At 33.7% G+C, this 65,009-nt stretch overlaps 1 protein-coding gene across 1 annotated transcript; it reads left to right on the top strand.

Moving 5' to 3' along the window:
- The first annotated feature begins 8,389 nt into the window (after window positions 1-8,389).
- On the top strand, window positions 8,390-59,927 carry LOC144333268 (uncharacterized). The gene is made up of 7 exons (XM_077956517.1): window positions 8,390-8,436; window positions 8,519-8,547; window positions 10,171-10,293; window positions 21,498-21,638; window positions 25,967-26,092; window positions 33,611-33,727; window positions 58,813-59,927. The coding sequence occupies exons 1-7, from the start codon at window positions 8,390-8,392 to the stop codon at window positions 58,917-58,919; spliced, it is 690 nt and encodes a 229-aa protein (XP_077812643.1). The 3' UTR covers window positions 58,920-59,927.
- Window positions 59,928-65,009: the final 5,082 nt, after the last annotated feature.

The following is a 65,009-nucleotide window of genomic DNA, read 5'->3' as shown; positions in this document are numbered from 1 at the left end:
GATAATTTTCTTAATTCTCTAATATTAAGTGAATACAAAATCTTTTTCGTCTTGTATTCAATATATTTTTATTTGTGGTGAAAGGTGAAAAAGTATTATTATTGAGGTATAATTTATTCCCCTTCTACAATCCTTCATGTGAAACTGGACTTAAAGTTTTATCACATGATTCCTCCATTTAAGGAACAACAAAACAATATAACTAGAATGTAAGTGAATGCATTAACATAATCAGAATTTAATTTGCCAGTGAGTTTTTATCTATTTACTAAGAATAAATGCGTCTGTGTTTAAAATTAAAATCTTTACCGCCTTTTCTGTCAGATCCAAGATTTCTTAAATTTGCATTGGCCCAATTAAAGTAAGAGGATTATTTTTACTCCCAATGCTGTTTGAACATCTTCTATCTGTTGGTTACTGGATGAGCAATGTTGTAATACACATGATTATTCAGATTGCTTTCTATCTCAGGATGTGATACTGAAATATCATAAGCAAAAGAAACAGAAATGAGAGTAGGGAAAAGTCATTTTAATATTTTCATTCTTAACCATATTTTTTGTGCCATAGATGAAATAATTTACATGGATAAAATATAGATGGTTTCCTTCAAATAGCATGCCCTAAAACAAACAAAAAATATGCTCACATTGTGAAATCCATTTTTTCAAATCTATCAGAGAAAATGAGTTAAGATATTAGATTGTTATCTGTTATACTTATTGAGTATCACTTTCTCTAAATATCTGGTTATGTTTCTAAAGTCAAGTTCTGATTTTTCACAATGTGTTTATATTTTACAGATTGTGTACAGTGGGAGAGAGCTGAACCACCCTTTTGGACTGTCGCATCATGGAAATTATGTGTTCTGGACAGATTATATGAATGGTTCCATTTTTCAACTCGACTTGATAACGAGTGAGGTGACATTGCTGAGGCATGAAAGACCACCACTATTTGGGCTTCAGATTTATGATCCACGAAAGCAACAAGGTATTAAAAAACAAATAAAAATGCTTTTGAGATTCACATATAATAATACTTCGCAGTAGTTTTAAAAAGTTTATCTTGACAGCATTGCTACAGTTTTATGAAAAAAGATGTCAAATTTGCTCCAAAGTCAATCAAATCAGACTTTGTTATCATAGAAATTTACTTTTTGTTGTTCTAAATAGCCTGAGTGATTGTCCCTGGGAATTCTCTATAAGTAAGGTTTAAGGTTTTCTCCAAGTGTTTCCTTTTCTTCATGTGATTTTCATTGAAGAAAGCTGTGTTAGTTAAAGTAAAACGATTATCTTAATGTTTTCAAAGAGTAAGAATGGTTAAATGTGAGAACTTCCTTAGTTTGAAAAGAAAACTATTGAAAATTGAAGATGCATTATACAAGAAAAATGTTATTTTAAAAAGTATCTTAGTATGTTTATCTGCTTAGTTTCTTTCTTTCTTTTTTTTTTTTTTTTTTTTTTTTTTTTGAGACGGAGTGTTGCTCTGTCACCCAGGCTGGAGTGCAGTGGCCGGATCTCAGCTCACTGCAAGCTCCGCCTCCCGGGTTTACGCCGTTCTCCTGCCTCACCCTCCCGAGTAGCTGGGACTACAGGCGCCCGCCACCTCGCCCGGCTAGTTTTCTTGTATTTTTTAGTAGAGACAGGGTTTCACCGTGTTAGCCGGGATCGTCTCTCGATCTCCTGGCCTCGTGATCCGCCCGTCTCGACCTCCCAAACTGCTGGGATTACAGGCTTGAGCCACCGCGCCCGGCCCTGATTAGTTTCAATGCAATTTAAGGAACACATAATTATTTTAGATGACACAAAAGTAAAACCATCTATCACGATATTTGTGTCTTCTTAAAATCAGATAATATGTTTTATTTGTGTGAGTTATTAATACTTATTAGGACATCTGCACATAGCATTACTCAGAATTTAGGTACTGAACAAAGAAAACAGTTTAGTACATTATGTGGTAGGTTTTTTGTGAGTCTAAATAATCATTTTTCCTTTTTTTAATAGGGATATCCTTGTAAAAATTTAATGAACATGCAGTTCAATACATTTAAGATGAATAAATTATATTATGAATTTCCAAACACATATGCTATCAATAGGAAATTATCTAGCAACAGAGTGTTTTAAGATACTTCAGCTAGAACAGTGATCCTAGAGCAATAAAGCTTCAGTTTTTTCCCATTGTATTAACATTGCTTCAATGGAATACAAATGCAATTGTATAAAATAATGGAAATGTATAAATGAGAAATATCAATAGTGATAAAAGATAAAATTATCTTTTAAAAGAATAAAATTTTAGTTTTAGAATAAAAAAATTTAGTTTTAGAATAAAACTAAAATTATATGGATGGCACAAGCCATAGCTATGGACAAGAAATGAGGAACGAAATAATTGCCTGGATAGATTAAAAAGTAATATTTTGCTATATTCATATAAACCCTGCACCCCCACCACACTACCATAGTTTGCCTACACTGAACAAGAGCCCAGGATATGAATAGAAAGAATCCTTTTCATATTGTGAAAGATCTGCTTTTCAGGATTATACTTCTCTCTCACTTCACAGTCCAATCAATATACAATCACATTTTCCATTTCCCTTCTCTTTAGAATTGTTCCTCTTGAATGTCATTGCTGAATTTCCCTCACCAAAGTCCATAACATTTTTACCATCTTCAGATTCTTAAAGCTTCCAGTTGCTGTAGTGAGTTGTTTAACTAAATGCAACACATGTAGTGAAAAATGCCCTGGGCTTAGATCTGGGTCCTAACAACTTCTGCTTTCAAAACTTTGGACTCATGATGAAAGATTTAACAAAAATAAGAAATACCTTCTTCATAACATTTCCATGACGGTTAAATAGCTATTTGTTATTGAAAAGCAAAACTTCCATAGCACTGTGCCTGACAAACAAATTATGATACGTAACTTGCCTAATAATTTCTCTAATAAAAGGCATTTGTTTTTAAAGTTACGTTTTAAATAAATATTCAATGGAATAGTGCAGCATAATAATATACAATGAAGTACATAACTCTGATAGATAATATTTTTGGTATTCTGAAAGGTGCCATTGATGTATAATAGTACAATGTTATTCCTTAGATGGAAAATGGTCTTTTAAAAGTGTTTTTCCCCATTTTAATTGACAGGACATTAAAATAAAAACTGAGCTCTAATTACTAAATTCTTTTTCAATTTTTATTGTAGAAACCATAATGTTTTGTCTTACTGAGTGAACGTACTGAGAATAATTGATTGATAATTTTTATTAACTTAGTTGAATTAATCAATTGATTTTAGTTTTCTACCACTTCTTCATATAGCTAAGGATTACCTAGTACTTAACTATATGTTTGATCAAGCAATACAATATGGAAAGGATTCCTGGTTAATACTGTTTTTTCTCTCTCAAGGGACATTGATATTAGATAATCTACCTGAGTTCTAAATTTTTAGTGTCTTTTACTACATTGATCAAAGTAGCTGAATTATAAAGCAAAATACATTCAGATGTCCAGATGTGGGCAGTTTGTCTTACTATAATTTTCTCCCAATGGTGTTACTCTTTACATCTTTTGAACATCAGATATTAATAAATATTTGAAAATAGATGATCCATGTCCCATAAATGTTGGTTTCATATTGCCCTGTTAGACTGTTTTTCTTTTTTCCCCTATGGATAAAATTTAGCAATTGAATAGAAAACCAAATCTGTAAGTAGTACATATCTCCTTTTCTTAATGGAATAAAAGAAACTAATCTTATATAACCTTAGAGTCTCTCTCTCTCTCTCTCTGAGAGAATACAAACTATATGACTTTATTTATATATAGTATATATAAACTATATATATTTATATATAGTATATATAAACTATATATATTTATATATAGTATATATAAACCATATATATTTATATATAGTTTTTGTACGTATGAATAGATAGTATTAATACACACATACACACACACACACACACACACACACACACACACACTCCACCTGACAAGAACATCATGAAAAATATTCAGGAATGCTAATAATGAGATATCTAAATATTTTAGACTCATTGTCAGAACATTAGTCAACTGATCAGATGCCCCCTTATTCCTCACATTAGAAGAGACTTGTCAACAGCCAGGCACAGTGGCTAACACCTGTAATCCCAGCACTTTGGCAGGCTGAGGTGGGTGGATTACCTGAGGTCAGGAGTTTGAGACCAGCCTGAACAGCATGGTGAAACCCCATCACTACTAAAAATACAAAAATTAGCCAGGGGCAGTGGTGGGAGCCTGTAATCCTAGCTACTCGGGAAGCTGTGGCAGGAGAATGGCTTGAATTTGGGAGGCTGAGGTTGCCTTGAGCCGAAAATGTGCCACCGCACTGCAGCCTGGGTGACAGAGCAAAACTCTGTCTAGAACAAAAAAGACTTGTCAAGTTACTTGGAATATACCAGCGAATTTCAGGAAGGTAGATATAAATACATAACATACTAAACAGAAAGGTACCTCTAGGAAAGAATTCTTAAGTAATTCTTAGGGATTTAGTGTCAGGATGTTTTTCTCAGATACTACTGTCATTTCTTCTGGTAAAATTTATAAGCTTTCCTTTTTCATTAACATTAGATATCTGGAACAAGTTTTTAAAGCTTTCTTCTGCTATTCCTCATATAAAGAGCAGCAATTGTGTAAAATAATTGTCTTTCCTTTTCATTTTCTAGGTTCAAAAGCACACTTTGATTTTCTGTACATTGTGGGGAATGAGATAATCAAAACTAAGTAATATTTTAATAAGGGTTGATTAAATGTATCCTATTATTTTATGACAAATAGAATACATTTATTAACTAAGAAATAGCTGTAACTATTAAAACTGGGAAGTGGATTAAGCATTGTTATTTAATTGTCACAACATATATCTAAAATAGATACTATTGATTTATATTTTATGTATGAGAAACCCAAGGATCAGACAGACGTAGCCATTGGCCCTCAAGAAACACAGTGAGCCAGGGATTAAACTGAGATTCAGATTCAGATTCATTTGACCAGAAAGTATTTTTCTGTGTTTAATTTGTGTGGCCAATTTAATTTCCAAAATTATATATCTTCTATACTTTTAGATAGAAGAAAAGGAATGTGAATCTTCTTTGATCATTATAATTTTATCACTGATGAGTTTTGTATTCAAATGTATATTTTTAATATAAAACTTCCCTTGACTGCTTTTATAGAATCCAAGATTTAGAGATTTTAGGTTATACAGGACTAATATAAGAGACATAGCAGTTTTTATTTAATGTATGACATTTATTAATCACATTATTTTATAGGTTCAATAAAAACCTTTCGATTTGGTGATGGGACCATCATCACAAAATTTTTCTTTCTTTTTAAATCTCCCATTTTTGAGATATTCACACACAAAAAAACAAAAAAACAAAATTTAAGGAGTCTCTTAATATAGTTATACACACACACTTATGTAAGTGGCTTCAGAGCAAGTCAAATATAAACACAGTCTTCAATGAGCATCTGATTTTGAAAGAAAGAAAAAGTAAGAAACATTTAATCCTTGCCTCAGATTGATTGACATCGATCAAAATCAATTCTTCTGAAATTATACTAGATTAAATGCATAATTCATCTGGCCTTGGGATCTCACTCTCTTAGCCTTTATCTAACTTTTGGAATACATGAGATATCTACTGCCCCTTCTAAACTACAAGCTCGAATATCCCTACATTAGTTAGGAAAAAAAAGAGAGAATCTCCATAGGTTTACATATTTTATATTAACTTCAGAGATTTCTCACTTTGCCTATGATAAGACATTGAGAAGTCAAGAGTCCAGGACATATATAGAAAACAAGTTTTCTTTATTCAATTTTCAAGAAAATTCAGATTAAAGAAAGCCTGAAACAATGGAATTACTTTGTGCTGATTTTTATATTCTCTCATTTGCTCAAAAAAAGATACTTTATTAACAAAAGTTAAACTGCTAATGTCTAAAAACATTAAGATGTTAATGTAGGTTTGTGAAATGTTTTCACATATTATTTGTGTCTTTACTGTCATTCTTTGGAAGTTCTATCTATCCACAAACTTATACCTGTGCCTGCACTCCAAATGATTGTTCTTGTCATTCAAACTACTAACTAAAAGTTACGTTCACCACTTATTTATTTAACTAATGTTTATCAAACACACTCTATGCTGTGCACTATTTGTAAGGTGGAGAATAATTTTGCTTCTGGAAGATACAAGATTGGGGAAAAAAAAGACAAAGTTTTTGATGAAGCCAAACATCCATCTTCAACTAGATATTGAAAACTATTCTTCATTTGCATTCCTTGCATCTTTGATTTTTAAAAACTATCTGCTTCCTAAAAGTAACAGACTTTTGTTGGTTTTGGTATATTATATTTAGTATGTCTTTTCTGATCTAATTTTATTTTAATATATATAAATAAGTTAGTGTTTGAGAACACAATTTTAGAGAAAATCTTATTTCTAATTATTTATAAATAAATATAATCATAATGATTATCTAGAAATAAATGATAATTTAATAAGAATTATTTCCTATTTCTACATATTGGAAGAGTCATTTAGTTGCTCAGATATTCAGTTTTCCTACCTGTAAATGGGAAAAAACCTTCCTTGTAATTTTATTTTAAAAATTGAATAAAATATAATATATATGTAAAGTAACTAGCTCTGGGATTGATTCTAATTTTTCATTAACAACAGCTATTAATATGTTAATGATTTTAATTAATATATAGGTCCGTGTTTGAAAAGTAGTCATTAAAACATATTTTAAAGAGGATATTTTTACATAAAATATTTTTCTAGTTCTCGGAACTTCAAAAAATACTATCATATGAGCTCTGTCTGGAACATATTAATGAAATTCAAAAATATGTTGGGTCAAGCGGCCGGGCGCGGTGGCTCAAGCCTGTAATCCCAGCACTTTGGGAGGCCGAGACGGGCGGATCACGAGGTCAGGAGATCGAGACCATCCTGGCTAACACGGTGAAACCCCGTCTCTACTAAGAAATACAAAAAACTAGCCGGGCGAGGTGGCGGGCGTCTGTAGTCCCAGCTACCTGGGAGGCTGAGGCCGGAGAATGGCGTGAACCCGGGAGGCGGAGCTTGCAGTGAGCTGAGATCCGGCCACTGCACTCCAGCCTGGGCTACAGAGTGAGACTCCGTCTCAAAAAAAAAAAAAAAAAAAAAAAAAAAAAAAAAAAATATATATATATATATATATATGTTGGGTCACTATTAAAATAAAAAAGATCTAAGCCCTTCAGAGGAGAGATACGGAATTATTCAAATTAATTTAGATTTTGCATTTCTATTATGACAGAACAAATAACCAATTCCTCTCTCTTAATATGTAGTATTAACAGAAAATAAATATATTTCAAAGTTTGAATAATGCTAATTTATTTTTAAGTACTTTCATATTCATTTAGAATGGTATGAGGCAAACCACTGAATTAAAGAATATATTTAGCATATAATTTCAACATTTCAATATGTTGTCAGTAATTCCTTATTTCCTACTGCTTAAATTCTTTATATATTTCTCAAAATATATTGAATTAATTCTAATTTTCCAGAATCTGAATGCTCCTAAAATATTAAATATACTATTTCATCCTGTACAGAATGTGTACAACATAGAATAACTATTCATTCTATGAAGCATTGCATTTTTATTCCATGATCGTGGAATAAACATGACCTGATCTGGAAGCTGCTTAAAGCATTTATGCATTTCCTATTTAAAAAACTCTCTATTAGGCTTATTTACCCTCTGAGTTCAGCAATTGATACTGTAGCATGAATTATTAGCTTTCTTGGCTTTCATATGTATTTTTAAATTTGTTATAAACACAGTGAATTAAATTTATTTTTCAAGATAATGAAATGAGAATATACTTTAGGTCATTTTTTCTGATCAGTGGGCACTCAATGATAACCTGTGGTAATGTATTGAATATTTATTGCATGAAGGAGCATTTTAGAGTTCTTTTCTCACGTCTTATTATCCTCCACATAGCACATCCAACCTCTGAGGCTCACAGTATTACCACCTAGTCTGTCACTTTAATCACACTGCTGGTATTTGCACTTTAATCATTTTATTCTCTTATTGTATGGCTCTAGGTAATTAAAAGCTCGCTATTTTTAATATTTCAGTAAAATCTTCTGATATAATCCAAATGTTATTTATTGATACTTTGAACAAACTGCAACATAGAGTAATATGACCCTGCGATTATATTACCTATTGTATTGCTAGTGTTGCGTTCTCTTTAAAGTTTGACACATTTATAGGTAAGTATAGTCATATGTGGCATAGAGATGGTTCAGTCAATGATGGACTGCACGTATGGTGATGGTCCTATAAGGTAATAGTCATGTATTTTTACTGTACCTTGTGTATGTTCAGATACAGAAATGCTATTATCATTGTGTTATAATTGTTTACAGTATTCAGTACCATAACATGTTGTATACAGGTTTGTAGCCCAGAAGCAATATTTGATATACAGGTATACAATTTTTTAGCACTGTGTTTGAAAAGTAGTCACTTAAACATGTTTTAAAGATGACATTTTTACATAAAATATTTTTCTAGCTAACTTTATTTTTATTTATTTTTTCATTTATTTTGAGACGGAATCTGGCTCTGTTGCCTAGGCTGGAGTGCAGTGGCGCGATCTGGGCTCACTGCAAGCTCTGCCTCCCGGGTTCACGCCATTCTCCTGCCTCAGCCTCTGGAGTAGTTGGGACTACAGGTGCCCACCACCACGCCCAGCTAATTTTTTGTATTTTTAGTAGAGATGGGGTTTCACCGTGTTAGCCAGGATGGTCTCGATCTCCTGACCTCGTGATCCGCCTGCCTCGGCCTCCCAAAGTGCTGGGATTACAGGCGTGAGCCATCGCACCCGACCATCTAGCTAACATTTTTTTAGCACCATGTAGTCTAGGTGCGCAGCAGGCTCTACTGTCTAGGTTTGTGTAAGCATGCTCTATGACGTTGGCACAATGATGTGATTACACATTTCTTAATATGTATACCCATCGTTAAGTGATGCACAAGTGTAAATACACTTTCTTCCTTTCCTTTCCAACCTGTAAGATGAATTGGCAATCTAAATTGTATTTATTTGTACCAACACCTTTACAATTGTTCAAGGATACAACATTACAGCTAGATAGGAGGAATAAGTTCCAAGGTTCTATACCACTGTGGGATGATTATAGTTAATGATGATATATAGTTTCAAATACCTGGAAGGTGGATATTGAATGTTCCCAACACAAAGAAATAAGAAATGTTTGAGATTATGGATATGCCAATTACCCTGATCTGATTACTATACATTATGTTTACTGAAATATCACTATGACTATGAACAATTATTACTTGTTGATTTAAACATAATTACTCAATTTTATCTGAGAGTCTGCAAGGGTGCCTGACATAGGTTCGTGAATAGCACCTCTGTGAATTTCCTCTCATGCCTGCTTCATTGATGTCTATCGTATACCTCATTCGTTCCTCTGCTCATTAGAGCCACCGGGAGAACACTTTCACCCTTGTGAACTGGGCATTCACCTTATACCAGCAAGGCTGCTCATTTTTGAGTCTTTACAGATGTCCTGTGATTCCTGGAGTCCTCAATACACTGACTTTGTGGTGTATACTGCACAAGAGAAAAGAATACCCCACCCTTGCTCCCACACTCATTTGCTTTCTGTTTCCTGGGGCTCCAAAACCACATTCTGAGAGCCAGTGGTCTACTTTCCAAAGAACTCAGACCTGAATACAATAGGCCTAATCTGGAAAATGATCCAAGACAAACACCGTTCTGTTCTTTCTCTTTCCTCACCTAGTACCTAACTTCACTCAGACCTCTATCTCCTCCAATTAATGAGAAACTTATCCTTATCTACCAATGCATCACATATTTTCAAACATGAATGAATTTAGTTATGATTCGGCAGAAATCCTGACTATATTACTAAATATATAATATACATAGCACATATATGTGTATGTAATTACATCTATGTTCACCTCCTGGAAAGAAAGTGAATCAGAGTTCTCTGACACATTTGCTTTCCTCCTCTTGCAGGTGACAATATGTGCCGAGTAAATAATGGGGGCTGTAGTACGCTTTGCTTGGCTATCCCAGGAGGCCGGGTGTGTGCTTGTGCTGATAATCAACTTTTGGATGTAAATGGGACAACTTGCACATGTAAGTTCTTTGCATGTTACCCTTATTGTTTATTGGGCTCTTTCTGGAGACTAGAAGCAAAAGAGACTAAAGGAATTAAAATGAGACTTGGAACGAGAAATTCAGATCATTACTTAGATATAATTCTTTTTAGACTATAAATTATTAACTGATTAATTTCAAATATACAGAGGAATATTGACAATGATAATATTTTGTGGAGTTCACTGCTATGTGTGACTTAGTAAAAAATGTAAATAAGTATATGCCACAGAAGAGTAAGAGAACTTTAAGCAGTTGCAACTAAACATACATTGTCGCTGATTAGACAGATGGTATGTTGACACACGACATAGGTCTACAATGACTTTAAATGGCTTCCTGATTCAGTTATCTATATTAAGTGGTGAAGAGCAAGGAGGGAGGCAAAAAGACTTGTAAGGAATTTACAGACTATTCAAATAGTGAATTAACTGGATTGATTGATCTGTGTTAAAAGCAATTTTATTAACTTTTGCTGACATTTCTCAATTTACTGCATCTTATTATTCTGATATGACTTTTGCAATTTCTTCTTTCTACCACATATGGTGTCCCTTAAGCACAGTAACACCAGCAATGCTATGTGTATATTGAGAACTATGTAACATTTTGAGAATGATTTAATCTTGAGTTGTGTGTTAGAGTTCTCTAGAAAAACAGAACTAATAGGATGTATATAATACATAGAGAGATTTATTGTAAGGAATGATCTTGTTTAATTATAAAAACCGATGAGTCTTAAGATCTGCAGATGGCAAGCTGGAAATCCACAAGAGCCCATGGTGTGCATCTAGTCCAAATGTCAGCAGGCTTCAGACCCAGGAAGTGCTGATGGTTCAGTTTATGTCCAAAGGCAGGAAGAAACCGATGTCCCAGTTCAAACAATCAGGCAGGTGAAGTTTATTTTGCCTGTGGCAGGTTTGGCCTTTTTGTTCCACTCTGGCCAATGGATTAGAGCGAGTTCATCCACATGCCTGAGGGAAGTCTACTTCACTCACTTTACTAATTCAAGTGTTAATCTCATCCAAAGAACACTAACAGACAGACCTAGGATAATGTGTGATGAAACATCTGGGCACCCCGTGTCCCAGTCAAGTTGGCATATAAAATTAACCATCACAAATTGCTGAATAAACATTTCATGTATTTATTTTATCATTTATAATGATTGTCTCTTGTGAGACAGGAAGAATAAGTGTAATAAAAAGAACTTCAGTTTATTGATAACATCTTATCTCTTCTGATGTAGAAAAGATATATTTTTAAAAGGATATTTAGGATTTAAGACATATAAGAAAATATCTTAAAAATAAAAGAATCCACTTATAATGCCAGTATTCAGAAATAAACCTCTAAGAAATCTTAATACAGTTTCTTATAGTGATATATCACTGGGATTTATTTTTACTATTAATGATAATAATTGTAGGTAAGATTGAGTGAATGTTTACACTAGTATGGATGTGGCATTTTGTAAAACAGTTTGTGATTTTTGTTAGTCTTTACAAAAACTATGTAAGGAAGATACTATTACTATCTGCATTAGTCCATTTTTATACTGCTGATAAAGACATACCCAAGACTGGGCAATTTACAAAAGAAACAGGTTTAATGGACTTACATAGTTCAGGAGACCTCACAATCATGATGGAAGGCAAGGAGGAGCAAGTCATATCTTACATGGATGGTGGCAGGCAAGAGAAGAGAGCTTGTGCAGGGAAATCCTGTTTTTAAAATCATCAGATCTCATGAGTCTTATTCACTATCATGAGAACAGCATGAGAAAGACCTGCCCCCATAATTCAATCACCTCCCACTGGATTCTTCCCACAACATGTGGGAATTGTGGGAGTTACAATTCAAAATGAAATTTGGATGGGGACACAGCAAAACCATATCACCATCTCATTTTATAAGGTACAATTTAGACTTATAAGCTAATTACTTTGCAAGTTTACATAATTAGCAAGTAGAACATTTGGAATTTAGATCCCAAATTCTGTCATTTTTACTTAATATGAGCATAAGCATCTGATCATGTAACCAAATATCTTTGTAAACATAATTTTTAATGACTGCCTTTCAAACTATTTTCTTTTTAGTTGACATTTGGTATTTATGATGCATTGTTATAGGTAATTGTCTGTTTCTGTTACCATTTATGGCTTTTTATGTATTTTACCATACAGTTTATGTCTTTTAGACGTAACAATTGGACACTGTTACATCTTCTTTGGGCATTTGGAATAATACCCTCAGTTTTAAATTATTTTATTATTATTTTGAGTTCCAACTACTGGACATGAGAATTTTGGTTTCTTTTCTACTACTTTTCTCATCTTCTTCACTTTCACTTATTATAAAATTAGCATATCTGACCAAGAATATGATTTTGAATTACCAAAAAATAAGTCCTTTTTTATAAAAAATATTTTTGACATTTATATTTAGTTTGTTAATCAATTGTACAATATTTTTAGGCCTAGATCAGCGTTTCACTACTTGTATTGCTTAGTACTTAAAATTTTAGCACTCCATTCTTCATTTATTCATTTCACTTGTGTGTAGGATAGATGGAATATATCTTGAAATAACTTCTTCAAGAAGACTATGTAGAATACAGTGGACCATCTGTACTGAACACTTACACTTTCCTTCCTGTAATTATTTCCTAAACAATATAATTTGGAACCTATTTACATAGTATTTGCCTTGCATTAGGTATTATAAGTAATCTAAAAATGATTTAAAGTGTATGAAGGGATATGTGTAGGTCATAGTAAACACTGCACTATTTTATATAAAGGATGTATCCATGGATTTTGATATTTACAAGGGATCCTGGAATCAATCCCCCCTGGATATTGAGGGATGACTGTATATATTGTTGAGTTCCAAATATGCCTCCTTTGCCTTTTTATGTAAACAGCATTTATTCTGAATATTAATTCTTGGCTGAGCAAAATCTCCCTTTAAAATTCTACAAGTTTGTACCTATTGTATTCTATAATTACATACTTCAGAATACAAATATGAATTTTACCTTTCTAGTAAGGTTTTTTTTTCTTCTTTAATAATGAAACTTTGTAAATTGCCTGTAAGTTGATTTCTGTGGAAGATAGTTCTCAGAGGTAAACTTTCTCTGAGTCACCAGGTGATTGTTTCCGTTTCTTTATTCTGTGGTATTATTTTTTAATTCTTATTTTATTGTTTATCATCAGAAAAGAAAGAAACCTATCAAGATCCACAGTTTGCCAGCAGGGATTAAGCATGACTTTGAACAACTTAAAGTCTGCCAAGTTGGCTGCTAGGCTGAATCTTATCTTAGTTATTGGGAGAAAAGATATGGTTTATGTGTACATTTGCTAGTTTAATTTTTCAGTTTCTGCCAATGAGTCTTTTAAAATTGTTTTCCTGGCATAGAATGAAATTTTCTGCTAGCCCAATTGAATGACTCTGACATTTTGAAAAGATGAAATGTACATGCATGCAAACACACACACACACACACACACACACACACACACACGCACACACGGAGTAGCTTTCAGGGACTTCTACGAGGTCTCATCATGCCTTTGCTCCACCCATAAACTTCCTCTTAAAGATGGGAGGTAGCACAAAAAGTGCTCTTATTTTGGAAGAAATAAGAGCAAAGGATATATATATATATGTGTGTGTGTATATATATACACATATATATACACACAGACTATATATAGTGTGTGTGTGTATATATATAGTTATATACAGACTATAAGGTCTGTATATATAACTGTATATAGACCTTACAGTCTGTGCTGCAGGAGCAAAGGATCTCTCTGTCTACCTAAAGATGGACAGGCTTGTTCAATTTCCAGTGGCATAACTTAGAAGGACTCATGAATGAATTTTTAAATCTAGTTATATTGGCCTTGTAAAAAGTGAAAATTCCCTTATGATAATGTCAGTAAAATGATCAAGAGGCCGAACTCTCAGAGATCTGGTAAGTTTTTATTCTTGCTCTTTATCATTGTAATAAGTTACAGGGGGAGGGGACTTGCATTCATCAGGTACTAATATTTGCATAGTATTTTGAGGTTAAAATTTTCTACTTAGGTTTTTAATTTCAATTATGTGGATCATAATTAGTGGATCATTGGCCTTCAAATTATATTTCCTATTTAGTTTCATTCTTATGCTCCATTAAAAATGTATGGGTTGCTTTTAAGTGAACACATCTATATTGATATAGATATAGGAAAGATATCGATAGATTGATGAATAAATGAAAAAAAACAGCATTGTAGACTACAGGGAAAAGAAAAAATGAGAGGAAAAACACTATCAGTATAAAAGTGAGCTGGGACAAGCAGAAGTAAAAACAAAAAGAATTGTCACTAAAAAAAATCTAGGAAGTAAAATCCTGCAAAGATTTTATCATGACTTAAATGAATTGTTATTATTTATATCAATTTCCTATTTCCATGTACATTCTGTGGCTGTAAAGAAAATGAAAGATGAGTTACAAATCAGTTCTCTGTGAGTTTAAAGCTTGCTCCTTTGGCCCACAGTGCAAGTGGAATGTAGGAATCAAGGCTCATTGGGGTATACACTGACCCTTAATCTAGTCTCTAGTCCCTGAGGAGGGAAGCCTGTGGCACCTCCACCTGTACTTGTAATAGACACATCTAAAGCCCTCCTATGCCGTATTTTGGGTATCACCAAGTCAATGGCAAATGCTTCTCCTCACATCCACTTAAGACCCTAAGAGTGAAAAATTGTCTTAATTGCTCACTTTTATACTTCACTGACTATTGCACCTCATAGTTGCATCTGGTCTTTTGATCAAGCTTGTCCTTGATGTTTATTTTAACAAAGTTCACCTGTATTTAAATATCACGGTGGGAGAGGACACACAGAGATATCTGCTTGGGTACTGTACTATATTAGAAATGGCCCTGTCTGGCTAAGTGTGGTGGCTCACACCTGTGATCCCAACACTCTGAGAGTGGGAAGTATGCTTGAATCCAGGCATTCAAGACCAGCTTGGGGAACATAGTAAGACCTTGTCTCTTGAAAAAAGAGAAAAAAATTAGCCAGGCATGGTGGTGCATGCTTGTAGACCCAACTACTCAGGAGGATGAGGCAGGGGCTCTCTTGAGCCTAGGAAGTTGAGGCTGCAGTGAGATGTGATTGTATGTGCCACTGCTCTCCAGCCTAGGTGACAGAACAAGACCCATCTTGAAAATAAATAAATAAGTAACTAAGTAAATGTTCCTGTCACCTTCTCTAGATCCACAAATGAGTTTCCAGTATTGCTTTTCCTCAGCAGTGATTATCAGTCCCTCCTTTTTTGTATCTCTGACCTTTCATCCTTATTCTGTCTTATGTAATTGCTTCCTTGCCAAAACTGCCAAACCAAAAACAACAAAACATGTTCAGTAGTTTCTTGGAAGTCACAGATACAAATATCTTAAAAGAACTCTAGCTGAGCACATGCTTCAGTAGCACTTGAAATGATTCAGATTGATGCTTAACTATAGAAAAAAAACAACAAACAAAGGTGAGTATTTATGTCTAAGTAACCCAGGCTACCACTGCATATCTTGGTGTAAATAGAAATTAAATGACTTTGGCTTGTAAGAAAATACTATATACAACGTTGTTTACAAAGCTGATGTTAGAAAATCTGTTATCAGAGTACACATGTGATTTTATGCCTGGTGAAAGTTAGAGAAATTTTTTTCTGAGGCTGTTGGTCTCATTTTCTAATATCTATAATTCATAGATGAGGTAACCCCAATGCAATAAAAGGGAAAAGAGAGAAGAGAATTTTGTCTATACTCATTGCACTAAACAATGTTACATCAACAAAAAATAAGTTCTTATTTGAGATTCTGTAGTTGCATTTGGCTGTTAAAAATTCTGCTATATCTTCTCATATAGCCTGCAACTTGCCTAGGTTCCCTTCAGATGTATTAGGAAATATTAAGGGGAATAATATAATAACTCATTTCATGCAAAGAAAGAACATAAAGTATGTTTATATAAATTATTTCAGTTCCTTTTTATTTAATTGTAAAGGTTTTTCAAAGATATGTTAGCCTTAGTTTGCATATGAAAAAATTAAACTGCAGACAACTGCAAGTGGAATTCATGGTTGCTGAGTACAGTAGTTCATAGTAAATATCAGTATGCCACTAACCTCTCATTAGTGTTGATTCTTCTGGATGTCTGATTTAGTTCAGGCTAGGTTATAGTCATGTGAACTAGAATTATCTGGATTAACTGTGTAATCTGAGTCAAACAAGCAAAACAAAGTTGCAGCCATTGTGACATGATCTTCCTGGTTTCAGTCATCCTTGTTAAACTGACGTCAAATGAACAAAAACCCACTGGCAAATGTTTAAGCTAGGCTAAACACCAATGACTCTTTCTCAATGAACTTGTAACACAAGGCTATGCCGGAAAAGACATGTACCCAACAGAAAAATATTGACATGCTACATGATTGATTAAGGATGAATTCTAATGCCATGCTTGGAAGGAATCCGAAAGGAGAGTAGGATGGACTCTTTGTCTTTTTGAATCTTGTCTGTCACGGTCAAATCCTCTCACAACTAGAAATGATGTCGAGTGTAGCATAGTAACTTGGAACTTACTACCCCTGAGAAAGTGTGTAAAGCTAGGTGATCAATTACCAAGCAAACTTTGTATTTCTCTTGACATGTTTGTGAGAAAAAAATCACAACACAGAATATTAATAAACAAGGACATGAACAATCCCAAAAAGTAAGTTAGATTCCAAAGACGGTGAGTCACTATTAGCAACAACAACATCAAAAATCTCCAGCAAGATTATTTTGTCTAAAGTAAAGAAACAGTAATTCTTTTAATTCTTCTTTAGTGGCCTAAAAATAAGACAGAATTTTTCAATGTGCCTTTCTCCCAGGAGAGCAACTTGAACATTGCAGAAACATTGGTTATCCAAGGGACAGCATTGCACAATTATGTGTCAATGGTACTCTGTGACCTTTATCCCTTTCTGGAGCTCCAGATATATTCCTCTGTCAAGAAACAGAGCTTCACTATGGTGAACCATTTATCTGCTTGGCTGTGACAAGTCTTATGTTCTAGGATATATGCAGTCTAATCTGTAGTAAAAAGTTTAAGGCAGTAAAAAGTTTAGAAGCCCATCCAGATGAATATTTATGGCCCTCTGTGCATGGGAACCACAGAAGATTATGTACCACTTAGGTTGGCTGCTCAGAAGACCACTCTATCTAATGAAAGGTCATACTGCTATGATCTAAAGGAGAAAAATCTAAACCTATAACAGCATTTTTCACACAGTCTTCGGGTATAGGCAAGCTTATATAAAGAGATCCAGCAAACCACAACTTCAAGTTTTCTTTTTGGTTCTTTTCTCTCTCCCTGCTCAAATAAAGAGGCAATAAGAGATTCTGGACTCTTAAAATGAAGAAATAAACAAAAATATTTTGCAATATTAGATAAGTAGAAACAATAGAAAGACATTTTATTTTATTTTTTGTCCCAGGACAAATATTATTATGACTGAGTTATAATTCTGATGCAGTTGACAGCAATGCATCAATTGAGGGAAAAATTAATTTAGAATAGATCACCACACTGTGTTTGAAAAGAGAAAAAGCAAAGTCAGAAGCATCAGCTCTTGTTCATGCACACCACAGGTTATTAAACTAAGGTCAGGAATATGCCTTGAGTCCAGAAGCTGAGCTGAGTTCCCAATCTCAGATAATCCAAACTAAAATAAATAAATAAATAAATAAATAAATAAATAAAAAGTTTTTAAACAGTATTTCCTACTTCCCATCATTATGACCTGGACGTTAACTCCAACCGGTTTTTGCCAAAGACAAATAATTCTGGAATGCATATTTTCTTTTGTAGTGCCTTGGAGACTCATGCATAAGCCTTCTGATTTCATTATTCTCACAGCAGGTACCACAAGATGTGTAAGAACTAATAGTTCCATGACAAGTATACCATGATTCATGTTATTTTACTTTTGATCCTGGTTAAATTATAGGGTTATTTATTACTTTGTCAATTTCTTATTGGTGAGATCATACTGTAGAATTTTTGCTAGAAATGGTTCTGGCAGTAGAATTACAGGTTTTGTATCAGTTTTCAAATACACAGTTGAAAGCACAACTCTGAAGTAAAGTGTTCAATTCCAGCATTTGTTAATATACTAAAAGTAATTTTTGGCTGTGTTCAAACACCCAAGTGCTATATAGATTCAGTCACATTATGCATTGGAACAAAATAATGTATATGGATTTTTATATATTCACCCTTTTGAATGTAGGTGGAACTTTGTCTCTCTTCTTTCTGTCTACATATCCCTCTGTCTTTGTGTTTTATCTTTTTGTCTTTGTGTTTTATCTTTTTGTCTTTTGCAACTTTATCCATGTCCTTGGGTGATAAAAGAAGAGAATTAACTGCTTAGCCAGTTGAAGGGCTGTGGTTTTCCTGAAGGATTTATACAGCCCCCACGAGTAGAATCTCTCACTACAATAATGCCAATCTCTGTTAATTCCAGTAATCAGCCAACAAACAATTTTGAGCATAAACTCTACACCTTGTTCTGTTCTAGGTATTGTTCCTTTCTGTATGTGAAATTATTCTTTCTACATTCAAGAAGCTCCTCAAGTGGAGACATCATAATTTGTTAAAATTAATTATAAAACAAATGTTTTGTAGAGACTTTTTCAAGGTAGACAAAGAATACCAATCTTATGTAAGTTGGTAGATTTCCTTGCTGTCGGCTGGGGTTCAATGATAAATGACATTGCCATCTAGTGTCACCTTGTTTAATGCCAGGGAAAAGACCATGCATGTTGAACTTCTAAGCTGCTATGTTATCTAGATTACTACATAGCACATTAAATATTTTCTTTATAGTCGATGTTGCTAGCTAGACTGTTATCATGAACCTAAACAAACCCGATAGTCTGCATTGATAATGTGGTTTCTTTGTGATATAACTACGGATTACATCTGGAAGGCTTGGGCGGGGCTAGAATTATTATAATTAATGATGCTTTATGCCTTGGGATAATTTGGAAATCAGAACTAAGAATTTAAAAAGAAATGTATATTATGTCAAGAATAATAAAGAATCTGAGATTTTACCCTGATTGCAAGCTAGCATGTTAGCCTGAGATTCATGGATTCTGGTAGAAGACACACGATTCCTGGATTAGACACAAAGGATTTTATCCCTCATGCCACAGCAGGCCACGTAACATTGTTTACATTGATTCTCCTTGACACACCCCCCTCTATCCTTTCACAATACATGAAACACAAATCATTTATTTTAACCATTGATTGCCACATATTCTCTTCTCTTTCTAGACTATTTAATTCACTTAGATACAGAAGAGTAAGACTCAGTTTGTGAATAAATCCCACTTAACCAAATTCCTAACATTTGTTTAGAGAACCTGGAACATATGAAGAAAAACACTTCATAGATTCCCAAACATAAAGAGATACTTTTGGTTAACATAATACTTCTAGAACCCTTAAGTAGCCTGAGTTTTTCTCTTACTTGCAGACCAGCAAGGTGATTATAGCCATCAAAGCTGTGTGCTATTGCATTGTCTTTTTATTTTAATTCTTAGTGTACTTATTTATAAAGTGGAGGTAGTAAAATTCTTTGCCATATATGCCTTATAGGTTATCATAATCAATTAAGACTATGAATAAAAGCTCTTTGAAAAGTGAAACTGCACACTCAGCATAAATATAAAGTGGTATTGTATTATTGTTGTTAATGTTGTTACTTTGGTCAACATTGTTGTTGTTTAAAATAAATCTTCCAAGTTCTTAGTTGTTAAAAGTCAAATAAAATACATCTTACAAAGATACATCTCTCCTTAAACTGTTTTATTTGGGAAGTAATAATTGCAGTTTGGGGCACACCCACAGACTAGATGATCTTCTATATGGCCGAAAAACAAAGAGAAGGTTGGAAGTTTTCTAGAAAGCAGAAATGGTGCACATTGTTTTGCAAGAAAGCTTATTGGCACTATTAAAGTTTTGGGGAGCTCACAAACTCCAGTGAGTGACAGAAGTGAGTAAAACTAGCTTTAGAGCTGCAGCAGGTTGTTTCAGTAGCTATTCAATAAAACTGGTTTCAGGTTAAAACAAGCAGTTCCAGCATCCGGGCTTGCAGAGAATTACATTCTTCCAGCATGATATGTGCCCTGAGTGATTTTTCCCCTTCACTTCTCCGTAGTGTTTTAGTTTTATATGGCACAAATATCCCAACTTACATGATCAATATTCATCTAGTAGAATACTTGTTGTCAGAAAAATTTAAAATTTTCTTTTTCTCAAAGATGGCTGTCACCATAATATTTTATATTTTCCATTAAGTTAAATGAGACAATATTTTGTTATTATAGCAAAATTTATTTGTGTGTCTGTTCAATTATAGTAAGCTTTATAAGTATCACATATTTTTGAATTTAAAGCCTGTAAAATTTTAGAACATTATTTTTATTGTATATATTTAAGGTGTACAACATAATGTTTTAATATACATAGTGAAATGCTTACTATAGCTTAATTAATATGCCCGTCATCTCTCATAGTCACTCTTTAGTGTGTGTATGTGGTAAGAACACCTACAGTCTACTCTCAGCAAATTTCCAGTGCATATTTTAACGCACTATTATAACTATAGTCTTTGTATTGTACCTTGGTTTTGTAGACTTATTCATCCTACCAATCTGCCACTTTGCACTCTTTAACCTACATCTCTTCATTTCCTCTCCACTACCACTTTATTCTCTGTGTATTCAACTGAGAAATTGTGAAATGCACACACACACACACACACACACCCTTACCTACCATCATATATATATATGATGGTATTTATATATATATATAAAATGGAATATTACTCAGCCTTTAGAAAAAGCAAATTCTGTCAATTGCAACAACTTGGATGAACCTGGATGACATTGTGCTCAGTAAAATAAGCCAGAGAGAGAAGGACAAATACCTCATCCCACTGATACGTGGAATCTAAAACAAACAAACTCGACAAGATTTAAATTTTCATGGACTGACTATAGCTAGCATTGTTCATTTATCTTGTTTTTTGTTTGTTTGTTTTTGTTTTTTGTTTTTAACTCTAGTTAACCCTGGAGAAGCACTACCTCGCATATGTAAAGCTGGAGAATTTCGCTGCAAAAACAGACACTGTATCCAAGCTCGGTGGAAATGTGATGGCGACGATGATTGCCTAGACGGAAGTGATGAGGACTCAGTAAACTGCTGTATGTTCTCCTTCAAGTCACCTAAAAACTGTATTTTCCCGAGTCTTTGAGTGTGTGAATTATCTAGGCAGTTTGTGAAAATCTGAAAATATCTTAGATGCAAATTGAACTTAGTTTAATTTTTCATTCATCCTTTTGCATAAAGAGTAGACCATAGATTGCCTACTTTGCATAGTTTCAAAGCAGTTTTTCTCATCCTTTTCCATCCTTCATATTATCATTTTAGTTGCTCTAAGAATTTTCTCCTTTTATATTCCATGATATGAGCACAACCACGCCACTGACAGAGGTTGCTATAGGGAAATTCTTTGGATTTTGGAATTTAAAGATGTGGAAAATCAATTTAAACTCCCTCAAGACAGAATTACTGGTACAGAAGGTCACAATCCACTCCACTGCTCTTTGGCAACAGAGTCTTGAAGAAGATCCAAGGAAACAGACATGGTTTGGAACGTGTTACTATATAGCTTCACTGGCTCAGGACGTGGTAGAAAACACATATGGGCACTTAGAAATCAAGGTTTGATTTTCCCCTCTTTGGCTTATGTTTAATTATTTATCATCTGCTGGGATAAGAATAGTTCCACGTTGCTAGTAGGCACAGGAAAATTTCTCACATACATGTTAGGAAAACATTTGGGGAAATACATTAAATAATATTTTGAGAATATGTTTGATTAGAGTCACTAGCTAAGTGATTTTGAGAGATATAAAATATTTTATATGAAAAGAAGGCATGTGTTGAACAAAGTGATCCTTGATCTTTTTACTTCACCTAAGTACATTGTTTTTAAAACTTTTTTCCTTTCAATAAATGAATGAAAGAAAAGGTTTAGGTCTGAACTAATGAGATCAGTTGACAGTCCTTCATTTCCTTTTTTTTTTAAACTAAGAATATACAAATAAAGTTTTAAAGATCTTTTTTAAGAATGGGGAAAATTAGTCTGGGCATCTTTGTTATTCAAACATTAATGCTTTAGGACAAAAATCTCAAGAATATGAACTTTAAAAAATATTTTCAAATTGTATACTAATACATAATACATAAATTATAATAAATGCATAAAGACTGTGTTTTCTAAAATCAGGCCCTGACTTCCACATTATGTACTTCTTATTTTCAGCCCCATTAATATCTGTCTTGCAAAGTTTGAATCCCCCCAAAAATATCAAATACTAAATTGATACAATTTGTCAAGAGTTTTGGAGTGAGAGGAACATTTCATCTGAGGGTAAAGGGTATTTTTGCCCTACTAATTTACATAAATGAGTATTATTTAGTGATTAATTGCCTCATTTCTTGACTCACAATCAGAACTGTTATTTACTTATTATTACTTTTAAGACTAATCAATCAAGTGCAGTAGTAAAAAGGGAGGAAAGAGTAGAACAAGGAGTTTGATTTGTAACTGAGTGTGAAGAGTCTCTTGTGATAACGCATTACCTTTGCGCCAGCCTATTTGTGGCGGTGATGAATGCGCCCTATATATGAGCTTCCTCTGTAGTCAACTTGAAACGCCTGAGAATAGTGCAAATACTTCATCATAATATTCATGTATTGGTTCCTTCTTGTATTTTCTAGTAAATTAACAAGAAAACTGACCTCTTCTATGGGTAGAGGGAACATTGCATTTGTACTGTTAGAGTGTTAAAAGTTCTAGTCAGTCATTTTATCTTATTGTCATCACTCTTCATTCCATCACCCAAGCCATGTTTTGTTGTTGTTGTTGTTGTTGTTGTTGTTTTTCTTCCTTGAGAACTCTCTTTTACCTATAGTCCACACTCAATTGTATAAATAAATCCTATTTCTTCTACTTCCTAAATAATTAATTTTTTATGTTTACCTCCTCTCAATTTCTATTGGCTAATAGGCTTTCACCTTAGATTAACTCAGAAAATGGCTTTCTGTTATGCCTGCCACTAATCCTCCCTTAACTGTAGCCCACTTTCCACACTATTTTCAGAACAATATTTATAGAATAATATCTATTCTTATAATTTCAATAACTGCATAACCAAAAAACAAATTTTATAATCCATTGACTCACATATACAATACTTCCTGCTCTGTCTTGTATTTACATTTTTAGTCTTTGGTGTATTATGCATCCACTTGCCTTTTTATTTTTATCAACTTGAACTATAAATCTCCAAAACATGTCCTGTTTTTCTCCTCTGCAACACTGCACTGACTGTTTTCTGTCTAAGGAATTCAACATAGCTTACCATTACCTTCTTAGGAAAATCTTTTTTGACTATCAAAAAATCTTCTCAATACAGTCGTTTGGAGTTAAACATTCATCTCCTGTACAATTCTTTATTATAGTAGTTGCCAAACCAAATTGCAATTATTCGCTTACTTATTCGGGGCATCTCATAGATTAATATGTTCTTGAGAAGACACCTTATGTTGTAGTGTTATGTAGTCTCTGCGTCTAGCACAGGGCCTGGCACATGGATGAGTGGGTAATTAGATAAGTGAGGCAATAAGCAGTTACACACCTCTGACCACCTTCCAGCACTATGTCATTTTCCCTAAGCATTGCAGTGATGCTGAACAACATTTTATTTCTGCGATTTCATGGTTAATATTCTAATACTACATAGGTAATTTCAGAGGATTATTTCAAATCTTAAACACCCATAATCTGCAGCCTTGAATTTTGTTATTCTTTCTGTTCCTTCAGTGTTTCAACTCCAAACCAAAAGGTGTTTGAATTCCCGTTTATTACTTTATTGGTGAAAATTGCAAAAGTCCTTGATTAAGCCTCACTGAATGCATATGAATCTTGGTACTTTAAATTGTTGGCTCTGTACTACATCAGATGACTTTTATTTTTCTCAGCAGTTATTCTTGCTAAAGTCCCTGAAGTGAGTAGAAAATGTAAATCATGCTCAAATACCAGAGAATATGAAGCTTTTTATCCCTGTTTTTTTTTTTTAACTAAACATCAATAAAAACTTTTTAAAAAGTGATAAAACCACTTATCAACAAAGCTACTTTAAAAAAATGTTTTATAGAAACTAACTGGAATTGCACACATTCGCTATGCAACAAACATGATATCATGATAAAATGACATTTTTTCAAATTCTCAGTAAAACGAATATAAACATTTGTTTTTATCATACAGAAGTGTAACTACTGGGCATAAAGAAAATAACCCTAAACACAGTGTTGAAATTGTGAAACATATTGAAGAGCATGCCAATTCAGTTAGGAGGTTAGCCTCTGGAATGCAGGAAAAATAATCATAGAAGGTTAACATTAAGATGGGCCTCCTGTTGTGCTTACATATTGGACATTTAATCCTTAGCTGTGCACTGCTTCCCAGATGAGGACTGGTCACCTCCTAAGTATTTTCTGTGGTTGCATGTTTATTTGTTTGTACTAGGGAAGAAAAGTCATGATGATTTTTTTTGGGTTTTGTTTTTAAAATAATACAGAATCTCATAGTTAACATCAACTCTAGGTCACAAGTGATGCATTTTTCTTTTCTGTGTTTTTCCTTCCATTCCCAAGAAACACTGGGCAGAGAGTAATAAATGTAGGCTTATTTAGTATGTTAAGAAATATTTGAATGGTTATGTGGTTTAAAAAATATTTTTAATATATATGACTAAATTATTTTCAATACATACTTGTTATGTTTAACATTAAAATTTGAAGTTAATTTTAAATGTTCTTGATAAAAATTTTTAAGTGGCGTCTCCAGTTGGTATAAGGAATGAGAAAACAAACTTAGTGATACAGTTGGTTTTATTTTTATTTTTTTAAGATAGAGTTTCACTCTTGTTGTCCAGACGGGAGTATGATGGCACAGTCTCTGCTCACTGCAAGCTCCGCCTCCCGGGTTCAAGTGATTCTCCTGCCTCAGGCTCCTGAGTAGTTAGGATTACAGGCAAGCGCCACTATGCCTGGCTAAATTTTTTGTATTTTTAGTAGAGACGGGGTTTCAACATGTTGGCCAGACTGGTCTCGAACCTCCTGACCTCAGGTGATCCACCCACCTTGACCTCCCAAAATACTGGGATTACAGGCATGAGCCACCACATCCAGCCATACAGTTGGTTTTAACAGAGACATAAAAAACAATACATTTCCTTTTATTTACGATTTAATTACCTGATGTTTTCTGTAAAAGCATTACATTTTAACAAAGTGGATATTAGTATTTGCTATTAAATATAAGGCAATGAATGACAGAATCTATGGCATTTATTGTACTGTAATATTATTATTACTGTAACTTTTCTGTAACTCATTCAAAACATTCACAACTTTATTCAATTTTAAATAATTAAACTTGCTTCCCTCTCCCTCCTAGTCAATCATAGCTGTCCTGATGATCAGTTTAAATGCCAGAATAATCGCTGCATCCCCAAGAGATGGCTTTGTGATGGAGCTAATGACTGTGGGAGCAATGAAGATGAATCCAATCAAACTTGTGCAGGTAAAGCTTTGCTTGGATATAAACATAAATCTCCAAAGTTAGTCTTCATAAAAATGCAAGTCAATGCTTTGAACTGAGCTGAACTTTCCTAGTGCTGATGATCTGATTATTGCAATAGTAAATGAATTCAGAGTTTGATGCCACAAAGACTAGAATACAAATTATCTTTTACTTAATCTTTGGACATTACTCTGCTTTCCAAACTAATTTGGCACTTCATCTATCCATATGGGTTGACTGTCGACACACTACTTGTACAAGACTTGTCCCTACTAAATCCTACTTGGCAGTGGAGGTTGATGTTTGCTAGCATGCTGTGATATAGGCCATCTCACAAGGAGGACTTTTTTTTTTTTTTTTTTTTTTTTTACCTTGAGAAAATAATTTATAAATTTTATTTAGTCTACTATAGAATACCTCTGTGAATAGTTTTCTATTCATGCACATTATTTATGTGAGGTAAATTTTTTCCCCCATGAAATCTCAAGACCACTAGCCTATTTATATTTCCATATAATCTATTCTATTGTAATAAATCTTTGAATCCCTAGCCAGATTCTCATTGAATGGAAATATACAGCTTGTGGTATAGTTTACAACGGGGTACCAGAAAGGTCATTATTAATCAGATAAATGTTGAAAAATGATACTGACTAGCAGCAGCCTAGTGTTTCTTTTTAAATGATAAAGAAAAAAATGGTGTATTTGATGGCTCATATTGATATGATTCATAAAAATTGATTTTGTAAACCATTACATATAGCAACATCATAACATATCAACCACCCATCAACTCTTTCTGTTTTTTGCCAACATAAGCCTTACTCAATAACAAGTATTATAATTTACCAGTGAAAAATACAGGGCAGCCTCTAGAGTAAAGACCCAGGGGTTGAGAAGACTGGTTTCCACTCTTGGTCACTACCAGTTTTTTCTTGGAAAGACATGCCTCTCTGCACTTTTGATTTCCTTGTGCATTTTTTTTTCCCCAGCATGGTAAGAGTATGAATTAACTAGAAATTGGTTCCAGATTTTCCCTATGCACGAAACAACACCGACAGGAGCAAAACAGTCACTGTTCCATAATCCTAGTCTGTGTCTTCTATTCAGCTTTTTACATAGTGATAAATTTGCTGAGGATCCATGGGCCAGTTATTCTCTTGGCCCCTGATTAAAAACCTCATCTGACATTTTAGAGTAAAATAATTTTTTGCAAGATCTTTTTGTCTCACAACAAATCTTTTGTTTTACAAAAGGCTTTCTAAGATAAAAGGACCTCTAGAGGCCATCAAGTCCTAAGTCCCTACCCTCCAGACTGTCCATCTTATAGATGGGCATGGGAGAGGGAACTTGCCGAAACTTACATCACTGGTAACAGATCAGGGGAAACGCGATCCAAGAGTTTTGTCTCCAAGGTCATTTCTCTTTATCCCAAATATTATTATCCTGCATATTAGCTAGAATTTTAGGTATGGCCAGTTTAACTTAAGCTACTCTTGCCATATGACTATAATTTTTAATGACATCTTTCTAAATGAGTGCAATTATTATTCTTCTTCTTTCTGTTTTTTTTTTTGTTTGTTTGTTTTTTGTTTTGGTTTTTTTTTTTTTTTTTTTTTGGACATAGTCTTGCTCTGTTTCCCAAGCTAGAGTATGGTGGCATGATCTCAGCTCACTGCATCTTCTGCCTCCCAGGTGCAAGCAATTCTCTTGCCTCAGCTACTAGAGTAGCTGGGACTAGAGGTGCATACCACTATGCCTGGTTTTTTCATATTTTTAGAAGAGAACAGGGTTTCACCATGTTGGCCAGGCTGGTCTCAAACTCCTGGCTGCAAGTGATCTGCTCACTGAGGCCTCTCAAAGCTCTGGGATTACAGGTGTGAGCCACCATGCCTGGCCCAATTATTATTCTTTTGAGATTAAGATTCAATTCAGAGACTATGCTTTATAATATCCTAAACAAACATCGCTTTCATTTTAAAATTGAAGGCATTGCTGGCTCAATTTATGATACCATGTTTTCTTCATTCCTGTTAGATTTTTAAAATCTGCTTGTTTCTACATGGTTTTTAAAAAAAGCATTTGTGATTGGCTAGCTATTTATAGTAGTAAAAGTAAAAATGTTTATGTAAAAGAGCAAATAAAACAATTTTAATTATTAGTTGGTGTAAAAATAATTTCTGCTTTTGCCATTATTTTTAGTGGCAAAACCACAATTACTTTTGCACCAACCTAATAATAAGATACCTAAATTACTCAAGTCCTGTGGTCTACCAGGAAATAGAACATAGCTTACTTAAATGCCACTTTAAGTGCTGCCAGATGAAGTCTACCACTCACTACTAGATCTTTTTGTCAGTATATTTATGACAGCTGTTATAGTCACTGGACACCTTAAGAACTTGAATAAAGAGAACAAAGATAAAAATAAATATGTCTTTTGCTTTGTAAGCAATGAAGTACATAGTCATGCTACAATGTACTTCCATTTCACTTCATCAAAATATATAAATAGGTCACATAGCTTATCATACTGGAAAAAAAGGGTACATTTATATAGACCATATTTCTTTCTGAATTTCAATCCATTGCTAGATAGAGGTGAATACATGGACGTATATGCTAGATAAAAAGACTTTCCAATGGGGAATTACTTTGTTATTGAATATTGAAAATGGCTACCATCCTATAGCCATTTGCATTGTGATTACTTTAAAAGAAAACCCTTGTATAATTTATGAGACATCTTTCTAAACGAGTACTACTACTACTACTACTACTACTACTCTTCTTCTTCTTCTTCTTCTTCTTCTTCTTCTTCTTCTTCTTCTTCTTCTTCTTCTTCTTCTTCTTCCTCTTCTTCTTCTCTTTCCTCCGCCTCCTTCTCCTCCTCCTCCTCCTCCTCCTCCTTTTGGACAGAGTCCACAATAAGCCAATTTCCTATTTTTTTAAATTTCTACTTCATGAATTTATTTACTTCATTAAATATCTACCAAGGCACGGGTGATAGAATGAAAGAAAATACACAATGTCTTTCCCCAAGAAGCTAAGAGTGAAGACTAGGAGAAAGAAGTGTAAACAGGCCATTCTAATGCAGTATTCAAAGTGTTAAATTGATCCACATGGAAGCACATAGGAAGGGTATGGAATACAGTCTTTAGCTATCTGGGAGTACTTCTTGAAGGAAGCACTGTCTAAGTTAAACCTTATAAAAAGCTTAAGAAAAATTCATAAGTGACAGTTGCCGCCATTCAATTAGAAGAAATAAAATAATCTGGTAAAACACGGCATTGGCAATACTGTGGGAAAAAGAAATTGTCATACACTCCTGCTGGGTGTGTGAATTGATTTTCTATCTTGGAAAGTGATTTGGCCAAATTCAATAAATGTGAAGATGTGCATACCTTCAATTTTGTAATTATATTTCTATGTTTATAATCTAATACCTGTGCATGAAGAGAGAGACATGAATAAAATTTTTCATTGTCTTGTGCTGTAATAGTGAAAAACTGAAACAATTAAAATGTCCATTAACAGAAGAATGGATAGGTATATTGTGTTCTATTCATGGAATGCTGTTCATAATTAAAATATCTGAACAAGAACTCAAATATCAACAAAAATGAATTTAAAAATAAAGTTAAATTAGATGAGATACCCTCATCCAAGAAAAAAAAAAATAAAACACTAAATTGAAGAAAATAAACAATATCATTTATATGAAGTATAAAATATAAAATAATTTTACATAGTGTTTATGAATTCATAAATAGGAATAGTATAATATGCCCAGAAATAAAAAAAAAAAAAAAATTAAGAAGATTAGTTACCTCTGGAAAGAGAGGGAGGGAAATGTGATTGAGAAAGATTATGTAGGAAATTTGAAATATAAGTACATATGTTTTTTTCTTAGATAAAACAAAAATAAAAATCTGTAACAAATATAAAAATAAATAAGATTTGATATAGCTATGTAACAGTAAACTGATGCTAATGATATTTTTTTCCTTTACTTTGCTAGATGGTAGAAATATTTCACTAGGAAAAAAAGAACAATTGACCAGAATAGATTATCCAGGGTGGGGTGAAGTGAATAATAAGAGAAAGGGTTGGAGAATTTGCCCAGAAGAGGAAATAGCACATACACAGGGGGCTGGAGTAAGTGGACACAGTCAGGGTCTTGGGAGCCGTTCTCTGTCAACATCCAGAATATTGTTGTCTACTCATGAAGGAGACCCAGAGACTGAAGATGAAAAGTAGTTAGATTTGAAATTATTTTTCTTCATGGAAACATGATCATTCCTTATATTCAAGCCTAGACAATTTCATATCAACATTTCACCCCACCATAGTGCTCTGGTTAGATTACATAATATTTGCTCTTCTCACATCCTCTACCAATTATAACTAAATTCATACTAGATAAATATAATTGATTGCAAAATACCCTAATGTATTTAAAAATTAGACTTCTCTTTACAGAAGAATGAGTGCATTTTGATATGACATTAAATACAGCTAAGTAGAATGCTTTGATTACAATACAGCAAAAGTGATGTTTAGGAATAGTGCTATGCTCTAGTCTCCTCTTGCCTGTATAGTTTGTGTGCCTTGTGAGAGTTCTCACTGTTACATGGCTACAGGAGAAGCATGATTACACTGAATCTCTGATTCAGCAGCTAGACAAACAATTCTCTTGAAGGAGGTGTAAATTTCTTCCTCCTTAGAGCAGCATGTGCTACAAAATTAGAGTCCTATGGGGTTGCTCTGCTAATCTTGCCTCCAAAGTAACTTAGATCTGATGAAGACAAGAGATGAAAAAGTAAATGTTGTGGGTTTGTTTTCAGAAAAATTCATTGATTAGAAAGTGATAATTTAGTCAACTTGATTATATCATGTAAATGGTCCTTGAGGGTTTGTGGAATGAAGCATCTTTCTCATCTGAAATCAGTTAAAATTGCCTAGTAGACTAAATGAATAATTTTCTCCATGATTAGAACGGACGGTGAATTCATATATCTTCAGGGCATACTTTCCCTCAATAATAATACAGTGAATACTCTTTGGAATAATAGGTCATAACAGTTCCTCCAGCTTCAAAGTTAATGAGGTAACACAAATTCCCACACCATCACAATGTGAGATGGGTCATACACAATATGAGACAGGTTCATAGAAATTCTTTCTCATTTTCCTCTCTAATCACCATAGCTTTCCTAATGAAAGAAAACAATCTGATAAAACTTTGCTAGAATTAAACCTGAATTATTAGGCGAGAATACAGTGACATAAGAATGTCAAATAAAAGAACATTGGTTTTGATAAATTTAATATATTCTTATTATGGGCCAATTAGAATTTAAGATAGAAATATGTGATAATGTTTATTTATATAGAGCAAGAGAACAGAAAGACTGAAGGAATGAAATAAAGAATGAAGGAGGAAGAAAGGTATGGAAAACAAAAAAAGAGAAACAACAAGGGAAAACAAGGAAGGAGGCAAGGTAGGGTGAAAGGAAGTAAACAAGAATTGAAAAAAATGCTCTTATTAAATTTCTCTTAAAACTCAAAAGATAAAAAGGTATATATTGTAACCAGTGAAACAGAGAGATGTAAGGGAAAAATTATTAATCTCTCTCACACTTCTATTTTTACCCCTTCCTATCAAGTAAACTAATGACATTAGACTTTGTGTATATCTTTCTACCTCCTTCTCTAGGTTAATACAAATACATGTATAGTTATTTTGTTTCTCAGCAGACATAATGTTATAACAATTATCTAAGAACTTTATTCATTTTAGTATAGATGACAGAATAATTTACCAGAAAATCTGTAGAATTAAATGAGACAATATAGAATTATTTAATTTTACTTGTAATTTTAACATTAAAAACTATAGAAGCATATATGTTTGCTGGAATATTTAAAATCTGTTAATGTAAAATAAATGATGAATTTGTAAAATGAAAAATCAGATAGTGCATAAAATATTTTAGACTTAGGAACCTTATCATATAAGCAAAGCAAAATACATACTATAATAATTTTCCTGATATTTCTAATTTTAGACAGTAAGACTAGGAAAAATCTAATGTATCAAACCAAGCCAGTAAATTTTTCGTTTGTTTTTCTAGGATAATCTTTAAAATATTCACTAATAATGAATATACATCTTAACACTGCAAGTGCACTTTTCTTAAAAGGGCAGAACAATGTATCTATCTTATAAAAAATTATTTTCAATGATTTCTGAAGCCCTAATTCATGGAACTCATTTTAGTGTGGTTGATTGAGTTGGCTTTGCACCACTCTCTCTCTTATACCAACCATCAGTAGCCAAGTTCACAAAGTGTTTTGATGAGACAAACAACGGTTCTCAAACCTAGGAAAAAGGAAGTCTATAAACCCATCAAGATTCACTTATGGTAGCCACTGACACTCAGACCCCAATTATTCATTATCTGTTCCAGCCTCACCTATCCAAAATTTTCATAGGACCAAGTATCCCTTTCCCAATATATCTCATTTTTTTCTCTAGTCCAATGAAAGGAAAGGGTAGATGGGATATTGAGGCTCATAAAGGCATATTTGTAGTTCAGAGGGACAAAATTAAAAAAAAAGAAAATCGATGATAAAAACAACTAAGCATGTCACTAACAAAGGCCTGGGGGAAGAGGCAGGGAAGCTATTTAAGCTTTCATGCTTTTAAAAGTTGCCCTGATTATACTAGAAAAGTTTTATCAAATTTCCTGTTGAACATAACCCCTTTTCTGAATAACTTTAAACCACTGCCTCCGGCTAACATAGAAAGCAAGATTCCATGTTTGTGTTCATTGAAACCCTTAAGAGAGCCCAAAGCAAAGTTCATTAATATACCTTGATTAAAAAGTCATACTTTTAAAAATAATTGTACTGAAAAATGAGTTAAAAAGAAAACATCTTAAGGCTAAATATACGTTTTAGAAATTATTTTTTTGCGCTCTCCCTTCATACAGTAGATCATTTAGAGATCAAGAAATAAATGCATTAAAAATGTTAGAGGAATAGGACAATTCTGACCCCATGATTAGAAACTAGATATACTGAGATCGTCTCCAAATAATGCCTTCTACAATACTGCAAAAAAATTTTCTTGGTTTATTAGCAAATGCTATCCAAAATTCTTTTTTTGTTAATTAAGAGTTGGATGATACTTAATTCAACCTTATATTCATAAGCACATGCTGGGCAAAATTTTAAAATAATGAATTCATAGCTTCATTTATGGAACTGTGTGAGGATTACTATCTTGTCATTTAGCAGTCATTGATAATTGAAGGGCAAAGCATGTGAACTTTAGAGAAGACAAGCAAGCTGGTATTCAGAAGTCTTAAATAAAAATGGACATTTAAAATATTTTATTTTAATAGAGAAATATACTATCTTATGTATGAAAGGATGTTGCATGCTTAATTATATCCTTGATGTTCAAAAGGCCTCTAAATTGATTTTTTGTATATTAATTGATCATCACAGCCAGAACATGCCAGGTAGACCAGTTTTCTTGCGGAAATGGGCGTTGCATTCCCAGAGCATGGCTTTGTGACAGGGAAGACGACTGTGGTGACCAGACAGATGAAATGGCATCTTGTGGTAAGTTGTGAGTGAAACATGTTGTTAGTAGAGGTTGTGTCAGATACGATATCCTATCACTATACCCTCCTTAAAGAGCTATTTATATCTTTATGACTACAGGTAAAATAGACAGAGGATATGTCACTTTCTGTTACAAACTTTTGGACCTGAGTGTGCGCTTTAATGATAACTTCTGAATAATTCCTATTTGTGCGGTAGAAACAATATTCTCAGCAAAAATAAATGGATTTAAACATTGCAGATTTTATTAGGAAGTGGTTATTACATGGCTAACAGGACAATCTCCAATATTCATTATTAATCTTATGTCTGTAGTGATTAAACTTGTCAAAGAGAGTAGTTCATGGGGTAACATTTAGGATAAAGGAGGAGGACGTGTTTCTTATTGGCTTGTATATGTTATCTTCCGGGAAGAATAAATGATTCAGATTGAGACTACATAATTGGTAAATCATTGTTTTCATTTCTGTACAGTCGTATGATTCTGACTGACAAACAATATTAAAGATAATATTTTTGTTGATGGCAAAATTCCCACTTTGCACAGATTCTCTTACTTTTGAAAATAGTAAAAATGTATTGTCACATCAAGTTACAAATTTAATTCTTCTCATTGTACTCATGCATCAGTATGTTTCATATCATTTGTCTCAGTAATGTCTAGTGAAACACAGTAACAGAATGAACCAGGCTTTCTAAGACTTGTGCTTTATTTCAGTCATGGCAATAGATTTTTTTAAATTATGGGAAAATTGTACCCATAATTTAGACATGTATAGCATATTTATTAAAATATAATGCAATAAGTATACATTTTAATAATTTAACACTTATGGTTTTAGTAGTAGAAAAATAAGGTTTTTAACCCTTCTGTTTATTATTTTTTCTATTTTTTTGAATTTCCATAGTTTTGGGAGTACAGGTGGTTTTTGGTTATATGGGTAAGTTCTTTAATGGTGATTTCTAAGATTTTAGTGCACTCATCACCCGAACGGAGTACACTGTTCTCAATATGTGGTCTTTTATCCTCTACCCCTTTCCAGCTTTCCCCCTGCCAAGACCCCACAGTCTATTACATCGCTCTTATGTCTTTGCGTCCTCATAGCTTAGCTCCCACTTATAAGTGATAAGAAAACAATATTTGGTTTTCCATTCCTGAGTTTCTTCACTTAATATAATGGCCTCCAGCTCCATCCAAGTTGCTGGAAAAGACATAATTTTATTCCTTTTTATGGCTGAGTAGTATTCCATGGTGTATATGTACCACATTTTCTTTATCCAGCCACTGGTTGGATGGGCACTAATGTTGGTTCAGTATCTTTGCAATTGCAAATTGTGCTGCTCCAAACGTGTGTGCATGTGTCTTTTTCATGTAATGACTTCTTTTCCTTTGGTAGATACCCAGTACTGGGATTGCTGGATCAAATTGTAGTTCTACTTTTAGTTTTTTGAGGAATCTCTATACTGTTTTCCGTGGTGTTAACCTCTCAATTTAAATGCCTGTATTTGAAGGACGCTTATCTAAAATTTTCTTATGCTAGACTATTATGTCCCTGTAAACATTTGAGTATATAACCTCTGAATAAAGCATAAAGTAAGTGGTGGTAAGTGATATAGTAAAGAAGGCGACAGCAGTAGTATGGAAGAAAGCACTAGAGAACCACACAAGAGACGATAGCATATTTTATGTATATAATAGAATATCTGGAGCCTGACCAATAAAGTGGATTGAGCAGTATATTCTCTCTCTTTTCCACTATCCACACTAACTGTGTGGTCCTAAATCTGGCTGAGTCTGCTGCTAAGTTGCTCTATATTTTAGAAAACTTGATTCCTTTCCACAGTGAGCATCCTTATTCAGAGAATACCAGCAAGGTAACGAACAATCTAATAACATTAAATATAGAGAGGCCCTGGAGTCAGAGTCTCAATTCAGATAAGAAATGTCATGAAAACAATTAAGAAAATAAAGTATGAGCTCTTTAAAGAACTTCTATTAGGTCTTCGATCAGATTTTCTCTTTTCTTTTATTTTTTTAATAGGACAAGGATAAGACCTGTTTCTTTATTTCAATAACAATTTACTTTAATCAAAGGAGGAAAATACCTAAAATTTTAATAATAATCTAAATGACTATAGCAGCAAACTTGTATATCTTTTATGAGGTGAGGCGAAGAAGGGTTGGTAGCGCTGCCAGACACATATTTTTCTGTTGAATTTTTATAATAACAAATCTATGAGGAATATTTTGTGGTTCACATATCACAGATAAAGGAATTACAACTCAGAGACTTTTAGAAACCTGCTTGAGATCACAAAGCTAGTAAATAGAAGGAACAGATTGTTAACCCAGGCATACTTACCACTAGAATCCAACCATTTTAGGCTGACTTTTTTTGTGATCCATGCAGAGGGTGCAGATAATGCCATTATACTTCAATGACTATCTGATTTAAATGCACATATACTTATAGTAGGTTTCATTCCTTGTTGTGTTGGTAAATGTTTTAACATTTCCTGGTGGGGAGGAACCCTGACGTATTGTTGGCCCATTTGTGTGCTGTAAATACTCCCACCATGGCCAATATCAAGTTGCCAACATGATTCTCTGAATGTGGAATTAGGACGATATGCAGTAACGCACTAGTATGTAGTATTTCCACTATTCAGATACAGCTGACACGAATAACTTCAAGAGCAATGTAGTAATATTATCAAGAAATTAGAAGTCTCAGGTATATATTACCTTTGTTTTAAACATTATTTGTTTAATTTTACATTTATAAAAATTATTTTAAAAAATGACATGTGCTTTACAACTGGCAAATAGAATCAGTGAAAATTTAAAAATAGGGTCTCATGACCGGATGTGGTGGTTCATGTCTGTAATTCCAGCACTTTAGAAAGCCAAGATGAGTGGATCACTTGAGGCCAGGAGTTAGAGACTAGCCTGGCTAACATGGTAGAACCCTGTCTCTACTAAATATACGAAAATTAGCCAGCGTGATGGCACGTGCCTGTAATCCCAGCTACTCCAGAGGTGGAGGTGGGAAGATTTCTTGAACCCGGGAGGCAGAGATTGCAGTGAGCTGAGATTGTGCCTCTGTACTCTAGCCTGGGTGGCAGAGTGAGACTCTGTCTCAAAAAAATTAAAATAAAAATAGACTCTCACAAGTTGGTACAAGAGAACTGCAGCACACAGTTGGATATGAACACACTGTAACAATTTAGCAGCTAGACAGTTTGGTTCTGAAATATAGCCAGATTTTACAGAGTATCTGTAAACTATGGATATGGGTTAGTAGCAGTACCATTTCTTCTTTACAAGGAAGGAAACCTGTTTTACCTCAAACATGTTTCTCTCTTCAGTAACACACCTTTCACATTGTTATTTAAAATCAAAATTTACATCAGAAGAGAAGCTGACAAAGTCTAGTAGGAACAATTTCACTTTTAAAGTTATCATAAGAAAGAATGGCACAGATCTCTGTAATAGAAATTATCCCTGCACTGCATACAAAATGACAAGGAGTGCATTTTTTTAAAAAGCACTCACCCTATTTGACACTATACTATAAATAAATATAGATTCAACTCATTTCTAGTTTTATTATAAAACTCGTACTGGCCATATTTTACTTTTGTCATCGGAATAGCCCAGATTCCCAAAGGTTTCATCCTACCGGAAGATGCTGCAATCACTTTTTTTGTTTTTACATTTCAGCTCCATGAATAATCTCTGTTAGGTTTATCAGTACTGTTACACATTAAAAATGATACTAAAATTTGAATTTAAAAACATGCAAAGCCTATGATTCGAAATGTTTCTGCTGGTAATTAGGTGTTGAAGGTACTGCAACTGAGGGTCAAGTTTTCACTGGAATTTACTAGCATCTATTTATAAACCTAATTTATTTTACTTGCATTTTGCCTTTACAAGTTAATTGCAGATTTTAGGTTGAGATTATATGTGGGCGCACATTTACATTAATTGGGAAGGCCGTCTGAGGATTCAGCTTTAATCTTTAAGCAGTTGTTTAATTTTTTTAGTAGTCTTCACATGTGGAAAGAATAATTTGTAAATTGATGATGCAAACAAGAGAAGACATATTCAAATTGTGACGCCTGTGTTGAAAGTGGACCTTATGTCAAGGAATTGAACGGTCAATTTAATTTCAAGGCTAAGACTAACATTGTTTCTCAACTTAAGTTATCGATAAAATAATTACCAGGGCAACTTTAAAATCACCTGCCCATGCCTCATTCCAGAGTAATTAAATAGAATCTCCAGGAGTAGGACCCAATAATTAGTATTTTTAATGCTTCCCGAATGGTGAAATGTGTAATCAAATTTGAAAACTCAAGACATCCATCAGAGTCTTTCGGTGACCTTGTTAAAAAACAGAGTGCTGAGCCTCATTTCCAGAGTCTCTGATCCAGTCAGTCTCAGGGGGGGCCCAAGAATTTACGTTTCTATGAGGTCGGTGCAAAAGTAATTATGGTTTTTACCAGTATGGAGAACAACAACAACAACAACAAAAATGCAGTTACTGTTGCACCACCCTAATAACAAATTCTCAATTAATGCTGATCCTTGTACCATGTGTATTTGATTTTATCATCTGTGAACTTATGTAACATAAGAATGTTTTGTATATGCAAAACTAATTTAAGTTGGAAGCAATTATCCTTACAAATTTCCTTCCCATATGTATTAGTCCATTTTCATGCTGCTGGTAAAGACATACCCAAGACTGGACAATTTACAAAAGAAAGAGGTTTAACTGGATTTATAGAAGCCTCACAATCATGGTGGTAGGCAAGGAGGAGCAAGTCATATTTTACGTGGGCGGCACCAGACAAAGAGAGAGATTGGGCAGGGAAACTCCCTCTAATGATACCATCAGATCTCTCGAGACTTATTTCCTGTAACAAGAACAGCACGGGGAAGACCTGCCCTCATGATTCAGTTACCTCCCACTGGGTCCCTTTCACAACACGTGGGAATTCAACATGAGATTTGGGTGGGGACGAGCCAAGCCATATCACCATCCTCAAATTACAACATTAAATATAAGGGCATTTCATGATTAAACATAATGTTTCAAACAATGACATGTTTTGTCCTTTAGACAATTTATAGTCAAAAAAGTATGGTTATTCATTTTAAACTTTAACAATCTTTGGCTTGTTCTGTCTTCCAGGTATCTCCAAATAGTTTACATTTATTATATTTTAATAAAGATACATTAATGTAAGTTGGTAGTACCTAATTTGTTAGAAGCCTTCAACCTGCGAAATTATCTAAAGTTTGTTAGGAGATTGAAAGGTAGTTCAGGCTGGGTGTGGTGGCTCACACCTGTAATCCCAGCACTTTAGGATGCCAAGGTAGGTGAACCACTTGAGGTGAAGAGTTTGAGACCAACCTGGCAAACGTGGAGAAACCCCATCTCTACTAAAAGTATCAAAAAATTTAGTGGTGCATGGTGGTGCATGACTGTAATCCCAGCTACTCATGAGGCTGAGGCAGAAGAATAGCTTGAACCTGGGAGGTGGAGGTTGCAGTGATCCAAGATCATGCCACTGTACTCCAGCCTGGGCAACAAGAGTGAGATTCCATCTCAAAAAAAAAAAAAAAAAAAAAAAAAAGATCAATGAAGTAGAAATAAAAATCGACTAAAGTTTGCAAAGTTAATATTACTCAATTTTATGGATGTTGATCTTTTAAAACCACGTAGATTGTAGCATTTTGTCTCTTGTACTTGTAATCTTACTTTAAATGCTCTTGTAATCTTGCTATCTTATAAAATTACAAAAAAAAAAGAGAAAAAAGAGGATAGGAGAGGAGGGGATAGGGAGAAGAGAGGAGAGGAAAGGGGAGGAAAGGACAGGACAGGAGAGGAGAAGAGAGAAAGAAGAAGAGAGGAAGAGAAGAGTAGGCAGGCATGGTGGTTCATGCCTGTAATCTCATCATTTTGGCAGGCTGATGCAGGTGGATCACTTGAGCCCAGGAGTTCCAGACCAGCCTGAGAAATATGGCCAGATCCCATCTCTACAAAAAGTACAAAAAATTAGCCAGGGGTAGTGATGGGTGCTTGTAGTCCCAGCTACTTGGGAGGCTGAGGTGCGATGATCACTTGAGTCCAGGAAGTTTAGGCTGTAGTGAGCCATGATGCACTCCAGTCTGGGACAACCAGAGTGAGACCCATCCTCAAAAAAAATAATACATAAATAAGTAAAAAGAAAAATAGAGAAAGAAGGAAGAGTTTCAGCTATCTAAATGGAGTTTTTACCCAGTTAAATCAGTAGTAAGTTGTATATAATATATTTTACACAAGATTTTTAGAAAAGCAAAGTTCCTGATTCAGTATAATATTTTTTATTTTCTAAGAAAAATCCTGCATATGTGTGTAACCCTATAATGAGTAGTAGTAATCCAGTGGAATATTGAAATATAATTATTGTCCAGCACTGTTTTCAACTCCTTTGCCATTCCTTCATAATAACTTTGCACCACACAATGACCCTGGTAAGTTTTAGTTTCTATAACTTGTTCCAATGCATTTTGAAACACCAGTATTATATCTTAGTCAAAGCTTTCTCCTCCCTCATTGCTGGCTAGACTTGAGGTTCTAAGAATGGGAAGGAAAATATGTCCTGCTTTGTTACTCCCTACTTATCTCTCATGTAACTTTAGCTCTTCAGGCAGAGAGGAGACATGGAGGAAATGAGTAACAGCTTTTCAAGCAGATCTAGAGGAAACTTCTTTTCTACTGCTTTAAATTTCACGATCCTCTGACACATGAGAAATGCAACTCTATTGAGAGGCTTCTGTGTGAGATCTTCAGAGAGGTTTGAGTCTCATCCCTCTTTAGAATTCCCTGAATTTCCTCCTGCTCATTTCTTCTCTCTTTTTTTCCCTTATTCAGTGTTCCCTACATATCTAGATCTAGGTATCTTTTATTCCCCATACCTCCTCATTCCCACCACAGGATGTATATCTCATAGCCTTAAGTTGCTAGAATCCCCTTGCTTAGTGGGCTGCTCTTTTGGTTGCATTACTGATGTGACAAGAAAAGGTTTTCTGTCTTTGCTAGGTCTACGTTTTTTATTTTGCTTTCCCGAATGTTGTGAGCAGGTTGCTCTCCTAATTACCTTGGGCCTGCGATCACTCTCCAGTTCTTTGCTCTTCTCTAGATACAGGTAAAAGGGCCAGATCACTTGCAGAAAAAAACATCTCATCAGTGCCTTCTCAGGTACCCACACAATTTCATGAATGATTCTCACGGAGTCTCTCCTCTTGTATTTGTGGATCTCTCCACAGGTTGGTCTAGTGGTGTCTCCAGAAGGTTGACTTATACAATACTCTCCTATTATATGGAATGGTTCCAATATTGCCTTCTCTGTGTAGAATGTAAGGGTACTTGGTGTCTCCTTATCCTTAGTATTGGATGTAAGTGGGCCAGGGCCATGGTGAAAGAAAGAATTTCACTTTTACGTGTTTTTGTTTTTAACTCACTCATTTTTTTTTCTCTTACCTCTTTTCATTCTTCCTTTCTCCCTTCTAATCTCCTATTAAAGTAGGTTTGTACATACCTACTAGTCCAAACATACACACATTTATTCAATACATGAACATTTAGAAAGAATAAGAAAAGTTATTTTAGTTCTCACATTGTAAGACTGAAGTACTGAAAATTGTGTGTGCAAAGTTGCACAATATATTAATAGATTTCAGTTGGATGTCAGGCCCATTCACTCCTAGTTGTCTATTCTCACAGAATTAGAAACTTTTGTAGTTGACTAAAATGCTTTGTAACTTAATCTCTTATCAAATATAGGAATTCTTCTAAAATTGGTCCCAGAAGTGATTACCTACTCATTGTTTAAATATTTTCAGAAACAAAGAACTCAACATTTCAGAGGGTAATTAATTCTACTGTTGGGTGATAATCAATTTTCAGAATATTCTTTCTTAATGAAGCTCAGATCTGCCTTCTTAAAGATTCTACCCACTGATATTTGTTCTGTCATCTAAAGTTATATGGAATCAGTAACTTTGTCCACAGTCTGGCTCTTAAGATAACTAATGACACCACCGTGTCCAAGCAACTCTTCTCATTTATAGGTTAAACATACCACTTCCTTCAACTTTTTCTTACATGACCATGTTTGTAGGGGCTTTTCTTACCAATTGCCCTGCTATTCATTCACTTGAATTTTAATAATCATATTAAAATCAATAGCCTAAAATGGGCAATTGATATTCAGTGTTTATAGAATTTCAAATATGCAAGATGAAAATTTTCTAGAGATCTTCTGCAGAAATATATGAATATAGCTAGTGTTACTGAACTATATTCTTAAAATGGTTAAGATGGTAAATTTTATGTTATGTATTTTTACCGCAATTTTTAAAATGTAAAAAGTTTATGTTGTAAAAATTTGGTATTTTTACAACAGATCATAGTGGGCTTTTTATCTTTAGTTATTTAGCTTCTAGGTTTCTCTTAAAGTAATCTTGGAAGACAACATTATCATGTAACTGACATGTTGACTTCTCAGCAATTAACATGCCTAAACTTTTCTTAGGCATGTTTGCTTTTTAGGGATATTTCCAATGTTTACATTTCAGAAGTTCTCTTAAGTTTTATTTTGATACTCTTCTGATTCTCCCTTATCCATACATTTCAAAGTATGTACATGGGTGAAGTCCTCTCTACCCCACCATCTTTCTACAATTCTTAACTTTTTTGCAGTATTGCAGTTTTTAATTCATCATCCATTGTAGTAATGATGTCTTCTAGTTTTGTATAATTCAAACATTTGATAAGCATAACTTTTAAGGCTTTAACTAAATCATAGTAACAAAGATATGAACTTTTTGGAGAGCAATTAAAAACATTCTTCTGGAAAAAAACTGACCTAATAATTAGAATTCTATAGATATAGTTATGAATCAACTACTCATCTACCTAAGTTTGCTATTATATTGCATGTATGATATTTTCATTTATTGTGAAAGAATTTCTCAAAAATGTTGCTGAAAATACGGAAGTACTATGTTTAATAATATATGTAATGAATATATATAATGAAATTATATATGTGAAAATGCCCTAAACGTATGTTACATGTGTAAATATATATTATATATGTATATATATGTATTATATATATATTTGATATATGTATGTCAAAAAAACTGCATCATCAAAAATTTATTCTGGCATAATATATTTTTATTTCATTCATGACTAGTAACGTTATAAATACTGATAAACTATTGTTTTAACAAATTTATCTTAGAATTATTGTCAGAAACGTACATAAACTTCACCTCTGTATAGTTTCCAAATTTTCTCTCAGTTTTGGAGTCATGATCAAATATTATCATTATATATACTGACAAACTGTTAACAAGCTTATCTTAGAATTGTTGGAAACTTGCATAAACTTCACTCCCCATAATTTTCAAATTTTCTCTCAGTTTTGGAGTTGGTATAGTATTATTTGCATTCTTTCCAATTTTTCTTCTTGTTTCCTATCTCCCATTAATTTCACAATTACTGTCAATGTTCTGAGAACATCAAAGATGCTTGATGTTTCATTACTTCTTTGATAATTTGTCTCCATAGAAAGATACACTCATTTTTTAGCAATTCAGCACTCTATTTTTCTGTATTCCGTTTGGAGTTTTAATTTTTTTCTCAAACCCATTTGCTCTCTACTTTCCATGCTGGCAATAATTACTTTTATTTAAAAGATGGATACCGAAGAAACTGAGAAGCTCTTTTTCCTGTCTATGTCCTGTAGATTTATTCTTTGCATCCCAGACTTCCTTGTTCTGTTTATTTCCTTCTTCCATACTTATAATTTTTAGCTTACTTAATTTTTAATTTAGAAGTGGTATGCAAGCTTCTGCTAAGTTGTCTTCTTGTTATTCTTAGACGCATGTGGCATTATTTTGCATCTTTCTTTCTTTGCAGTTCCCTGTTTTGTAAACACCTGACTAATAAAGTCCAGTCTGCAGAAAAGTGGAAGGTTAAGAAAAGCCTGGATGGATATTTTCAAAGCCATACTGGGCTTTTAGTTTCTTGTTCTAAGTCAGCATTTCCCCAATTTCTTGCTTGAGGATATGAGTCCCTTGCAGTGCTTGTTGCTGATAAAGATTCCGAGGCTCCTACCTGCCTCCCTCAAAGATTTCCATTCAGTAGGTCCTGGATGGAGTCCAGGAATCTGTATTTTGGGAAAAATTATCTCAGGTGATTCTTAAAATAAGATCAGAGAATGTAAACTGTGGTTTTAGCATTTTCCACCGATTAGAATTTTTTAGGATGACCACAACAAATTATTACAAATGTGATGGCTTAAAACAACAGCAGAAATTTGTTCTGGCACACTTCTGGAGGTCGAAAGTCCAAAGTCAAGCTGTCAACAGGGCTTCCTCCAAAGGCTCTAGGAAAAAGTCCTTGCTTGCCTCTTTCGGCTTCTGGTGGCTATTGGCGTTTCTCGGCTTGGGGCAACATAACTTCAACCTCTGCCTTCGTCTCTGTGACCTTCTTCCCCATGTCTCTGTCATAGCATCCTCTCCTTTCTCTTACGAAGACACCAGTTATTTAAAGCCCACTTTTAATCCAGGATGATCTCATATTGAGATCCTCAGCTTTATATCTGCAAAGACTATATTTCTTTTTTCTTTTGAAGGATGTAGGTTAAGATTATTGGCACAAAAAATATCATTAATTGTTTCAATAAGCAAACAATCAATTTAGAGGTTGAGCACAGTGGCTCATGCCTGTCATGTTGCTGAGGCATTGGGAGGCCAAGGCTGGTGGATCCCTTGAGCCCAGGAGTTTGAGGCCAGCCTGGGCAACAAGGTGAAACCCTGTCTCTAAAATAATTTTTAAAAATTACAAATTTGTAGCTGGGTGTGGTGGTACATGCCTGTAGTCCCAGCTACTAGGGAGGGTGAGAGGAGGATCACCTGAACCCTGGAAGTCCAGGCTGCAGTGAGCCAGGACTGTGCCATTACACTCCAGATTGGGCAACAGAGCAAGGCCTTCTCTCAAAAACATAAACAAATCAAAAAAAGGTAAAAAATTAAAAGCAAATCAATTTGGAAAATAGTGTGCATAAAATGTTATATAACTATTATTTACCTGTATAGATACTCTGAATCATCCTCACTAAAATATCTATAATGCTGAATTTTCACTGACTTTGGCTTTCTTCTTTGGGATTTTCTGTACTATTTTGCTCATTCTCCATGGAGAGGTATCGTTTTTTAAGTAGGAAAAAAAAAAAAAAAGGAATTTTAACCTTGAAAATTAAAATAACAAAAAGCAAAATCTTCTGTAGATCTGTGCATAGTTACAATGCCAAAGCAGAGCCACAAGAAATACTTAGGTATTTGCAAAGGCCCTATTTCTAAATAAAGTCACATCCACAAGTCCTGGGGGTTAGAATTTGATGTACCTTTTTGATACCTAACAATTCAGCCCACTACCCCCAGGGGAACTTTAATATGCCCTGTATTGCCAATAGAATTATAATGGAGGCTCAGGCATGGGTAATTTTTAAAACCTGTCTACATGATTGTCATGTGCAACCCTATCCTGATGGTTATTGTGTCTCTGCCACTCCATTGAATTTCTTTCAATATCTCTCTATTATATCTCTCCAAACCTCAGTTGCTTTTCTTTTCCTTCCCTCCCAAGGTGGAGTCTTGCTCGGTCACCCAGGCTGGAGTGCAATGGTGCAATCCCAGCTCACGGTGACTTCCACCACCCGGGGTCAAGCGATTCTCCTTCCTCAGCCTCCCAAGTAACTGGAATTACAGGCGTGTGCCACCACAACAGGCTAATTTTTGTATTTTTAACAGAAACAATTTTCACTTTATTGGCCAGGCTGGTCTTGAACTCCTGACCTTAGGGGATCCGCTCGCCTCAGCCTCCCGAAGTGCCGGGATTACAGGTGTGAGCCACCAAGCCCGGCCTGCTTTTACTTTTCTAGTGTGTCTTTTTCAAGTAATTCGGCAGATTACTTCTGGTAGGAAGGAGCTAACTGGAGCTACCTCACCAGTTACTGGGCAAAGATAATTTTAACTGTCTTTATGATGCTGACAGATACTGTTTCAATTTTTATCAAGAGTAAACATGAATTCTTTAGAGACTTCAGTAGCATTACTATCTTCATTGGTTAAAAAAATGCACACAAATGTATAAAAATACACATGTACATGCACACACAGACACATAAAAATCAGGGTCAAAGGAGATAATTATGTAAAAATCTAGATCGTGGATGGCACATAGTGGTCACTGAATAAAAGTTTAATATAGATTTATGTCCTTTTTCTTTCTTCTTCCTTCCAAATAATCTTCCTTTCTCAGGTGGGAATATATGTATTGTTTTCAATTGGAGTTTGAGTTAGCTCAACTGAAATTGTTTCAGAAAACAGCAACATTTCTGAAATCCTTAATTGGTTAATATTAAATTTATTAGGTTGAAAGGTGTTCTATTGAAGTCCTGTATTGATCCAGGAAACATTTCTATCATGCCAAGTTGGGGTTTTAAAAGCAAAAGCTATATGCATCTTTGCCTAAGATGTAACCAATATGTCAGTAAATAATTTCTGTCACCGTAATGTGTTGTCATTGATGTCAAAATAGGTCATTACAGCAGATGTAAGGTTTAAATCTACCTCTATATTTCCCTGCAGCATTTTTTTAAAGGGTCCAATTTTCCTACAACGATGGCTCCTCTGCGTGGATGCATAGTCCCAGCCATGAGCTAAAATTTGCTGTGTAGCCATAGCAGAATTTCCTCTCTTGTTCCTTTCAGTCATTGGCAATGTGACCACATCTAACTACCAAAAAACAAAACAAAATAAAACAAATAACAGAACAAAAAAAAACCTTTCCATTGCTGCACATCCTAGAAGCACACCCTGTGTAGTTTGATTTCCCACACAGTAGAGAAGATGGCCATATTTGAATCACTGGTTGTTGCTCATTGCTTTGATGACTTCTTTTCCAAAATTTGAGCAGGCCTGAGGTGAGTGAAATCAGGACCCTCTACCTGCCGGGAAGGCAGTCGTGGTGTAACTTCTGTGAGTTGTCTGGAGCCAACCTCCTCTTCAGAGAAGAAGTTACAAAACATTGTAGCTTAAATACTATAGGGTTTAAAGTTTTAAAACTCTATAAAACATAAAAACTTCTAAAGTTTAGAAACACTATCGTGTTTTATTGATGTATTCTCTAAATATTTTTTACAATGTTATTTTCTTACAAGATGAGTCCACATTAGACCTGCTTGGGTGTTTTTAGCCACCATGTTCCAGATGCTGGGTCTCAGGGGAAGACAAAAAGCGAAGTTTCTGTTCTAGGATGTTGCAGGGCGTTAGTGGTTGTGGTGTGCAAAACCTCAATAAGGAGATGACACTTCTACATGATGTGCTTATATGTGAATTTTCTGAAGATTGCTACATTCTTTTAAATGAATAATTTATATGTTTCCTCTGCTTTTGTATATATAAATTCTAATATAGTAGTACTGAATCTTTATAGTTCTGAAATTCTAGGTTCAGTGCATACCTATTCTCTATTCAGTTTCTATTGCTATCTTTTAAAACAATGATGTAGATACATTTAGCTAAAGAAAGTCAGATAATACATAGGTGCTTACAATAAAAAAAAGTACATAGTGCAAGAGTAGATAATAGTCATTCTACACCTTTTGTACTATTACTAGTGGCAAGTATTTTTAACTCTTAGCCAAGTTGCCTGGTTATTACCTCTACTTTTATATAAATATAAAGTAATATGTTTAAGTGCTATTTCTTGATTTCTTAAAATTATACTCCTCTCTTGACTTCCTCTTGACTAGAACATACTTTAAGATATAAGTTTTGAAGTTTTAAAAGTTTTAAATTGAAAGTACAAGTAAGGAAATGTACTACACAGTTTTATAGAAAATAATATTATATTGTGATAACAATGTAAGAATGCTTACCTCATGGTATAAATAAAAGCTGTGACACTATATTGAGAAAATGGGAAAAACATTGTGTGGGGTACCAAAAAATAGTAAAATTTCTAATTTTTAATAAAGACATTAGGAAGTGATATATAACAAAAATTATTTATGAAAATATTCCTTATGTTTTAGTAACTATTTATTTTTAAATATTTGTGTGTGGAAGAATCTATGTCAATTGTTTGTGTTTTCCTTATGTTCAGATAAAGGGTGATTTTGATTTTATTTAATTGTGGTAGGAGAAAAAGTCTGTGTAATATTCTTTCCTTGGAAGCTATTGCAACTGTTTTGTGGCCTAGGAAATGATTGTTTTTATGGAATTCCTTTGTGAACACAAGAAAAATGTATATATTTTTAAATTTGACAGAAGTAAATTTATTTTGACAAATAGAAGGATAGATTGATGGATTGATAGGTGATATTGATCAAGCCTATTAATTTTGTTATTATCCTATATATCCTTATTGATATTTTGTCTGCTTAAGGGTAATGTAAAAACATAAAGGCAATTTTCCTGAAATGTATTTTCTTGTTTATATGTAAAATGGCAAACATAAAATCTATCTCATGGTGTTGGCATGAGGATTAAATAGAGAATACAAAACTACCAATTACAGTGTTTGGGTAGTTAATTGTATCACTCTCTTCTTGGTTAGTCAGTAGTACTACTGTCTCCTTTGTTTTTAATTCCATTTATAGGTTAACAACAGACTTATCTTATTCTGTAAGATCATTTAAAATATTGGTTTAAGTGTCATGTAATTTTGCATTAAAGAATTTACAATGATTTTCAATTCTGAATCTCGCTAAATGTTTTAAATAGATCTTTGAATATTGGCCATAGTATCAGATGTGTGTAATTTCATATGTAAATCATACATTAGAGTTTAATAAAATATTTGGACATCTTGCTTTTAGAGGTGAGTGCTCACAAATAAGGACAAAGTACTTTTAACTATAAATGTACACTGGTAGACATGTGTGAACTATCAGGCATGACTAGGTTTGGTAATGCTGCCTTACCCCTGAATTTAACCCCTATAATTCTCATGGCCTCTTTCATTGAGTGCATGCTTCTTTTTTTAATGTTCTTCCTATTTAGTGATTTTTGTGTTTTCTATGTCAGGAAACATTTTTAAAATGTGCTAGTTTTAGTGACATCTAACGCTGCACACTTAATGACACTGATATCTCATTTGCAATCAGGATCTGGCAGTGTGAAGCTCACTGATAATTTGATTTCTTGGGAAATTTTATGTTGTTTTTTTTACATGTTTGGAGAAAGATCTATAACTAGAATAAGTAAGAGTGAATTCTTAATAATCATTTATAGTCATACCTTGATCCAGTATTGATATAAAAACCAAAGCTGTCTATTTTGGGTATTATCAAAGTTAAGTCTGATCCATTTGAAGTGTCATTTGCTTCTCTTTCCCTGAGGGCTTTGCTTTCCTTTTATAAAAAATAAAAGACAATTGCCTGGGTAGCCTAAGCATAGTCAAGATATCAGAATTATAAATGGACATCAACCACAGAGCTGGGAACAAGGAATCTCAAGGCGTATTGTTTTCAGTGAAAAGTCAATGTGTATAAGCAAATTGAGAAAAATATATATATACTCATTTTAATAATATGCTAATTTTAAAAGTAGCAAAAATGAAACTGAAAGAAAAGTACCCCAGCCAACCTCATTACTACTTCAGGGCCCTGAAGTGTCTATTCCTTGTGCTTGTATACTGCTGTAGTTAATAGCTGCAGTGTATGAATTAGAATGAGGGAAAAGCAATGAAATTCCACATAACATAATGCTGCATTTTTTAAATTTCTGTAGTTTTAAAAGGTTGTCACTATGAAATATAATGCGTCTTACTCGTTTTCTCTTGGAAGTTGTAGTGTTACAGGCACACTAAAAACAAAAACAAAAAAAGATTGAGATGTCCTGAGATAAATTCTTAAAATACAAAACAAAATTAATTTACTTGAGATATTTGACATATATTTTGAGTTTTAATATAAGTTATAGATAAATTAATCATTGGTGGTTTTATCTGTCACATTTTATTCAACATTTCTAAGTTATTAATTTTATTATTTTCTTAATTTCTTGGGATAACAAATCTAAATTCATTGTTTAATTATTAACTTTAGGATTAAATTAAACCTAGATTCATTTTTTAATTGAATAAATTATTATTTAATGACCAGGGAGAATTATCATTGTAGTTATGAGTTTATTCTTTGAATTGGAAGATATTTTCTGTTGTGCTAAAATGTATTAAAAAAACAGAAAATGCAACTTGAATCTCCTATTCAGTTTCTCAGTCAACTAGTTTCTTCCTATCAATATTTATGTATGTATGTTCAACATTTTCCCTCTTAAAAAAAGATTACCACCAATGTAACTCTCTTTTAATCCTGTATCTCTCGTTAAGGATCACATTAATTCTTATATTCTTTACATTCAGATTTCTTAGAAAAGTTACATAAAACTTTATATATCCATCTTTCACTCAATCTACTAAGACTGGACATTTATTTTCCCCTTAAACCACTCCACAAAAACTCTTTGACAAGATCAACAGACTAAAAAGAAAAAAAAAAAAAAAAAAAAAAAAACCAAAACAAAACAAAACAAAAACTGAGTAGCACACTTCAGATTGTATCTAACTTATCTGAACAGCAGTGAACACTGCTGTCCTTCTACTTCAAACACTTCTCTTGCCTTCAGTGACTGATACTTCTTGATTTCCCTCTTACATTTTTCTAGTTCCTCTGTCTCTCTAAACTCTTATAAATATGTTTACTGTTTTCTTTGAGAGTGTGGATACATTATTTTCTAAAATGTCCTCACTTCTTTTTATTTTTGTAGTGGAGATGCTGGGTAATTTTTCACTCCAGGTTTAACATTTAAAATTGTTGCAGGTTAATTCAGGTTTTATACGTGTGTTCTTGCGATTCTGATGTTTCACTACAGTATTTCTATATGTGAATTTATTTTTACTTATTTCAAAATAGATTTTGCTTCCTGAATCTAAAGTCATGTCTCCTTAAATTCTGGGACATTTTAAGAAATTTTCTTCTTATATATTGCTTGTTATCCTCATTTTCTCTCCTCCCTGTTTTAACAACTATTAGTTTGTTAGATTCTATCCTTCACGATTTTTCTTTTATATTATTCTTAAACTCTGAGCTGCATCTATGGTGATTTCTTCAGATCTTCCAGTTTAGTAATTCTCTCTTCAAGTGTACTAATTTGTAATTTAACATGTTCATGTGGTTTGTAATTCTAAGACTACGGTTTTCATTTCTGAGTGTCCTATTTGGTTGCTTTTCAAATCTGCTTATTTTTTCTGTGTCTTTTTACATGGTTTTTATTTTTGTCCTTAACTTTTATATACATTTTGACTTACCTATTTTATAGTGCCTATCAGATTTCAATCTATAGCCTATATATATATATATATAATATATATATATATAAAGATATTCTGGATCTAATCCTGTTGTTTGTTAGGTCTGCTGAATTTTACTCACCAGATTTTAATTGTTTTATAATTAGTAGTAGTAGTAGTATTGGTAAGTTTGATTTTTTTTTTGGTCCCATGTGGAAATTTTATGAAGACTTTATTGGGTGATGTCCTCCCTGAGTACCCTGTCACTCTTCTGAAATATTATTACATGGCCTGGATTAATTTTTACCTAAACTTTTCAACTTGGAATTTCTGAATTACAGAAAGCGGAGCTTGTGATTGATTATAGCCTTGCGATTATACATTTTCAAGGGGACGTTTTCCCCACTCACAGTCTAGACTGAGATATCTCTTTCTACTAGGAGGAGATATTATCTAACTAACCCTTGTACTTAGAGTTTAGATTTTGAAGGTCCTAGCTTATGTAGGCATCTTTTGTAGAACTGGAGAATTATCTCCTGTCCCAGGTTGACATTAAAACTCAGGCATCTAGATAGATAACAGAACCAGCTTTCTTTTACTGCCTTTGGAGGCAAAATTACACATGCATACACAGGCAACGGCGTTATATTTCATTCACTCACAATTCTAGTTTTTAGGACCCCTTTTATTTCTGGACTCTGAAAATTTATGTTATTTGTATACATTCACCTATGTATTGAAATATTTGGTGGTGGTTTTACTTAACATTCCTGATTGTCTGCCATATTGTCAGAACTATTCAATATTTTTTCCTCGCACTTCTTTTAGTGTCACTGTATATACACTTCCTAGGTGTTCTTTTTGACTTTCTAATACTTGGTCATTTAAATAGTGATCAATTTCCAAATCTGTCTTGCAAGCCTATTTCACTACTTCTATCTTATACCCTATTGCAACCATTCTAAAATTCTTTCATTTTCTCAAACATTTTATGTACTCTCACTTCTGGGCCTTCATGAATCTGTCTCTTTCTTTGGAACGTTGTAAAACCAGTCCTCCTCCTCTTGTTCATGTGCCTTAACTCAAACGTATTATTCATATCAGCTTTTATATCCCTTCCTCTGGGAAGCAATACATAAACAGCCAAGATTAGTTTGGCTGCTTCTGCTGTGTACTGTAATGACACATTACACTGCCTATAAAATAACATCTATCAGATATTTATTAAAATCACTTAATTGTATTCTAAATGTCTTCCCTAGCAGATTGTAAGCTGTCTAAAAAATGAGAATATTCAATATTGTATTCCTAGTGCCTAGCACTCTGTCATTCAGTCATTCATTCATTCACTTAAGTGATACATTTCTAAGTCCTAGAACTCGATCTGATATAAAGTTCTCAGTTAAATGCCTTGAACCAATAAAATATTTGAGTGATATTTTCTTCCATTTTGCAAATCACAGACCTCTGTTCAGAGATGTTGGGTAACTACCCAATATCACACATTAATTGGCGATACAGTCAGGGTTTGAACCCACATTTACCTGCCTGCAAAGCCTTTGTTTTTTTGTATGTGACATTATACTTGGTATATAAAATGAGATTGTTATGTGATAGTAAGGAAAGAGTGGCAAAATGATGACAAGTTGTAGTACACTACTCTCATGTGGTTTTCTCCAAAATGCATTTACTCCATCGGATCATTTGAAGTCTGTCCTATGTAAGTACCAATTCTTGGGAGCCACAACTAGTGTCAATATCTAGAAATGTAATTTATTTTCTCAGTGAATCTAGTGCATGTGTAATTTTTAAAAGCACCACTCTTCATAACAATATTTAATTATATACCATAGGGTAAGTAAAAATTAGAATTGGAGCTTAAATGTTAGACATAAACTACAGAATGAATTAAATTTTTTTTAATTCCTTCACAAATCTTTCTAAACTATAAATACTCTTTTAAAAGTATTAGTATAATCAGCATGGTATAGTGAAAAATAATAATGTATTTTGGCATTGATCAGAGTGTTGTATTAAAATTTTACTGCCACTTGCTATTTATCTGATGTGTCCTTAGGCAGAATATACTGTTTTCTTCTGCAAATTGGCATTAGGGTTAACAATCGCAGGGATATCCTCAAGAGTATTGGTAATATATCTGCAGCTAGCCTAGTATCATATATTCAGTAAATAATAGATAATGTGATTATTATTGTCTTTTTCAGGCGAAGATAACAGTTTCCTAAGCCTGGACTTGTACAATATTCTTGTCATTAATGTTAACTTGAATCTTCTATGCAATTTCCACATACATAATTTTGAAGGATAAATTTATCTGTGTAAGACATGTGTTACATGATCTGAAACCTATGATATAGGTTTTGAGACTTTATTAGCAAATTACTTAAAAATATTATTTTGGGGGGCAAGGAGGAGGAATAAGGAAAATTCATAGGTCAGAGACAAGAAAGAAGCCTGAATTAGATTTGAAATCTACCTTCCTGGGAGACATTCCTCTAAGCTTTGTGTACTGGATAAATATAAGCACCATACCAATCATGATTACCCTTGAGAGAAAGACAATTGTAGCCATTTACATAATAGCTTACATATAACCTGACAATAAATTTTAAGTGAAACATATAATAGGTAAATTGAGCATACTACCTGCAATCATAGAAGATTTTTAACAGTCCATTAATCCATATTAAATATTCTATGAGGTTTAAGTAACTACCAAGATCAAATACAGTTTTCTTTTCCTTTCTATAATTGTAACATGATGAAATGTAAGCCATTTTTGTTCATAATTTTTCTCTTTTTCTGAGTTAATCAGGTAATTCTTGCAAGTGTCCTGCAATTTGTATCCAAAGTCAAAGAATTTTTATGCAAAGTCAAGAAATAAAAAAAACGTGTGTAATATTTAAATCTTTGTCAAATATAAGAATTCATAAGGGCATTTTAACAGAGCAGGTATCCAGAAATAAACTGATATATTCAGATGCTATTTTCAACTTTTAAATTAACACTAATATGAAAGAACAGGAAAAATATTAAATGTATTTTAAGAGGTTTTTAAAGCACAATAATCAATTATTGTGATTTATTGTAATGCTGTGATAACCCCAGGAGTTATTCAAGTGGTGAACCCTACTTTTTGCTACATTAAATGCTTTCAGGATATTATGCATTTCTAGATGATATGTCTTCTGACTTCTTGATCGCTAGGACGTACAGGAACCAAGAGATAAGATTATAAACCAGAAGTCTGAAACCAGGCAGACTGAGTGATTTACTCAGTCATAGTACTTTGAGAATGAAACAGAAATCAAACATTAATAACTTTTCTCCTGTACATCTCTCTCTTCAGATAATAACTTTACTCTCTTTACTATTTCCCTTCAGCCTTATTCTGGTTCTCAGTGTTTTTCTCTACAGGAATTTTTCTCCATAAGCTAAGTCAGACTATAAGGTTAACAACAAGAGACATGATGTAACTATCATTAAAAAAATTAGTCACATATAATATATAATTGTTTAAGCACACGTTTACATTATATGTGTTTATATTTTATTCAGTGTGGGCAGAAAGCGAATGTCTCATTTTCTTAGAGGTTGAATGTATTGGATTTTCGATTTTTAAATTTAGTTTGAGAATTTTTTTTTATATATTCAGAGCTAATTTTCACTTCATTTTTTGACTGCTTTTTAGTGTTAAAATCTAACAGTTGGAAATAATTTTAAAACTTACATGGAAAATTTCCTAACCAATGAAATATCATCAGTTTCAAAAGTTTTCAGATACTTAGGATGATATATTTTTTTCTTAGCAAAACTTGGAATATTGATTAATATGCTCCTAAGTTTATAGACGAGAGATACAAAATTTTGAATTAACTTATTATAGAGTCAAAAAAGATGTATTGTTATTTTTAAAGATTAGATCTCATCATATCTGAGTCCCCATTTTATTGTTTACTCATTTGAACAAAAACTTGAGTTGATTCTCTGTTTAAATGCCCTGATTCTTGTCTACAGTACATCTTCTACACTGCAGTACATCCACTAACCAGTTATTATCTATCTAAGGACAAAAGCGTATTTTGGACAACTTTCGTGTTGATTCTTGAAACATAAACATAAGTTCTCAATATCTCGTTAGGTAATAAAAGAAACTTCCTTAGAAGTATTGATTAAATTATGCCTTTAGGCATTTTCAGTTTTCTTCCTAGTACTTCCCCTTACATGACAGAATATTTGTTGGGTTTCTGCAGGATAGCTTTTGATATAAGTCTTTGCCTCCTTTCTACCTATTTTTTTTTCTTTTTTTTGCATCACATTTAGGCTCTCATGACATTGTCTGGTTTTTAAAAAGTTAAATTTATCTTAAAATTCATATCTTAAGATGTGGTTTTGGTAATCATGAAACAATACAAATTTGTTAAGTTTTACAATAATTTTCATTCAAATGTCAATACCTTAGATGAATGTACTTAGATGTAAACTCGCACAAATAAATTGCTTTTTAAAAAGTAAATAAACAGGTAACCAAGACAGCGAAATCCATCAGATCGGGTATGAAGCCACCACTTTCTCTTTATGTTATTTGTGAAGTAATATCAATTTATTTTGTCACCGGACAAGTTACCAATATAAAAGATGGCTACCATCTGTAGACCATTCATTGGCTGTCTCTGGTGGTGTCCTTGACCGACTCTCTGTTCCCAGCTCTGCTACATATTAGAGAGAGTCCTTGCATGCCCCAAGTTGATTTGTTGTTTCACTACTTTAAGAATGGAGGTGAATATTCTAGCCTCTAATTTTAATTTCAGGCGTTACGTTTAGGATAACACACAAGGTAAGTCTTTACACTGTCAGGCAAAATTAATTTGCTCCTCTTTTACTATTAATTCCAACTACTTGTGATTTGCCAAGAACCGTACTAATATAAACTTAAAAATGTTATAGATTTTAAGGTAAAAATGCAAACCATTCTAGAGGAGTTGCAGTAATATCACTTGAAATTCTCATTTCCTAAAGATACTATCACCAATGTGCTTTATTAGTTAATGTACTAAGAAAATACTTAGTAACCTAATTTTGTATAGAACTAACTACCTGGAGTACTATGTGAAGTCCTCAACTCTTAGGAGGAAATTATCAGGAATAAACCTTAGAAAAGTGTCACAGAAATGATTAGGTGAATCTTGGTACAATCTGCCCTATAAAAATAAATAAAAAGTTGATAGTGTTATATAATTTAGAAATAAGATAATTAAAAAAAACCTCTAAATGATGGAAATATCCAGCATTGTTCATTTAAATGTCCTGACTCTTGTCTACAGTACATCTTCTACATTGCAGTACATCCGCTAAACAGTTTCTTTCTAAGGAAAAAAGCATATTTCAGACAACTTTCGTGCTGATTCTTGAAACATAAATGTAAGTTCTCACTATCTTGTTAAGGAACCAACCAAAGAAACTTATGAAGGAGTGACTGACATGGACAAAATCTTGTTAACTGAATCCTAAAGTAGTGAAAGTATTTAGAGACACGTTTCTGATAAACATAAGAAAGTACTCCTTTGCAAAATGAAACAATGTATGAGAAATGTTTAAACCTTATGCCTAATATATGCTAAGAATATGAGGAGAGTAAAATAACAATGTAGGTACATTCATGGATGATAAGGGAAAGTGAGATAGAAAATTGGTGATAGAGTATGGTAGAAGAAGTGCTGGATGGGGAGCTTCATGAACTGAATTCTAAGACCTGTTTTTCCTTAAGGAGATACATGTATCATTAGGCAAGTCTAATTTCTCTGAGTTTCAGTTGCCTTATAGCTAAAACGACTGGACACAATTAGTCCGTTTTTTAAGCAGAGAAATATATTTTTGTTATTCATACATTTTTCTCCAAAATAAAATAATGCTCAAAACTACAAAATTGAAATGATTGATTGATTGATGGGTAACATTTGAATAGATTTGGCTGAAGAGGTTTGAGTACCTGAGGTCAAGCCTGTTCAGCCATCAGTTGTTCTTAGTAGCCCTGAGACAATGCAGAGAATATTTGTAAAATATTTGTAAATATTTTCAAATTGTATTCTCTGCATTGCCTTCCATCAAATATATTCTATGATTCTATGTCAGTTGTCTTAAATGGAAAAACAGATAGTCACAAAATGTTGTTGGCTTCTGCTGTCACAAGAACAATTAAAGAATATGGGCCAGGTGCAGTGACTCACTCCTGTAATCCCAGCACTTTTGGAGGCCGAGTCATATCGATAACAAGATCAGGAGATCGAGACCATCCTTGCAAACATGGAGAAATCCCATCTCCGATAAAAATACAAAAAATTAACCTGTGTGGTGGCGGGCGCCTGTAGTCCCACCTACTCGAGAGGCTGAGGCAGTTGAATCGCTTGAACCCGGGAGGCGGAGGTTGCAGTGAGCCGAGATCTCATCACTGCACTCCAGCCTGAGTGACAGAGTAAGACTCCGTCTCAAAACAAAAAACAAAAAACAAAAAAAACCGTATAGACCATAGGTCTATTTTTTTCTGTCTTTGTGTAATTAAACCAATAGTTTGTTATTTCTTCTTTTTCTTCTTTAAATATCTTTTAAATGAGCTCTTGTGTGTGAAGATTTGTAATGCTATTCATATTCTCCTGAAAGCTTAAAGGTCTGATATTGAGCAACTTAAATAAACTCTAGGTGAATAACTTTCACCATATATGAATTAGAGAAAATAAAACTTTCTCCTGGGACATATTAGTAAACAATTCAAAATTCCTTGGATAAAGTGTTCAGCAATTATATTTTCTCTCACTACTATTACCCCTCTTTTTTGGCTATTGATTATCAGATTTTATTGTGACAGTGTTGTCTTTTAGATGTATTGATATTCAAATTGGCTAATTATATTTTTCAAACTCTTTTTCCTATGCTAATTCTATTCCTCTTTGTTATAATTATCTAAAGGTTAGTAAGGAGGTCTCTTGATTTAATTGTGTAAAATTCATCTTAAAATCTAATTCTTTACTATTTTTTTTTCAGGTTTTCACTTTTTTTTTTTTTTTTTTCCATAGACTAAGATTTCATACTTTTCTTGGTAACTAGGTGATACTGGCTTACCTAAGTGATTTTATTGTGTTTATTTTTTTTTTTTAACTTTCACCTTATAATGTTAACATCTTTCAGAGGCAGAGTGAGATCTGACTTTCCATCTTTGGCTCTCTGTATTCAGAAAAGGCTTTCCTCTGTTAAAGCATAAACACATTACTTTGCAGCTCCAGCGTGTACAGCTCCATTAGCTGTTATCCACTGAGTGAATGTTGAGTCCCTTGGTGCATGGAGTTGACATCTATTCATTTTTCTAGCAGTATAATGAATCTGAATGATCCTTCCTTCATCAAATAATTCTCCTAGGCTTTCAGTCACTGGAAAGCACTCATTTAAAATATAATAAAAGTATGTGAGTCCTAGGTCCTCAAGAAGTTATAGTCACTGTGTTTGTTTATCTGCCATTTCCTCTGTGCCTTTGTAGAGAACAGGGAAGGAGTTCTGATCACATTAGCAAATGATACAAATTAAGTCATGCACAGTCAATAACATGTTACCTTTTGGATGTTTTTATATCTTTCACAGAATTCCCAACTTGTGAGCCACTAACACAATTTGTATGCAAAAGTGGAAGATGCATTAGCAGCAAATGGCACTGCGACTCTGGCAAGTACCAAATGCTCACTGTATAGCACTGATTTGATTGGGGGCTTGGTGGTCTGGACTGCCTGGCTCTCTTCAGAGGTACTTTGTAGGGGAAGCTTGAAGAGCCAAGATAAATGGCTAAAACAAGTAGTGAGCGGGCAGCTGGCACATCAGTGGGAATTAGCATTAAAGATAATGGAGCTCAATATTTGCCCCATGGATCCGTGATAGAGATTTGTTTATCAAATGTTTATGTTGGACATGGTCTAATTCTACAAACATGTAGTAAGGTGGACAATTGAGGAAATAACTTGGACAATTCGGGTTCCCTAAAACATGCATGTAACCTCAGGAGGAGAAGCTTATACATTGCTATGGAATTACCCAGACATTCTCAACTCTGTCAGTTTCCTCTTATGTTCTAATGGTATTTTTTTCTTATATTCAATTGTATTACTATGCTAAATTATGCCAAGTACAGGTAAATGAATTATATAGGAATCAATACAGTCCCACTCATTTATTTTAATTTGATCTAATTTTACTTCACATTTCTCTCCTCTCCTTCTTGAAATAGTTGTTAATAAAGAATATAAATCATTTCTAATGATACTGTACAATAGTTTCCAAGTACAAATACATACAGAAGATCCAAGGGAAGAGGAGTACACAGTGGGTTCTCATGTTGGAGAATGGGGAGAAAGGAAGGGTATTAAAGATAGAATTATAAACTATGGGGCATAAGAAGTGTAGGTTTAAGTAATAATCTTCCACGATAATTACATTATTGGTTGTATCATTTCATGAAATTCCTACAGTCACCATTGCCTCCTTATTTCGAGGTGTGTAGATGCATTCAGTCAGTGGTTAGTTATTTCTGTGTGGAGTAGAAATTAAGCTTCAAAATCCAAAGTCAAGGATTTTTTTCTCTCAGTTTAGCAGTTGATATTAAATCAAAGGAGAAGCAATATGAAGATGAAAATAATTCTTCCACTGTTTATAAGAAATGTTGTTCCACTGATTCAATTTATCATTCATTTTTCCAAAAAAAAAAACTGTATATAGGAAGAAAATGAATAAATAAAAGGGCCGGGCACAGTGGCTCACGTATATAATCCCAGCATTTTGGGAGGCCGAGGAGGGTGGATTGCTTGAGGCCAAGAGTTTGATACCAGCCTAGCCAACACATGGCAAAACCCCGTCTTTACTAAAGAAATACAAAACAAATGAGCTGGGCGTGGTGGCATATGTCTGTGGTACCAGTTACTTGGGAGGCTGGGGTGGGAGAATCATTTGAGCCCCAGGAGGTGAAGGTTGCAGTGAGCCGAGATCGCGCCACTGCACTCCAGGTTGGGTGACAGAGCAAGACTCTGTCTCAAACAACAGCAACAACAACAAAACAGTTAGATATTTCATAAGAAAAATTTTCTCCATGGTTCAGGTTTCACTGCCTCATGTTGATGTTTCTTTCCAGATGATGACTGTGGGGACGGGAGTGATGAGGTGGGCTGTGTTCACTCTTGCTTTGATAATCAGTTCAGATGTTCCAGTGGCAGATGCATTCCAGGCCATTGGGCCTGTGATGGTGACAATGACTGTGGTGACTTCAGTGATGAAGCCCAGATCAATTGTACCAAAGAAGGTTAGTAATTTTATAAATTAATGAAATCTCATTTTAAAAGTTGATGCATAATAATGCTTAAGAGTATTACAGAGAGAATATTATATAACAAATAAATTGCTTATGAGGCACAAATATACACGTGGAACTGTGTAAAATCATTTGCTATCTCTTTCCTTTCCCTCTTTGCTTTTCCCTTTGGTTTCTCCCCTCAATACCTCTTTATTCCTGCATGCCTTCTGTAGTCTTTGTTTTCTACATTTACTCCATGCTTTACTTCTCTTTAATCTCACCCAAACCCTAAAACGATTTCAACAGTGAAAAAGAAAAAAGAGAAAGGAATAATTTTATTTTTGTTTCCATACAAAATTTGTTTACATGAGGTTTGAAATAATCCCTGATTAAATGAGGATGTATTTCCAACTGATTGACTTTCTGGAGTACAAGCTAAGAAAGGAAGGAGGTTATGACCATGGCTCTCAGCATATCCATGTGGATGATAACCCTGTCATTTGCCTGGCTTACTTTGCAAAATTTGATCAGTCATAGAGCATATTAATAATTTAAAAGTCATGTTGGAAATGTCACACACAAAAAATCATTAGACTGTCAAACAACCATATAATTAGTACCATTTTAATAGATTTTTTTCTGCTAAGAAACTGAAAGATGTTTATTTCATTCATCTCACAAATATTTATTGAGGACTAAAGAATAAATAAAAGGATGAATACATATGGCACCTGCTCATTTTAAATATTAGCCCAAACAAGCAACAAAGTAATTTATTTAATGTGGAGGAGTAAAGGAATCATATACTCCATGAACAAAATAAAGCATTTTAAAATGTTTTACACAGATATTTTTGTCTTTTGCAATATTTGTCAACATATAAGATAGACAGTTTCTAAATTTTTTTATCTCACATGGATTCCTTTTGTCTTTTGTTTCCCCTCTTTCCCTTTAAACTGTAAATTCTTAAAACAGTGGTTATTAAATTATCTACATAATACTAGGTTTTTAAGAAGAAGTCCAGCTGTTTTGCAGATTCCCTGAGTGATGTATTAAAATACGTATTGTGTGAATTTTTGTTTTACCTGGATAACTTGGATTATAAGAGTCACAGTAAAGATCCAAATATGGCTAAACAATGACCTATATACCCTGAGGCAATGGAACACAAGTTCTCATGGTTAATGGTCTTGACATGATTCGTGTCTTTCCCTGGCAATGGACGTTGTAGAAATTATAGTAAAAACAAATGAAGAAATTATTTGTGACATCCTATAAGATTCAACATGAGCATATTTGAATTCAATTTTGCTTCAAAAATCTGAAGAATGGATTATCAATAAAGCTACCATTTAATATTATATCTCATTCTCCATTAGGTAATAAGTTCAAAACCTTGATCTTCTCTCTTTACCTCTTCTAGCTCATTACCGTATCCATTTCTCTGTTTAGTTGTTCCATGAGTATATATGAGCTAGAACTTTTTGCATATTATTACTATTGAGTGAAAAAGGAAAAAGTGTATGTAAAGTTCTTTTTCTTTTTTTGCTAGTATTTGAAACATTCATCTAAGAGTGGTTGACATTTCATCACTACATATCACTACATAACATTTTAAATATAAACAGTATTTTTCCTTCCTCACAGATGTCTTTTAAGGCTCCTCATGGGGTGTGCGTCTGTGGTCTGTTAATACTGCTCCATAATGTGCTGTGAAATATAAATTGCCCTAAAATTAATTTATTGTCATCTCAGATGTGAGATCACATCCTTCTCTTGTATGTGTATTTATCACTAAGTTTAAACGATTATTACATATTATGAAATTTTTAAAAGATTACTTTTCCCTCATGAACGTCCAAATTTAGTGGTGCATCACTTTGTAGGCTCTGTAGATAATATTTCAGGTTTCACTGTTATAGAAGCAGTGGCTATTTAATGTTAATGGCCTTATTTAGAGCACCTCAGTTTCACTAATAGATTACTATAAAGGGTATACTGTCAATGTGAATGTCGTGTATTTCTTATATAATTACGGAAATGATCCAATTAGTCCACATGACTCCTTGACATGCTTCAAACAAAGAATGAGGAGAGTTCTTGAACCAATTTATATTGATCAGATTATACATTTGACTAGGATTCCCTAATCAAATATTCTACATGGTGACTACAAGGTGGAGGAATTGAGGAAAGTTAACATTCTAGGATGACTTTGATAAAAGACAATTCAAAGGATTTCAAGTGGAACTTAAATATTGCTATTCATTATTATTTTGATTGTATATTCTGGTATAGAAGTTGTAAAATGATGACACAGGTTGTTAAAGCTGATCAGCAAAGTCATTTGCACGTGCAGAGTTTGTGAGCGATTGCCAAGGTAAAGTAGAAATTTGCTTTAATTAGTCATATAATTCAGTCCCCAAACCTGCTGTGGAAGAAAGAGCAGGGGATTCTGTCTTGAATTTCAAGACTGGTTGTCAAAACTGATCAAATCCACCATATAATCGCTCAGCACTTTGCTTTATACTGCATGGGTAAGCAGAGCATATGGTGCAATTTCTCTCAACTCAAATTGTTTTCAGAAGGGTAGAAATACCCTGAAATTAACTTTTGATAGTAAAGGAGGAGGAAAAACTGGGAAATGGAACATTCCATATATCATCTTCATTTCAGAAAATTTCTAACTTAAGTTCAATATGTATTCTCTCTAAAATCACTTGCAAAAATAATTTATTTTTTGTTAAATTTTATTTTTTAATGATAGATTCAGGGGGTACTTTTGCAGGTTTATTGTAAGAGTATTTTGCATGATGCTGAGGTTTGGACTTCTATTAATTCTGTCACCCAGATAGTGAACATAGCAGCCAATAGGTACTTTTTCCGCCCTTGCTCCCATTCCCTCTCTCCATTTTGGAGACTCTTATTGTTCCCATCTTTATGTTCATGTGTACCAAAGGTTTAGCTCCTACTTACAAGTAAGAACATGTAATATATGGTTTTCTGTTTCTGTGTTAATTCACTTAGGATTATGGCCTCCAGATGCATTCATGTCGCTGTAAATGACATAGTTTGTTCCTTTTTATGGTTGCATTGTATTCCATGGTATATATGTATCACATTTCCTTTATCCAATCCACCACTGAAGGGCACTTAAGTTGATTCCATGTCTTTGCTACTGTGAGTAGTGCAGTGATAAATATACAAGTATGGGTGTCTTTTTGGTAGAACGATTTATTTTCCTTTTGGTATATACAAAGTAATGGGATTGCTGGGTCAAATGGTAGTTCTGTTGTTGTTGTTGTTGTTGTTGTTGATGATGATGATGTTGTTTGAGACTGAGTCTCACTCTATTGCCCAAGGTGGACTGCAGTGGTGTGATCTCAGCTCACTGCAACCTCCACCTCCTGGGTTCACACAATTCTCATGGGTTCACACAACTCTCGGCCTCCGGAGTAGCTTGGGACTACAGGTGTGAGCCACCACACTCAGCTAATTTTTGTATTTTTAGTAGAGATGGGTTTTCACCATGTTGGCCAGGCTGGTCTCAAACTCCTGACCTTATGGGATCCATCCACCTTTGCCTCCCAAAGTGCCACTTGGGATTACGAGTTTGAGCCACTGCCCCTGGCCCTGTTTTTACTCCTTTGAAAAATATCCAAATTTCTTTCCACAGGGGCTGAACTAATTTACATTTCTACCAACAGTGTGTGTGTGTTCCCTTTTCTCCACAGTCTCACCAACATCTGTTAATTTTTGACATTTTAATAATAGCCATTCTTATTGGTGTGAGATGGTATCTAATTGTGGTTTTGATTTTCATTTCTCTGATTATTAGTGGAGCATTTTTTCATATGTTTCCTGGTCACCTGTATGTCTTCTTTTTGAGAAGTGCCTGTTCATGTCTTTGGCCTACTTTCTAATGAACTTGTTTTTTTTCTTATTGATTTCTTTAAGTTCTTTATAAATTCTGGCTATTAGTTCCTTGTCAGATGCATAGTTTGCAAAGACTTTCTCCCATTCTGTAGGTTGTCTGTTTACTCTGTTGACGTTTATTTTACTTGACAAATGGTCTTTAGTTTAATTAGGTCTCACTTATAAATATCTTTTGTTGCAATTGCTTTAGAGGACTTAGTCATAAATTATTTGCCTATGCCAATATCTAAAAGGGTACTTCCTAGGTTTTCTTCTAGGATTTTTATAGTTTGAGGTTTTACATTTAAGTCTTTAAGCTATCTTGAGTTTTTATTTTTTATTTTTTTGTATATAGTAATAGGGCTACAATTTCATTCTTATGCATATGGTTAGCCAGTGTTCTCAACATCATTTATTGAATAGGAAGTCCTTTCCTCATTGCTTATATTTGTTGACTTCGTTGAAGATCAGTCAGCTGTAGGTGTGCAACTTTATTTCTGAGTTCTTTATTCTGTTCCATTTATCTGTGTGTCTGTTTTTGTACCATTATCATGCTATTTGGGCTACTGTAGCCTTGTTGTATAGTTTG

The sequence above is a fragment of the Macaca mulatta genome, chromosome 12 (assembly GCF_049350105.2).
Source record: "Macaca mulatta isolate MMU2019108-1 chromosome 12, T2T-MMU8v2.0, whole genome shotgun sequence".
In the NCBI taxonomy this organism is placed as follows: Eukaryota; Metazoa; Chordata; class Mammalia; order Primates; family Cercopithecidae; genus Macaca; species Macaca mulatta.
The sequence above is the reverse complement of the archived record's forward strand: the minus strand, read 5'-3'. Positions and strand labels throughout refer to the sequence as shown.

Excerpts from the sequence above, each read along its gene's own strand:
- LOC144333268 (XM_077956517.1), top strand. The coding sequence starts at position 8,390 with ATGGTTCAGTCAATGATGGACTGCACGTATGGTGATGGTCCTATAAG. Across the intron at positions 8,437-8,518 it reads TATGGTGATGGTCCTATAAG|TATTCAGTACCATAACATGT; the intron begins GTAATAGTCATG and ends AATTGTTTACAG. Across the intron at positions 33,728-58,812 it reads AGATGAAATGGCATCTTGTG|AATTCCCAACTTGTGAGCCA; the intron begins GTAAGTTGTGAG and ends TATCTTTCACAG.